The sequence below is a fragment of the Oryza brachyantha genome, chromosome 3, assembly GCF_000231095.2.
Source record: "Oryza brachyantha chromosome 3, ObraRS2, whole genome shotgun sequence".
Lineage (NCBI taxonomy): Eukaryota > Viridiplantae > Streptophyta > Magnoliopsida > Poales > Poaceae > Oryza > Oryza brachyantha.
Genome location: NC_023165.2, coordinates 1,263,408 through 1,331,561, shown reverse-complemented (window position 1 = coordinate 1,331,561; position 68,154 = coordinate 1,263,408). Strand labels below are relative to the sequence as shown.

Below are 68,154 nucleotides of genomic sequence, written 5' to 3'. Positions count from 1 at the left end.
GCTGTGTCTCTGAAAAAAAAAGGACAGGATATAATCATTTTTTAGATTCAATAAAGATATTGGATTCAAATTTAAAACCTTAGATTTCAGATAAGTCACCTGCCCAAAATGGTGGCACCCCGCTCAGCAAAACATAAAGAATCACACCAGCTGACCACACATCAGATTCTGGTCCATAACGTTTGTGCAGTACCTCAGGAGCAACATAATATGGGCTCCCAACCAGCTCAGTGAAAATCTGACCTGCAAATTGTAAAAAACCAAAGCTAAATAAAGATACAAGAATCAAAACAACTAATTTACTAAGTTAAATAAAGATAAAAAGGTCAAAACAACTAATTTGTGTATCCACAATTTCACACATGGGCTGACAAATACAATGCGTGAACTGTCAAGGAAGATGGATAAAAGCCTGAATATATTCTACAGCAATGATGGTCTGGACTCTGAAGGCATACAGATTTATCCATAGAATATACAGCAAAGTAGACATATACAGTAGCATTGGTCTGTTACTCTTTAAGAACAATAAAAAAAATTGTTGTGCATGCACCAGAATGTGACATATACCTGGTTTGAAGAAAACAGATAGACCAAAATCTATTGCCTTTATTGACAGATCATCATCTTTATCCAAAAGAAGGAAATTTTCTGGTTTAAGATCACGGTGCATCACCCCAAGTGAATGGCACATAGACACAATGCTGACAATAATTTTTATAAGCTCTGCAGCCTTCCGCTCACTGTAATGCCCCTTCTCCTGAATCCTGTCAAAAAGCTCCCCACCAGAGCAGAGCTCCATCACGATGTGCACTGCTTGTGCATCCTCATAGACATCCTTAATTGCAACAACATTCTTGTGACCTGACAAATGGTGCATTATCTGAATCTCACGACGAACATCTTCAACATCCACCTTGGTGATGAGCTTGCGCTTTGGGATGGTCTTGCAGGCATACTCACACCCTGTACTGATCTCGGTACAGAGGTAAGTTGTGCCAAACTGGCCCTGACCAAGCTTCCGACCAAGGATATAATGCTCCCTTACGTCCGGCGTCTTCCGCCCAAGGACATCGATAGATGTAGGATCCAACCCTCGCCGGAGAATACCCGCAGCAGTAGGCTTAAAGTTGTTCACCTCAGGCCAAGTATTGTCAAACTTCTTCAGGTCCAAGTAGCTATCCTCCTGAACATACCCATCAGCGTACCTAGATACAGCATGCTCCCTTGGGAACCGATTGTGGTAATCACTCCCAAGAGTCCCGTTCTGGCACTGATTTCCCATTGCAAGAACTCCTTATCCAAACCAATTCCAAAGTTCCCAGCCTCGAAATAATTTGTATCCTTCCCAGGGATGCAGATTTCCACTTATATACCCGCACCGCTAAGCGCAAACCCGGAGAACTGGAAGAGTTCCTCCCAAAGGAAGCCCTTGCTTGGCTTCCTGGGTGTGAGGAAATCTCCGACCTGACATTTTCACAACAAAAACTTGATCAGCAACCCATACATGCTACTACACGGCAAGGAAAAACAGCAGAAAATTTTTAACGTAGCCAAAGGAGGAAGTGGAAAACCTCTTGTATGGCAAGAAACTCCTTCCAAAGGCGGCTCCTTTGGTCGTCCACCGGAAGGAGGAAATCTCCGGCCTGAGGGCTTCCACCACCAGACTTGACCACCAAAATCACCCAAACTTTTGCTCTCCACTACACGAAATCTCCTAGAACCTACCCTAAATACGAGATTTCCCGGCTTTTCTCAAGCCAGGCGAACACTGAAACCCTCAGAACTGGAAGAGTTCCTCCCAAAGGCAGCTCCTCCAGAAAGCTTCCTCCGGCAGGAAATCCCCAATCTGAGGGTTTCCAATGCTAAAGCTCGAACGCGAAGATCCAAGCTCCCCAGCCAGCCAGCCAGCGGCAACCAAATCCAGTCCCAAACCGATCCAGACAAGCCGAAACACGCGAGAAACGCCTAGGCGGTCGGCCACAAGCCAAATCTGAGCCAAAAAACACGAAATCTGCGCCGGAAGAAACGAAACCGAGCGCGGAATCGCGCCCACGCCACAGCAAGGAGGCAGAATGCTCAGGATGCACCTCACGAGACCCTCGCGCGCTCGATCGGAGCAGGGGGCACGGCAGGATCGAGCCCAGGGACCCGACTCGAAATCCGAGCTTCTTCGGGGGCTAAACTGCAAAATCGATAGGATGAAAAAAATAGAGCGGAGAGAAGAGAAGAGCAGGAGGGGGAGGCGCGCCTTTTATAGCCCCCTCGGTTAGGTTCGACTCCGACATTTTTTTGCAGCTGGGCCCCCGGATTCTTGGAGTATTACACACCGACAGAAACCACCCCTGGTTTTGTCGAGCGGATTGGGGAATTTCTTCCAGAGTCAAAAACGATTTGCATTGGCTTGGCTTCTTTCTAGCAGGCGAATTTTTATATATATGCACTATAAATAAATATATTCTGATTTCGAATCCGATTAGTTCAGTGACAACTACAGATACCAGTTTTGTAGTTCTACTTGTAAATGGTTTCGGTTTTGTTTTATCCGGTACAAATCGAAGTTAGAGTGTCTTTCCTTCCTGCAGATTGGTTGGGTTGATTTGCATGTTTACCTATTGGTTAGAATTCAGCTGGCTGTGTATCAAATTCTGTGGAATGTTTGATATATAAATTTCGTAAACATGGGGAGTTGGCAGCATATTCGCTTCTGCAAATTCGAATATGGTACTCTCAGGAAAATACATGATAACGTGCAGAAAAATGGGAGAAGAATCATTAGCTTAGAAGATAATGTTCCCCGTTTACTAAAAAAATACCATTATTGTGTACTGAAATTACAGATGTCGACCTAGTATATCAATGCAATGATTATCTCTTCAGGACCGGATTCTAATTAGCATTAGCCCCAAGGTGTGACCTGGAAATGAATCTTGAGCTTCCTGCGCTGCAGATACAGTAAGGCCTTACCTAATAAGACCAAGAAACAAAATTGAAGCTGAACCCCATTGCAAGCCAGCACAGAGTCACAGACAGAGACGCCCTACCCATGCAGGGGCACACATGTCATGCTGAATTTCCAACGAGGCTAATGTTTCAGGTTTGGTTTTCTGAAGAACGCTGTTGCGTCTTCAGAAATCAAACCATCTGCCGACTGCCGTGGCCGGGGTTCGGTCGGTGCTGTTTGTGTTTAGAAACTTGGAGTGCCTTTCGGCTAAAACGCAATAAGAGAAGGCAGAAACGCTTTGACCCGAAGCCTTCTCAGCCACATGAAAATTAGCAACCGATTTAATCTGTTCCTCGCGATGGGTTTATTTTGCCGGTGTCGTGTGCTTCAAACAGGGTGAAGTGGTGAGTCAGAGCCACATGGTTTGATTGCATACGACACATCTCACATGGAGAATTAGGCGAGGCAATCCATACGCAGGTTAGAACGAGGTCACATGCTGCAAGTTTTTCAGGTTCAGAGAAGAACGAAATTTTTTTTTTCTGATGAAATTCAGTGAGTGAGGCAGGTCAGGACCCGTACGTCGGAACGTGTGAGTGGCGAAAAAGAGCTACTAGCTCCTTTAGAAACAGGAGAATGTAACATGAGCTTAAAATAAGATTAGCACTGGTTACTTCTTTTGAAGGTTCTCAGTGGTAGCTTTTTTCTGTTGTGGTTAGTGCTACATGATTGCATGGGCGACAAGCATATCTACAATGATGCAAATGGTTATCTGCTACACAATGGAATTAACTCCCAGCTTAAATGAGTAGTGAATTATTGCAGAGAAATAATTAGAGGTGCTTTTTCTTTGGTTGATTACAACCATCGCAATTTGAACTACGCATGGAACTCTGACAACAACGCAGCTCGACTATGACACTGTCACTACTAGTATCCAATTTTCTACTGGGAGCAAGTGTTCAGATAATATTGGATGCAGGACTTGGTAATGGCACCATTAGTATCTGCTCAATCATCGCAGAGAGGAGTTAATACTGTCATATTCGATCATTCCATTATTGTCCTCTTGCTGATGACCGTTTTATCTGAATTCTGAAGTAAATGCAATAGAAAGTTCATCATCTGAGCATCGATCCAGCTCCAACCTATTGCAGCGAGCATGGGAGCACCGGTTGCTAAAAGCCAAAAACAACCATACTAATCAAGTCTTGACAGTGCAATGCCTGCTCAATAATTATACTACATACTGCTACTACATTACAGTTCACTGTACAAATTTTGAAATGATCTCTCGTCGCTTTGCGTGCTAAAATCCTTGTATTATAAGACCAAGAGAGTAAAGTGTTATATAGATTAATCTTTAAAAACACCTTAACAAAACTATATATAAATTTACAAACGTGCCTTTATAATATTACAAAGTTAGAGATATATCGTTGGTATCTCAATGACATACGAGGCCCGTATGTGTAAATGACATGTGGGTCAGAATGTCATATCCTTAATTTTGTAAAATTATAATAGCATCCTTTTAATTTTCCTCATATATAAACATATGTAATCAAATTAATGTTCTTTTTCACACTGCATGGCATGATCCAGAAAACCAGAGGTTCGATCAGGTCGTCTCCCTTTGGCCAATTCAGCTCGATCAATCGACGAATACCGTTTATCTCCCCAGCCATGTGTACTGATTAATTATTGCCGCGAATTAAGTAGTCGTCGTACTCAGTAACCCAGATTGCACAGTGAATTATATGCAGCGCCATCGTCGTCAGAGCGATCAGATCAGCAGTTGCTGTGTTGCTAGCCTTGCCAAGCTAGCAATCACCATCTGTTGAAAAGGAAGGATCAATTCACAAGTCGCTCTTGAAGCCACAGTGGCTGCAAACTCAAAGCCTTGAGAAGCTAGCGTCTCAGACTCTCTTCTTACGCACTTTTTTGACAAATAACCACGAGTTATATTGAGTGCAGATTTCAGATTAATATATAGATTATCCCAGATGATAGGTGAAAGTGGATATCATACGGCATGGGTGGCCGGAGAAGACGAATTTTGGAGCAAACAATTAGTCCAAAAAAGTACAGTACGTGTGATGTTGAAAGCTTGGAAGTTTGAAAGACGTAGGTGATGACTTGCTGGCGAAAAATACAAATTAAGAGGCGCGTTTGCTGCCTTGGAAATTTAGGTTCGCCATGCTTGTTGTCCAGAGACTCCAGACAGAGTTATGAAACTTATGGTGGCATGCGTTGAAACTGGAAAGGCATGTCTGGAACTTAAAGTAGGTTTTATCCACAGAGATGCTTCCCTCGCTATGTGTCTTAATATTACTTAAATTTCCATCAATCTAGATTATTTAATCCGCAGAAGAAATATCAACCGTTGTTCGCTTCAAAACTGAAACACCTGGAATCTCCTTTTTTTTTTTTTGCTTTTTTTACGAAAAGAACAAAGCTAGAAGCTCTTTTCACTTTTTCAGTATAGATAACTACCCCCAGATTGTTATTCACTATAATTAACAAATAGGCAGTAAACTCCATTTATCATTGTTAAATCTTCAAAAGTTGATGATGAACAAAATATGGCATAATAACAGAAAACTAAGAGACCAGTTTGCTTAGTATCATCAATCTCAAACTTAAAATACATTAGTAATAAATTCAACCATAATAAAATAACTAATGATTAAATAAATTTTTAAATAAGAAAATGGTTAAACATATGGTAAAAAAATCTACAACGGTTAGGAGTAGTTGGTTGTAGTTTTTTTTTCAAATAAAGACCAAAATTAATTTAATTGTCTAAAAAAATCATCGTACCTGCTATTGATGCGTGGGTCTAGACTCGAGAACTAGAGCTTATTCTCGTGGACGATGGTATTTTGTAACTCGTGTATTTGCAAAATGATAATCTGTAGATTTTTTTAAAAAAAATCAACAGAATGAGAATGCCATGTAGGAGTACTCCGTCCTATAATACTAATGTATTTCCAGTCAAATTTGAAGCACCAATATAGTATTAAATCTGTTTTACAGTGATATTCTGATTTGTGTAGTTTTGTATCGATATATGAAATTTAGGTTTAAAATATTTTTCCCTCAAGCAGAGGAGTAATATCTTGAAACGGATATAGCAGCATCCATTAGGGCAAAACTAATCTGAAAACTCGCCGACAGACAGAGCAAGGCAGGGAGGAAGCAACAAATAAGAAGCGGATAGCCTATTAGAGCATCCAACAGCTCATCTAAATTTAATTATTCATATCTTTATTTGGATGATTATTTAAACTAGTTTCATTCTTCATATCTGCATATACTCCACTAAATCATTCATATATGACATCCTCTGTATTTCTTTGGAGGATAAAGAGATTACCCAAAAATATAAATGATCTTTCTCCTAATATAAATAACATATAAAAATAGATGATAAAATAGTCGTTCTGTCGAAGCTTAATTTATAATTTTAATTCTTTATTTTTAGAGTAGAGAATGTCCGTAGGAATGCTCTTAGCTCCTATCCGGGGGTTCGTTCTCGTTCCTGTGGGACGTTACGCCGCAGGGATTTGCACGGCCACCGCCGCCTCGCGGGTCGTTTTCTCTGCCCCCGTGGGCCGTGGCCCCCCGCCCGCGCGGAAGGCAAGGCAGCCGAGCTGCTGCTCGGATCCCGCACACCCGGCGCGCGCGCGGTGGACGGACTGACGGACGGACGGACGGCCCAAATCGGGTGAGGCGTCCGCGTTACACGCTCGCGACCGTGATCCCCTCCCCGCGCCCCGGCCATGGAAAAGATCGTCTCGTCTGCTTCCCCGCGCGATCTGGTGGGTGGGCGCGCCGGGATGAATCGCAGCGTTGGACGGTTTGGAATTCATTGGCATGAATGGCCATTTCGTACGTAGCTCCACTTTTTGTGCGTGCCGTTGATTTCTCTTCGGTTGGGCTGTCTTCGTAAAAGAAAACTTTATTTTTAGCTTATGTTCATCGTTTTACAAAGAATTTATTTTTCTTCAGCAGATATTACATTGGAGTTTAATAAAATTTATCTATTTTCAATTATTATTAATTAGAGTTTGGTAAATTAATAAAAAATGTATTAGTTTAAAAGGTAGGAAATAAATATATTTGGAGAACAAGTGAATGGGATTTTTTGTTTTTACAGCTTTACATAATTATATGTAAATGTTGAAAGTGATTTTTTAACACGGTGAATATTACTCACTCTGTCCCAGATTATAAGTGATTTTGACTTTTTATTTGCAGTGTTTGACTACTCGTCTTATTAAAAAAATTTGAAAGTATTATTTATTTTTTTATTTTTTTATTATTAAAAGTAGTTTAAGTATTACTTATAAATTTTTATATTTGTATTAAATTTTTAAAAAAAACGAATGGTCAAAAATTATAAGTGAATAGTCCAAATCCCTTATAATCTGGGATGGAGAAGTCCTACCTCCATCCTAAAAATATGTTTATTTTTCAGTTTTTGGGATATAATATTTGACTCTTTGTCTTATTTAAATTTTTTTGTGATTAATATTTTTATATTTTTATGAAACCAATTTAAATTTAAAAATATAACGGATATGCACTTTTACACGTGAGATTCGATTTGACCTCGACGGCCAGAAAGAACGGGAGAAGGGATTTGACGGTCGACATCACCGACGTTTTTACTGAAAAATTGATCGGTAGAAACCGAGGGCGGATCAGCCGGCATTTACCCACGAGCAGAGCTGCGATGTGATGTAAGCACTCCTCAAATCGTCACCGCTCACTTCACCAACAGCAACTGAGCAAGCACGCTGTACCGTAGTTGGGCCCAGCTATTTTTAATGGCAATTTTCGCCGCGCCTTTATCCATCCACGTAAGCGCCAGCAACACACAGCATATACCATATACCTTATTATATTCTCTCCTAAGCCTAAAGGTCCTGCTATCTCGTTACATAATAATTTTATTTTTTAATTTCTATGCACCGTTTATTTTATTTAAAGATTTATATAAAAAATTTAAAAATAGTCACGCATAATATTTTATCATCTAATAATAATAAAAATATTAATTATAAAAAAATAAATAAGATGAAGAGTCATTGTATCTAGAAAGTAGAAAATGATTTTATTATTATGAGACGAGGAATATATCTCCTGTTTAAAAGCGAAGGCGTCTGCCCGTCCTCTTCGTCCCATGTCACACATAAACAATTGCTTCAAAAAATTATAAAAAATTCAAGTGAATTCTTTAATAAAACTGTTTAATTTCTTTACGAACCCGTATTTCTTTTCCTTGTAGACATGTACAATCGGTCATTAATTATATTAGTTATATGTATATGTTGCAATGTATAAGTATATTCTATGATCACCTCGTTATCACAGTATCCGTGACAGTACGAGATTATTTTGCTTATTGCGGCAGCACGAAATGGGATTACTGAACTAATTCAAGCTTGTTGGTTTGAAATATAATTGATTGGTATCATGTTCGGATCACTCTCTTACGATAATCTACCATGAACGTCGGTTTACAATTCAGAATTTAAATTTTAAATTTTAAATTTAAAGTTGATTTTAAGTTTTTTTTATTGAAGTTTATTTGTCATCTTTTACTTTTCGATTGCTACGAACAATATATATAAAAAATATTCAAATTTTTTTTTTGTAAATATGTCTTTTTTTTTCTTCTAAACACTCTAAATATGACATTTGCTATCTATGGCTGACAAGGAAGTCTTTTGAGTTTGATCGCACAGGTCACGGGTTCGGTCTACTGTGTCTTCGTGTATTATGATGTTTATTAGGAACCTTGTTGACATTCGAGTATGTCGTTGGCATCAAGGTACAAACCATGCATGTTGGGACAAATACAATCCCGTTTCAAAATACCAAAAAAAGTCTAGATTATTTACCAATAGCTAAAGTGAATAAACAAAATTTTCTATTTAATCACCCAGTTGGTTAAATTTTGAATTGCTTAGAATCTTACCCCAAGCATCCGATCGGTTGAAAATGTATGGATTTATGTAATCAGTGCCCTATAAATACTTTGTATTATGGTATAATTTTTGAGTAATATGAATGCTGTTATTGTGGAGTGGAGAGGGTAATCATCAATCCATATGTTAATAATTTTGAAATTTGTAGTTAAGAAATATTTAATGTTTCGGTCTGAAAGTTTTAGTTGTACCATTGTCGAGTTTTGATATGTCTGAAATTTGTAATCAATAAATTAAAACCGGCCTGTATTAAGTTTGGAGTTTCAACGCCCACAACGTGCATAATGGATGTGTTTTAATATGGTTAACGCTGTTAAATGAGCGTAAGGGTATGTAAGTTACCACAACCCAAAATAACAGTTTCATGAGTACAAGTGGGGAATGATACCTTTTGCAGGGCAAGAAAGATTCTCTTGTTTGAAAAAAAAATTGTAGAGTATTATACAACATTTTCCCATTACAATTTACATTGTGATATGTATTAGATGTTGATTTTGTGGTTGAAACTTTGTAGTTATGGATAACCTTGTTAAAAACAGGACGGACAATCCTTATTATATACACAGAGGTGAAAGGTATACAATTTGTCAATGACACACATAAACAATTGTCACTAGTTATTGTTAACTTGCCATAGTCTTCTTAAGGCCTCTGCCTACACCGGCTTAAAAATAAGAGGATAAATATCTTCAACTTGCGGTTGTGGCAGAAAACAAAATTCCGAGATATACTCAGCAGTTGGGAACATAAAGCGCGCACGTGCGTCATGGATATAGCTAGCACATGATACTGGGGTGACGACGACGATGTGCTGAGTTTCTTTATCACCCGATCCGTTGAACTACGTGGTTGTTCATCGCACAACACGAAATGTTCACACGGTAATGCCCTTGTTGACAAATAGTATTTAGTTAATTTAACATTGACGAATACAACCCTGATCATTATTTCTTAAGCAATACTTCCCCCTCATTTGGTACTTCTCTGTCAGTTTTATAATCCTTATCATTTCAAATAAATCTATAATCCATATTTTAAAACTTTAACTATTACTCCCTCCGTTTTTTTATACCGTTGACTTTTTATTTACGTTTGATTATTCATCTTATTCAAAAATTTTGTCTAAATATACAAAATTATAAATCACACTTAAAGTTACTTTGTTAATAAACCAAATCATAATAAAATAGTCAGTAATTATATAATTTTTTTAATAAAACGAAGGGTCAAACATAGATAAAAAAATAAACGACGTCAAAAAAACGGAGGGAGTAATAATTTTAAAATATTTAATTTAAAAATACTAGTACAAAGATGTATTGATGAGTTATAAAGAATATTTTAATGCAAGCAAATATTTATTTTATATATATATATATATTAATAGAGAGTTATAGTCATAGATAGATTGAGAAGACTAGAGAGAGCAGCATTTATAAATATAATTCTGAGTAAATCACAAAAGTAACTTGGAACGTAGAATAACCTTAGATCAGTGAAAGTTAAAAATAAGACATCTCGAGTATTTCAACATTATCAGTACTTTATGCGTACATTCCTTGAGGATTAGGAGTGGCGTTATACATGAAAAAGTTACCTGACCTAACTCAACACAAGAAAACGACATCTCCGTCGAAAAGGAAGTGAAAACTGGTGATGAGCTCATGGAGCACGCCCGATCTGCCATCGCACAAGCGAGAAAGGCTACGAAGGGACGAGACGACAGACCACGAGGAAAACGCCGCGGCCACAGCGAGAGCGACCTCGCGGCCCCAATCGCGGCGACCGCGACGCGGCCAGGTACAGCCAGCTCGTCGTGATGGGCCGGCTTACTTATCATGGGCCTCCAAGCCCGCTCGATCTCGAGACGGGCCGGCCCACTACAGCCGCACGCACACCGTCTCGGAGCTCGTGGGTGGAGCGGGAGGCCATCGATGGCGGCCGGAGCGCGCGATTTTGGCGGATAAATTTGGGCGCGCGCGGGCGGGAGGAGCGGGAAATCGCGGAGCGTCTCCGAACCCCCTGACCCTCCCGCCGGCCGCCAAGCTCCCCGCCGCCGCCGCCCGCCATGGAGAGGAAGCAGGCGGAGTACAGCAGCCTCGTAAGCTTCCACCCTTGCTTGTTTGTTTTTCTCTCTTGATCCAACTCGATTTTGGTTTGGGGTGAGCAAATGGCGATGCGAATGGCAGGACGAGAGGTACGCGATCCAGGGGGAGAAGTACCAGGGGCAGCAGTACAGCCACATCTACTACACGCGCCTCCACCACATGCGCAACCTCCTCCACCCCCTCGTCACCGCCTGGAAGCCGCACCTTCCTGGTCCGACCCCCTCGCCTATTCCTCGATGTTGAGATTGTTAGGGTTTATCTGATCGGTTCTCGGTGCTTCAACTGTTTGGTAATTGATTGCGTTGTATCATGATGGCATGCGTATTCCTTGGTTCATTTCAGGCCCGTTGAGCTCATATTAGGGTTTTAGCATCAACATGGCACAGTGTCTATTGTGTGGGTGCTTTATGAGCTTCTCCTGTGCCAAACTTCTATGCTTGGTGAAACAGGGTTCACAAAATACTGATTTGGCATCTTTCATTTACCAAAAGATTTTTTATTGGTCGGTGAGTAGAACCGGTCTAAAAGTTCCAATTTTCCCTTACTAGATGCTTTGTCAAAATAGTTACTTTGCAATGAAGCCAGTATTCCTAAGGTTTTTCCGGGCATCATTAGGCAGTATGAATGTACGAACTTATGAAATGTGCCCCCTTATTTCCAAGATTGAAGATCAATTTGCTGCGTGGCTATCTTACTATGGAAATGGATCATGTAATAGATGCTTGTTTTTATGCATCAAAGGAGAGTTTGAACTTTAAAACGCACCTCTTCCTGTGTTGCAGTTACTACTGTCTTGGGACTTGAAGAAGGAAAGGATTGCATAATTGTTGGAACTTTATACAAGCACATGAAACTCAAGCCTTCCATTCTTGATGAATACTCCAAGGAGGTAATATAGCATGTCTTGTCTTGATATCCTTAATACCTTGAACGCCCTGTGAATGAACCATTGTGCTACAGAGGTCTGCTATTCCTCTAGTCAAACCACACAATTTCATGCATCCTGATGATCATCTCATTCTGGAAGATGAAAGTGGGAGAGTCACACTTGCTGGAGCCATACCTCCAGCAGCATATGTTACTGGTACGCTGACATCTTTCACTGAAAAGTCACTTTGCAAATTTAAAATGTGTTTCTTTAGGGTGGTAGTATTTGTTGAACACTTTGATCTGATATATCATATTGCTTGGAATACTCAATCGTTCATCATCCACAGGAACTGTAGTAGCTCTACATGGGAAAGAAACAAGTGCTGGCAATTTTCTTGTTGAAGATGTTCTTGAGGCTGGGCTTCCTCCTCAACATACATTACCTAGCATAAGTAGTATTTTCCTTATATTCTGGTGTTCTCATTTTTCCATATTCCGCATTTGGCTACAAAAGTTTTGATGTTGAGGCCTCTTACATTCGCTTTCGTCTCTCTTACAGATGAGGACAAATATGTGGTATTTTTGTCGGGGTTAAGTGTTGGGAGTGACACATTCAATCCTCTACAGTTCCAACTTCTAATAGACCACATCACCGGGCATTTGGGTGATGAGAATGTATGTCCTTTTTTTCCTCCCAAAAAAGATGGTTCAAGTGAAAATGTGCATTAATTTGGATGATCTCTTTGTAATTTAATTAGGATCAAACCATTGCATCCAATATAGTACGTGTTGTGGTAGCTGGGAATTCAGTACATATTTCACCAAGATTCTTCAATGGTCAGGTAATGTCACTGCCTATTACAGTACATGTTTTGGTGGCACTCCACATATTGCTCTAGTTCATTGTACTAGTGGTGAACTCTGGTATTTCAGACAGTAGCATCGAAAGATCAATCCAGGATAGCTGAACCAATCAAAGAATTGGATATAATGCTCACTCAGGTTTCAACCGTTTATTCCCCCCTCAAATACTGTCAATGCAATTCTTCTGGTATATGATGCCATTATGAATGTAACCTGTTTCCTCTGTAGCTTGTGGCATCATTGCCCATGGATATAATGCCTGGATCTAATGACCCGGCAAATTTTTCTTTGCCTCAGCAGGTGGGCTATTGACATGGAAAAATAATTTGTAGTGCTAATAACATGTAAATATGTTTTTTATGCATGCATGGCTAACTTATTGTCTTGCTTTTTTTTACAGCCTTTGCATAGATGCCTATTCTCTGGAGCATCCACTTATAACACTTTTTCATCATGTTCGAATCCACATCAATTTGAGCTTGACGGTGTCCGGTGAGCGTTGGTGTTTCTTTAACATTCCTCAATTAAAGCAGCTGTAGAGTTTTAAGTAAGGAAGTTCTGTAATGTAGGTTTATTGGAACATCTGGCCAGAACATAGACGACCTCTACAAGTACTCTGATGCCAAAGACAAGTTGGAATTCATGGAAAGAACACTGAGGTGGCGCCATCTTGCTCCAACTGCTCCAAACAGTCTTGGTAACTCTTCAGGCACTCCATTGTTCTATGCTGAGATTATTGTGTAAAAAACTAGTATTATATAATCCATACTTGTAATTCAACTTCATATTGATTTAGTGATCATTTATACACATAAAGCTAGAAGGCCCTAATCAAATAAATATCTGTTTCATCCAGGATGTTATCCATACACAGACAAGGATCCTTTCCTTGTTGAAAGTTGCCCCCATGTTTACTTTATCGGGAATCAAGATAAATATGAAACTCGATTATTGGAAGGTACTTCTCCATGTAAGCTTCCTATGTTGTTTTAACGTCCAACTTAACATCCTTGTCATGCAGGGATGGAAAAACAAAGAGTGAGGCTTATCTGCATTCCACGATTTTCTGACAGTGGAGTTGCCGTTATGGTATGTACTTGTTATTGTAAGCTGATTACTGGTAAATCTGTTTTGGTTATCTGTGCAATTTAGTAAGTTATAAGGAAACAATTATCTTACACTCCAGTACAAAAAAGTTGGCAATCAATGAGTCAGTAAAACAGCTTAGTATATTTCTTTGTGACAAAGCAAAGTCAACTGTGAAGATGAAACACTTTCCTTTGGTCTTCTATCTTGTTATAGGACTCACCTTTGATTCATGTATGCATATGCAAACACTTCCTTTGGCCTTTTGTCTTATTATAGCAGTCACTATTCATTCTTATATTAATTAGCGCATACAAAAATAAATTGCTGACAAGCATATGTATTAATGTAGCTCAATTTGAGGAACTTGGAGTGCAGCACTTTGAGTTTCTCAACAAGCCTCGATGCCTGACCATGCTTCACTTGTCTGGAGTGCAAGTGAGTAGCACGCTGCTTTGGTGATGTTGGTCCTGACTTTCGCAAGGTTGTCTGAAGGATGTACTTGTAGGCTGTAGATCATCAGTTTTTCAATCTAGTTGTGATGACCTAGGTTCTCCAGTTAGATGTGTTGATATAATTGCCTAGACGTCGATGTATCAAAAGCTGAAATAGGGGATGCACGGTTTGTACCAAACAAAAAGCACATGTTTCTTTAACCAGTACGAGTTTCCACAGCTCATTTATTTGTCAGATGTTTTATTCTTTTTCATCAATCTTGGCAAATGTATCAATGTGTTCCTAATAGATGTGTTCGTTTGTACTCGTATCCTTGTTTCATGTTCTAGTCTTTTCTAGATTCATATGGATGCTAATGAATATATACATATACAGAAAACATATTCTTATATTGGAACAAAATAATATTTGTGACTGAATATGCTGGTACAAAGCAGGCATCGATTAGCAGTTTCATCTTTTCGCTTTTGCTTAACCTTATAAGTCAAAATTTATATTTTTAATCTTAAATTCAAATTTTAGCCTATAAGCATAAGCTTCCGATGCGCCAATTGTTTCCTGTTAAAAGAGCCATGTACTTGCTGCGACCCCAAAACTGGGAAACCTGAAACACACTCTCTTCGTGTTCTCAAAACAAACTAGATAGTACGGAGTACTAGGATTATGTTTATGTTTTGTTTCTTTATAGCTATTTAATGCTATAGATGATAGAATATTAGAATTAGCTATACAAAGTTAAAAGTTCATTTTAGAAAAGTAAAATGATGAACTTATATACAGAAACTTCTAAAATTATATGGGTAAAAACCAAGAAAAAATATGATAAAAATTCGGAGTAAAAAACGCACTAAAATTCAAATCCATGCTAGAACTAAAAGTATCCTAATCCCATGCTTCATCTGTGGCTGTGGTGAACTGGTGAACGCAGCCAAATGACAACGGCGGTGCGGCACCATCCGCTTTTTTTTTTTTTGCAACAAGGCCCCTTTGCTGCTTGTCTGCATCCATTTCCCCGCATCTCGCTGGAGCCGACCCCCCCCCCCCCCCCCCCCCGGCTTCCTCTCCTCTCTCCCCCTCGTCGGCGCCATGGCGGCCATATCTCCCCACCTCGCCTCGACCCTTCCGCCTCTCCGAACCCCTCCTCGCCGGCTCCTGCCTGCTGTCTCCGTCGTCCCACCCCGAGCCGCCCGCGTCGTCCTCCGTGGCTTCAGGTGCGTAAATACTCCTCTCCCCCCTCTCGTGTTACGTCTTGTTGGTGGGCATTGGCGGGAGAAGAATGGTATCGGGGGCTTGATTGGATTGTGCTGGTGCTATATGCCTTTTGTTAACCCGACTGGATTCAATTTGGGGAGAACCCGTTTATCACAGAGGAGCTAGAGAAAGGAAGGGGATCGATATATATCCGCACTGAATACATAGTGCTGCATTGCTACTGAATTAACTGCAAGTATGAAACATACACTCTGAGGAGTTCATCCTAGGTGCAGTTTATTCTTAAGCCAACAGTATTTTTGTATTACTAACAGCTAGGATGGTTTGTGAGAAGCACCCCTTTTATTGTTAAAAGAGCCTTAGATCTTCGATTGGCCACCACATACCTGTGTCATCATGGTCTGTGCTGTATTTAGAGAGGAGCAAGAGCAACATTTTGTACTGCTAGCACTACTTGTTTAGTTGTGAGGTTGCATCCATTTCGATTTCCACTGGGGATTTATTGCCTTGCAAAAATGTTTTGACTAGAATGCAAGCTTCACCATACTTACAGTTACAGCCTATGTACACGGTGAATAAAACATTACGGAAGTCGTAACATTCTATTGCGGCAATCTCGTATGTGCATCAGTAATAGGTTGCCTGTTGCATGAAATATCAGGATAGTCCCTTGTGCACTGGAAATTGGCTGCTCTTCTTTTTAATTTTGCTGGGTCAAATTGGCTGCTCATTTTAAGTGATTCATACAATCTCCAAAGTGTTGCTCCTGACTGGGATGACATGCAGGCTTCCTGATCCTGCCGCAAGAAGTTTCCTTGGTTTCCAGAAATCAGTAAGCTTGCAGAAGGAACACCAGAAGCAGGTTCTATTTGCTTCGGATAGAGATTCTACTAGCACTGGTGCAACTGATGATAACTTAAGCTCACCGGATGGCCCACCCGTCCTAACTATTTTGGCTGGTGTCATTGTGTTCCTTCTAGTCTTATGGGTTATCGGATCAGTCATCACCTGGATTACTGGTTTGGTTTTTGCTGCTGCAAAATCTTAGAAGTTCTAATTTTAGGATAGTTGTGCACCTTTCCAGTTGTACATACTTGTTTCCAATTGTATTGTATGACAATCTTGATTAAATTGCATTTGATGCTATTATTGTTAACTGAAGTGTTGAGTAATTGCTTCATGGTGTTGCTTCCATCTGTGTCTTAGGTATTGCTTTTCAAACTGTTATTTCAAGATAAATGTGGTTGGATTCCATTTCTTTGTATGAATTTACACAAAAAAAAAATTAACAGCTGGGTCTCCTGAAAATGCAAGTTTTTGTGGTCCATTCATTGGTCTCTCACAAAGATTCATATTGACACGCTGTTTCCTCCTACCAGTCTGATCTTAACCTTTGAACTTGTTATCTTAGGGCATTATGATCTTATATACTAGTAATGGTTTGCTATGGACAGAACAATCATACAGTTCACTGATTTCTGAATAAATCACTATGAATATGTCCAGTCTGCTGTCAGGCATCACTGTGATGACTGTTGAGGGCATGCACTATGCAAGCCACGTCCTAAGAAAAGAGATGTCACTTAGGATGAAACTACACATCTCACAATGTAGAGTGCTTCAGTGGGCCACAAAAGGTTTTTTTTTCTTCTGTCAACTCTCTCCTCTCTCTCTTCCCTCTCTCTCCTCTCCCATTTCTCTCCCGAGCTCTCTCATCTCGACGGAGCGGGCGGCGGCGGCGTGGCGGCTGCCGGCCGCGTCACTGTAGCGGATCGAGAGGCGGGCAAGCGGGCGGTGCTTCGGGACGGCGGATCGGGGCGGCGGCATGTCAGGCCACGGTGGATCCGGTCGGCGGCACCTCGAGCCGTGGCGGATCTAGCCGGCGGCTGCGTCCCTGTGGCGACGGGTCACGTTCACGGGCGGGCTCGATGACGACGGGTCGCGGACGGGGGCGGCATTGGCGGGGCGGGGCTGGGGGCGGCGATGGCTAGCCTCGGCACGCCGCCATGTTGGTCCTTTCCGGCGTCGCCGATTCTGTCTTTTCTTCCTTGCTTTCTCCGGTTTCTCTCTTCCCTCTCTCTCACTTTCACTTTCTGACGAAGACATGGTAACCTCAGCAAAATACGTACACCCCTATGGGAGAACAGTGCATGCTGAGCTGGTGAGCTCGCTCCGACGTGGCGGGCTTGAGCCACTCGCCACGTCGGAGCATAGGGCATGACCTGAGGGCTTGAGGCCCTGTAGGTTGTACTGCTAGTGCTAGGTCCAGGCAGCTGTTGCTTCTCCATGCCTTGTTTTGCCATCTATAGGCGCACCTGTACTGGTGGCCATTACAATCATCCGCCCGAGAGGCTCTGTGACGACCCCCAGCTTGTGCAACGCAATCTCTGCGTGCCAAAAGACTGCTCATCAGTACAGCACTACAGCATTTACTAAAATGCCATAATGCCAATGCTAGTTGCTACGGTTCATCATCAATCGTCGTCATGGATCTGGATCCTAACGGCCTGAAACCCTGAATCCACATCATTCTATAGTCGCCGTCAGATCTCCTGCCCGTTTTCGCTCACGGGACAAAATAAATTCCCCACCCTGACGAGAAATTTGCCATGAGAGAGAGAAAGGCGCGTTCCGGGGACCAGACGGACCAGGCTGACTGCGGCGCGCCAGTGCGACCGACCGCACCAGCCGCGCGCGCGCGCGGGGCACGTGAGATCCACCCGCGCGCGCCCACTCCTCCCCAACGGCTATATTCTCTTCCCCCACTAAATCCCGCGCTTAAAATCCCCCGCTTCGCCCTCGCCTCCTCGTCTCCCGCTCTTCCCCCCCATTCACCAACGCCGACGCGAACTCCTCTCGATCTCTTGTGCTATGGCGGCGACGGCGCCTACGCCTGCGCCTGCGCCGCGGTCGGAGGGCGGCGGGGCGGTGTCCGTGCAGCACGTGGCGAGGGCGTCGTCGGACGAGCTCCTGCGCAAGTTCGCCGACCCGGACGCGCACGCGAAGCAGATCGCGCCGCCGCGCCGCAGCCTGGCGCTGCGGCGGAAGCGGTCGTCCCGGCGGGTGGCGTCGGGGCTCTCCGCGAGGGACTCGGAGAGCGAGCTCGCGGCGCCCAAGCGGAGGCGGAGTGTCGGCGGGTCCACCGAGTGGAAGGCCGGGCTGCTGCTGCCAACCACCACGGCCTCCGCGCGGAAGGCCGCCGCGAGCCACTCCCGCCGGGGCGCGAGGCTCGACGACGCCGCGGGGATCGGCATCCTCCTCTCCGCGTTGGAGCGGGTAAAGATATCTCGCAACCCCCTTCAATTTCAATACCTCATTTTCACTAATTGCTGATGCTGAATTGGCTTCACTATGTGGTGATGCTCAGACATGGAGGAAGACGGTGGCGGGGGCGTCGAAGATGTTCGTGGAGAGGCACCGCACCGACCACGTGCTGCTCATCAGCGACATGGTCTGAACTCTCAACTGGAGCCCCGTCGTAGCAGGTGGCCGAGCTGTCATCATCGAGCTCTTCTGCTCGGGTTGGTGTTCTTCGAATTGAATTCGTTTGACTGATTCGTTCTGCAATTTAGCTGAATAAAGTGGCAGAAAAAAAAAAGAACAAGGCGAATTGAACTAGCTGTGTAGTTCTAGGTCGCGTAGGTTCTTTGATTTCTGCCAAAGTGTGTGCTTGCTTTCATTCATTCGTTGTTTCTTTACTCCTACGAATCATCGTCTCGGCGACCACGTTGTAAATTCAAGTTTGCAATATGATTACCATTGCTATGCTGTGCGAAAATGATCCCCTTTTACTTCTGAGCCTACTGCATTGTTTCTGACTGATAAATCAGAAATTCAGAAATCGTATTATTTGTGATTGGGCCTTTGATTTATTAGTGGCTTAGGCCTCCATATTGATTGGTCTTTTGAAGCCTGAATACTGATGGGCCATGAGAACTAAAATCCCAAGATGCAAAGCATCCACGGGGACAGGTGAAACATCGATGTCCAGTCTGAATCTCGGTTGCTTACTTGGCTAAGTTGGCTTCTTCAGATTGTGCACCATATAAAGGCTGTCAGTTCTTTACTAGTATCAGTCCATGTCTACCAAGAATCCTACTTTGTTTTCTCTAGTAGCTCCACACATACGCTTTCACTACCTGATTAATAAATATTACTAGTTCCGAAAGTTAAAGGCAGATTTGATGAAATAATCAATGATTGATCCTTTCCTTTTCTTATCCTTCTAATTTCTGATACCTCTGCACTCAGAAAACCCCCTTCGCTAAGAAAACAAAGCTGAAGACAGTTAACCGTATTCTATTATGTCCATCCAAATCTCTCAAGACTCAAGTCCACCTTCTCTAAGTCTCTGAACATGGTGTGGGGACATCTCTCTTTTGGATCGGATGGATTGATCAATCACTGAACGGCTGAACCTGATTTCTCAATTCTTAGTGGAAACTTGGCAGGTTCAGTCAGGTGGCCGCTCCTTTGCAAGATTGTGACGTATGTAATAGAAAAATCTGAATCACACTATAAACAAAAAGAGAGCACTGAAGCACTGGTATTATAATCCTGTCTGTCCTCAGACTACGAAGTCTAATGTACGAGAAATCCACAATGAAGTACTGATAGCATCATCCTGTCAGTCGTCATGCTAGTCTACGAGACTACGATACGAACAAGTGAACAACCCACGTAACTACGATGTATTGCACCACTTGTCAAGTTGGAATGAAACATCCTGCTCCGAAGATTACAGCCGGCTCACACTGTGCTGAGTGACTCAGTCCATTGAGGACTGAGATCTTTCTTCAGGAACGTGATCACCGAACATGTGTACTCAATTATTCCTAGGTCTATATGCCAGCAACTATGTCACCGGGGCATTTACATTAAAGGATTCACTTCTGTCCATTAAGAGCAGGAACAATAGTAGACTATGAGCCAACTATACACATATTTTAAGAAGATAAAAAAAAGAAAAGAGAATAACAGTGAACTATAGATTTATAGCTAACTATATCTATAGTATAGACTCCAAGACATAATGTGTGTATGACATGTGAAATCAGATCCTTAGGCCAATCCAACACTTCTTTGACGGGACTTAAACATCTGCCCGTCACAGGTCAAGACATCCGTGACGGGCATTAATCTAAAGCCCGTCATGGAACAAACATCTTTGATGGGCCTTACTTCGAGACCCGTCACCGAAAGAACATCTCCGTCACGGTTGGATCGTCATATTTGTAGGGATCTGTAGTAGTGGATATTATAGTATAATATGTGTTTTGTAGGTAACTATTATACTATTAAATTGACTATAGATAATTTGGAGCTCGTCGTTGACTATACTATTAAACTTGCTGTAAGGTTTCAATGCTAATCCAAAACAAAGCATCCTTTCCATCCGGTTGGCCAATAGAGGGCAGATGCTTGTGCTTGCCTTGCCTGTACGAATTGCGTCGGTCTCTCTCGCCTAACGGCTGCTTGTATTTGTAGGATCAGACAGGTAACCGAAGGAAATGGGCTGCCTTTTTCGTAGCTTTCAAGCCGAGTTTATCTGTTCTCCTATCCTGCCACCGGAAATGGCAGCAGATTGGTGGGGGGGCTCTTTCCATGGACGGTCCGACGCATCACAGCCGTCGCCTCGTTCATCCTAATCTCTTCTCTTTTAGCAAAGGAATACGGCACTTTGCAGGGAAAAAGAAAAGCCCAGTGGAGTCAACTATAACAATCCTAAGAGCAGGTACAATAGTAGGCTATAAGCCAGCTATAAGTATATTTTAAAGAGATAAGAGGAGAGAGATAAGAGATGTGTGCTACTAATTTACAGCCAGCTGCACACGGACTTCAAGACACATTGTGTGTATGACATGTGAGACCATATACTAATGTTTTGTAGGTAACTATTATATGAGTTGACTATTAGATTGGCTATAGATGAATTGGAGCTAGCAGTTGGCTATACTATTGAACTTGCTCTAATATCTTCTCTTTTAGAACAGTCCATGGTGGTGCTTTTCTCCTCGTGAAGGATGCACTTGCTCGTGTGCCTGGGTTAAAATTTGATTCTAATTTGATCCTGCAGAGTAATAAGACCCTCTTTCAAAATAATAATAATAATAATATTTTGAAACTTTTAATAGGTATAGTTGCGAGCCAATAAGTGACTCCCATTGCCAGTAGGAAAAGAGAATTGGTTTTGAAAATGGTAGAACTAGACGTCGAAGTTTTCTACTAAACTAGAAAATATCCCACGCTTTGCTGTGAGATTTATTAAAATTATCATTTATAAAAATTGAACTTTGAAGTTATCAAGTGAAAATTGACATATCAATTTGGTGATTTTGCTTCTCGATTTATTTTTTGCAAAACATCATTTCATATAAAATTTCATATGAAACGTATATGTAGCATTATGAAATCTAAGCATTATGTGCTTGTTTTAACCTTAGTACTACAATTATATTTTAGTTCATATTTTCTTGTGAGAAAGTACTCGCGGTACATAGGTACGTAATTATGCAGTAATTAAAAGGGAAGAGGAAGGGGATTGTATACTCATCTCAACATTATTGTAGCCATGTGTATAGTACTGAAAAAAGAGAAGTCACATTCAGCATCTGATTTTGTAGGACAAAATGGTAGGCCATACACACCGAACCCAGCAGCACAGTGACCAGGAGGTCTTTGTTGACTAAAATTTCTTCGGCATGTTGCTATATAAAATGACAAAGAGCGAGTCTATAAGATAAATATGCTATGGAATAAACAAAGTGCACGTCCTTGTGGACGATGAATCTGCGCTGTTCATTGGTGCACTAACTTTTTTTCGCTTGTCTTCTGAACTGATACGTACAGTATGCTGGTAGTATCAGTTCTGAACTTCTGACAGCAACATGTACTAGTAGGAAGTATGTATTTTTGAGATAGGTTATTTTGAAGTATGTGTGCGATGCATCTCTGAATTCTGAAACGCTCTCGGCTAAAGAGCAACAGATCCCATCCCACAGGCCACAACGAAAGATAGGGAGCAGGAATGGACTCGAGATGCGCTGCAGAAACGTCGTAGTATATTTATCTACATACGGATGGAATAGGGAGGAACATGATGCACATTCTTCGGCCGGCTGAAGCGACCTCACCTGACCTGACTGCGACCCTACCTGTGGTTAGTTTCAGGATCCAGAAATTTCAGTGTGAGATTGCATCCAAAACGCATTGAAACATCACAACTCACAAGACACTAAGATCTTGGGTAAGTGGGTCCATTATATCTTGAGTTAAAGCTGTAAATGTTCAAATTATGCTGCTCGCGAATATTAATGCAACCGAGTCTTTAACAATAAATCAATGATATTCATCTCTTTGAACATGTGTCACTGACTTGTTTGTAGGTGTATAAGTAGGGTGTTACGGCGTATATGCGTATCCGTCTGCCATTTAATCGCTCTTAAAAGGCATGGAAGGGTTGCCTCTTAACATCAGACCCCATGATCTGAATAGAGACCATTCGAAGAAATGATAGTTGGCCCTGAGCCCCTCATTATCTACTAAGCTGGTGAGACAGTGATGCAGTAGGGCAGAATAAATTCTGGTGAGCTTTCTACAGAGCGGGTCGCCGTCTGGAAATTATATCGGTACCTTTCACGACCGCTTGTCCACGACACTTGTGCTTGATGGGGCGGTGTTGCAGTGTGTTACGAAACAACAAGCAAATAAATGATGTCAATCTTAGAAAACATAAGATTTAACGTGAAAAACCCTTATAAAGCAGGAGAAAAAAAAACTACGAGCACCAGCCAGCAAAATATATTTACTATTTTAATAAAAGGTTACAACACCATACGACGGCTTACACTATATATATATATGATAAAACCCTAAAATTCATAGAATCCGTACCGCAAGGCTCCGCCTCCGCACCCCTGAGACGTCCCCGAGCACATGGCCTAAGGGCCGGGCCACTTCACCTCCGCTTCGCTCCATGAAAATTGGCTTTTGTATAGGATTTAAATCATAACTTAGCGCGGTGTGCAGAGTTCATTTCATCATCTGCTCCCCTTGGACGGTTGGGCGCCATGGATCGCCACTTCACTTTCGGTTGGTGTCGTCTTTCACCAATCGATTGATTATTTTCTCTCGAGAAGACTCGGTAGGCTGCACACGGCACCTAACGCAGGCAACCGTACGGCCTAGCTTGCTGTCCGACGCTGCAAAAACTAGACTGACACTTGCGAAGAACAAAGTTTCTGCAAAAACAAAATTGCAAATGAAAAAAAAAAAGCTGCTGCAGTACACACTCCATATCTGCAGACTGGGTCCGTATAAGGCTGTGTTTAGTTCCTAAATTTTTTTTGGGAGATAGGTTATATCGATGCGTACGGTCATATATTTAAAAGTATTAAATGTAGTCTAATTATAAGATAAATTTCAGATTTTGTCTGAAAACCACGAAATGAATCTTTTGAGTATACTTAATCCGTCATTAGCACATGCTGGTTACTATAGCATTTATAGCTAATCATATACTAATTAGGCTTAAAAGATTCGTCTCTTAATTTTCTCCATAACTGTATAATTAGTTTTAATGTTAATGTATATTTAATATTTTATTTAGATGTCAAATATTCGATGTAATGTTTTTGGAGAAGTTATCGACTAAACCGGACCTAAATACAGTTACAGGCGTGCGCATCTACGGACTGCAGCGCATGTACATGCCATAGAGACATGTATGACCCCTCAAGAGAGCTGAGATTAAATGATTTAAGGATTATTTAATTTTTAATAGCTATTTAAGATTATAAATAACTGAATTAATTAAGGACCTGTTTAGTTTCTAAATTTTTCCTCAAAAGCATCGTATGAAAGACATCTACATAGAGTATTAAACATAGATAAAACAAAAAAAATATTATACAGTTACGAGAGAAATCATGAAACGAATATTTTGAATCTAATTAGTCCACGATTAGCCATAAATGCTATAATAACTCACACATACTAATGATAGATTAATTAGACTTAAAAGATTTGTCTCACGGTTTCTAAGCGAGCCGTGAAATTCGTTTTTTTCGTGTCCAAAAACCTCTTTTAAATGTCTAATGTAACACCCAATTTTTTTCACAAACTAAACGGGGACTAAGATAAACTTACCATGAACAATTTTTATATAGTTTTTTCAAAACACTTATAGTTAAGAAACTTGAAAAAACATGTGAACCAAAAATCATAATCCATAGGTAGATTGGGACGGAAGCGAGACGGGCGACGTGGTTTGCTTGGCGATGACGCGAATCTGTCCGCCTTTTGATGGAACCACGAGCGCCACCGCCGCAACCGCCGGACGCACGGCCGTGTTTGATGGAACCACGAGCGCCACCGCCGCAACCGCCGGACGCACGGCCGCACCCACGACTCCACGGCGACCCGCCTTCCAGTGGCAGAGCCCGTAAATTGCTCGCAGTTTCCGGCCCCAAGTACGCTACCTTCTCCTCTCCCACTGTCTTCTTCCCACTGGCCGCTTCCCACCCAAATCCCTCCACTGCTCCTTCCCTCCCAGCTCCCCCGCCTCGCCTCGCGTCGCGCCGATCACCCTCCTCCCCTCCCCTCCCCGCGACAAGGCATCCTGCGCGCCGCCTCGCCTTCGGGGTGATCGGGTGTCCGCTCCTGCGGCGGTATCGGGAAGTCCCGCGTCACCGTCGTGGTGGCCCGTAGGTGCGGCGTTGCTGGGTTTTGCCGCAAGCGCGCGGTGCTGCCAGGTGCTCGTACGGTGTAACCGCTGGCCTGCGATCCGCACGGAGTTTTATTAGTATCAGTTTGGAGGCTTCTAGAAGATTCTAAGCGTTCCCCGGGGTTCGACGATTGCTCTCCCATTCTGATGAAATCCTCATTGTGATCGTCGTCTTACGGAAGGTTCTGGAGTTCCCTGGAAGCTGCGCCGTGGTGACCTGCGACTGCGAGGTAGGGTGACATAGGCGTGACTCCTTCTCGTAAGGAAGGAAATCACCTCCACCTCTGCTTCCACCTCGTTGTTCTAGAAGGTTCTAGTAGCATAGCACTTCATTTTTATACGTGTGTGGGGAACGCTGTTTACAAGTATTTGACTGTTACTATCTCTTGTGCAGGCCAGGTTGCCGAGCTCTGCTTGCCCGGTTGCCCCGTTGGTATTCTGAACTTTCTGAAATTTTTGGAATCCCAGGCATGGGCTAGGTCCCGAGCGCGGTTGCCAGGTGATTGGTGGATAGAATTGCTCTGCCGAGAGCCGCAAGGTATATCTCTGCCCTGAAGCTCCTTGTGCGTTCTAGAATCGTGTCAAGGCTCAACTTACCCCAATTTGTGTGCGCAGGTAAGGCCCGGTAATCGGAAGCAATCACAATGACGTCCTTGTCGAGAACGCTATCTCGGGGTGGGCCGATGCAGCCGCCGGGGTCGCGCCGCATCCTCAGGACGCAGACCGCCGTAAACCTGGGCGAGCAAATCTTTGACAGCGAGGTGGTGCCGTCGTCGCTTGTTGAGATCGCGCCCATCCTCCGTGTTGCCAATGAGGTCGAGGGAACCAATCCTCGAGTTGCATACCTCTGTAAGCTATCCCAACCTGCTCCTCCCGGTGATTTTCCTGTTATGAGGTTGCACATGAGTCAAAACCTCCAGTCGTCCTCTGTATTTCCACTATACAAAGACCATATTTTGGTGTACCAGTAACTGGACTGTCACCTAGTGTGTAAGCTAGCTAACGTTTTGCTTTTTTAAAAAATTGATGAACACAAATGAACATCTCTCTTGAGCCGCCTTGGGGTGACAATGCTTTATGTTATCATTATCTTACACATTTTTCTTGGATAAGAAGGGGAGACCCCTATGTCAACACTTCCACTATAAGTGGCATTTTCCAAAGAAGTTTAAAGAAAAACACTGTCCTCTTAGTGATCCTCTTAGAAACAGTCCCCACTCATTGCTCATTACCGGAAAAAAAAGTATGCTAATCTTATTCTGCTTCATAATGTGTTTAACAACATTAATTTGTATATCTGTGATAATGGATAGGCCGATTCTATGCATTTGAAAAGGCTCACAGGTTAGATCCAACTTCAAGTGGTCGGGGCGTCCGGCAATTCAAGACGGCTCTTCTGCAACGGCTTGAAAGAGTATGCATTTCAAGTACTTCTAGTTCTAGTCAGTTGCTGTTTGTGTCCATTTTTTTTTTTTGCTTTTATTCTACAACTGTCCTGTGATGGTGCCATTGACTACCTATTTGCCTCTGCATACTTGTATCCTTTACTTGCCTTTTTTAAATTATACATACTAATTGTAACTTGCCCGTGCATTACAATGGGCCTGGCCCATACGGTTGGTATGATCTAGGAGGGTAGATTATGGATAAAGCACTGGATCCATTTTTATAGTTGTAGAGATATAGTCCCATAGCCGGCTACCACTTGGTGCTACTATGTTTCAACATTTACACCCTCACATGTGCTAATAATTGTACCATGTACATGATCGTGTAAATGAAACTTGCATTGTGCTTCTTGAGAGTTATATCATTGTATGATGTTAGTCTTGGCTCTAAAAAAATATGGTAAATTTTGTCCAGAAAATGTGGAAAGATTTTAGGTGACAACACCAATCAGGTCTCAGGAATATATATATTTCATAGCCTTTTGTCTTTATTTTTTTCCATTAGGAAAATGAGCCCACCTTGACAGGAAGGTTCCACAAGAGTGACGCACGGGAAATACAATCCTTCTATCAACACTACTATAAGAAATATATTCAAGCACTTCAAAATGTTTCTGACCAAGCGGACCGGTATGTTATATTTATTATTTCATAATCTTCTTGTCATCAGCATTGTTGCCAAAAATTTCTTCATTCATGCAGTGCTCAACTTACCAAAGCATACCAGACTGCTAATGTTCTATTTGAGGTTTTAAAAGCAGTCACTCAACAGCATTCTGTTGAAGTCGACCATGAGGTATAGCCTACCAAGTTGTTTGTTTCCCCTGGCTGTTGCTGAACTTTAATCATCATTCATGTTCATATGGATATTATTTGTCTACCAAGTAGTAGTGTTTACCAATTAGATCTTATGTTTTACTATCTTTAGATCTTGGAAGCCGCTGATAAAGTTAAAGAGAAGACAAAAATATATCTCCCTTTCAATATACTCCCTCTTGATCCAGACAGTGGCAATCAAGCAGTCATGAAATTTCCCGAGGTTTGGTTTATATTACTTTTCTATTGTAGTTGACTTAATGATTTCCAAGTGAAGTCTTTGTGACACTTTCTCACTTTCAAGATCCAAGCTGCTGCTGTGGCTCTTCGCAATACTAGAGGTCTTCCATGGCCCAAAACTTATGAGCACAAGGTTAATGAAGACCTTTTGGATTGGCTACAATCTATGTTTGGCTTTCAGGAAAGGCAGCCCACATTTTGTTTGAATATTTTGTTTCTTATTTGTTCTTTATAACTATGATGCTGACTCTGAACCTACCCATTATATGGGTTTTTGATGTCTCATCGACTTCTTGATATACAGACAGACAATGTTTCCAATCAGAGGGAGCATCTGATTTTACTTCTTGCTAACGTACACATACGACGAAATCCAAAGACTGATCTGCAATCAAAGGTTCTTCTTCCCTGAAAATATTCAAACCCTGAGGCTGAACAGATTAAAATCCTTACTTTCTTTCCTTGATATGCTTCCATAAACATTTTCTTATTCCCTTTTATTTTCTCTGAAGCCTGAGATTTCATCAATTTTCATTGCAGTTGGACGATAACGCACTGAATGAAGTGATGAAAAAGTTGTTTAAGAACTACAAAAAGTGGTGCAAATATCTTGATCGCAAGAGTAGCCTTTGGTGACTATCTCAGAATCTCTTCATTGTTACATTACTGTTCCTTTGTACTTGATTCTTTTTCTTATTGCTTTTTAAAATCTGTTTGGATATAGTGTTTTGTGTTATGTTATCTTACCTCTGCTTGATGAACTGAAAAATCATAACAAGCAACCAAAATATTGTAGAAAGTCCACACAAATCTCTGTGTGCTGCACTTGCAAAAGGTAACATAATTTGAAAGATATTCAAGGCGAAGGTGAAAAATTGGGAAAATAATTTATAATGTAGAGCAATCAGTACTTGTTAACATCTGACACTGGTTGGATCTGTCATGCGCCTCATCTGTCAGCCTACAAGTTCAAACCATATGTTGACACCCTACCGATTCAACACACACAATGAGGGGATACTTAGATGGAATAAACAAAAGAATTTATGGACATGACATATTGACATGTGTAGTGCTTTTCAATCTCCATATGCAGCCACCATTGCATTTATCCAATCAGCTAAAAAGGCCTCTCCAAGTCTCCGGTGTTTTTACTTATCCTAATTCATAACCTATAAATAGACCAAGAAGGGTGGTAGTGGGCACATGATTGGAGGATGCTGGTGCAACAAAGAACTAAATAAGCAGGCACCTAATATATTAGCGTAAAGCCAAAATATGGGGTTGCTAAATATTTTCCAAGGTCTTCCAGTGTAGTTCAAGGTTCTAGAATGGGCTTGAGTATGGCTGTTTTGGGTTTTCTCTCAGTTTTAGGGTACCCGTTGTTTTAGCTATTATAGTTACATGTTGGGGGCATATCTAGTGCAAACCAAAAACAGTAGGTGTATGGAAATTTAAGAGTTCTCATTAAATTGAACTGTGCATGTTACAATCTGTCACTATCAATTGGAGACTTGAACCTGTAGTGAGCCATGTCATATATCCAGCAAATCCTTATTCAAAAAAAAAATCCAGCAAATCAAAGCAACAAGATGCTCATCGTTTGGCTTTTCCATTGAAAAAGCCAAATGGAATATTTGCAAACGAAAAATAATTCGTGAATAAAACTTTTATATAAGTGTTCTTAGCGATCTAAAAGCAAATGCTGAAAAATAGACTATGATGAAAAAAAAAACCCAAAAATCATCTCCAATTTTTTTCTTGAAAATGCAAGAGAATTGGGTTTCATTTCATTAAGGGGAAGAAAATAAAAGGAAAAGGATACAAGGAAGGAGGGAGGGACGACAACTCTCCTACCACAAGACTCATTCTTACCCCAAACCAGTCTGCCAGACTAGCTGCCTAGGTTTGTCAGACCACTAAGCATATTTTGAAGGGCAGATGCTCCCGCTAGACACCAGAGGTTACTCTCTAACCCTACTACCTACAAGACCGACGCAACACTTTTTTTGCCGGGGCGGCAAGACCGACGCAACACTTGGACTGGTATTACTGAAAACACAGTCATTGCGATGCTTCCAAATCTCCCAAGCCACTAAGATTACTAGGGAGTTGAGCCTTTTTTTCACTTCTTTTGGCCGGTGTTTTGTGGTATGGTTCCACCATCTCATAAAACTATTGGTTGAAGGTTGAGGTGCTGCATCAGGGATCCCTAGCTTCAAGAACACTTGTGCCCACACTTGACGGGAAAAAATTACAAGCAACCAGAATGTGTTGAATTGTTTCTTCATTTTGATCACAGAGGGGACAGGCCACTGGGTGCTGCAGTCCTTGCTTTGCAAGCCGGTCAGCTGTCCAGCATCATTGACGGCCAACCAAATGAAGAACTTGCAGCGAAGAGGAGCCCAACTCTTCCAAATGTGTTCCCAAGAATCAGACTTGATTGATCCCAGGAAATAGGCTTCATAGGTAGATTTAAGGTTGAAAATTCAAATTTTGGCTTATAAACATAAGCAAAAGCGAAAAGATGAAGCCCAAGTTTTTTAAACAACTTCCCTCTTCTTTCAAGATATTTATGTGCTATAATTATGAAAAGTGATAAATAATCATTGAAAAATTTGATGTAATATGGACCAGATTCCAAGCTAGGGATAAATGCTATTTTTCCTCATAAAAAAAGGATAAAAAAACTGATGCACTGCATTTGCTGAACACCTACTGTTATCTAATGTTCCATTATGTTTCTTGATGACAGGTTGCCAACAATTCAGCAGGAAGTGCAACAACGTAAACTGCTTTATATGGGTCTGTACCTTCTTATCTGGGGTGAAGCTGCAAATTTGCGATTTATGCCGGAATGCATTTGCTACATATACCATCATGTATGGTGTGAAAAAAGCAACTTTCTGCATCTTAAATCCTCCTTTTACTTAAATGCATATCCATAGTTTAGCTGTCAGATTGACTTTATGACTATCTCTTTTGTTTTCAGCATGAAACTATTAAATTTCTGGTCCATGGTCATGTATTGACTTATGTAGGATAATTACTTTATTTACAGCTTACTGTCAAGCATTTACCTCGTATTGGCTTGCAAAAACAATGTGTTTTATGATGAATAAAACAAAAAATGTTTTTTAGTGCAAATGGATGCACAGAGTATGCCATCAACTTATTTCATTATGTGCACACTTGAAACATTAGTGTTGATTTGTCTTAACCATGCGCGAGGCCAAAATTTTTATATCCACTTGACCTGTTAGCACAATTCTGGGCTGGTGCATGAACAAACATGTAGGTAAGCAGTTTGGAGTGTAGTTTCTTCATTTGCAACTAGCCAACTAATGTATTTTTAGGAATAAGACTATGATAACTAAAGCAATATGTCATTGCTATAAAATTCAGTATGCAGGGGGTTATTAGATGAATAATCATCAGGTATGAATGTGTGATTTGTAGTTTAGTGCCATATCTATGTTAATTCGATTGTCGCCGAATATTTTCTAGGTAATTTGGTAAAAATAAATGCTGATAATCTTCTTATTGCCTACCCTGTTTCATATTTTATTGATACCATTGGCCATATGAGGATCTAGAAAGAATGTGGCATAGTGGCTACATGTACAGTAACAAGTATCAACACTGCAATACAATTCTTGGAACAATACAATTACACAAACACTGCATCATAACATAGCTCAATTATGATGTTTATCTTTGATATGATTCACTCCATGCAACTCTACTAGCTCTTGTGAGTTGTGACATCTCATTTCGTTAAAATCGAATTAAAATTGTATGTTTTTCTTTGTATAAGAGATCACATAACTCATAATCTACACATCTTTTTTTGTAATTATTGTTTCATGAATGACCAATCTTCATAAGGTGTTAAGAACGGCAACTAAAAATGCTAAGTGTATGCATGAGCAACATTGGTTTAAGTAAATTCTTTTATGTAAATAAGATGATAAATGTGGTCATTCATATTGAGTAAATTTAATACTAATCTACAGTTCAACTCTACGACCTGTTCTGTCAAGATATAATTTATCATATAGATAGTCTTATTTTGCAACGGTATCAACCTATATTCGTGGGGTTCTGTATTATGTTAGTATAAGTATTTTTTTCCTTCTAAGAATGCATTTGGCTTAGATCTTTTATTCTATTGTGTCCACGACAATGTTTGTGTTGAACTTCAATAGCTTATCAAAGTGCTGACAGCTCTAATAACTCTATAGATGGCATTTGAAATGTATGGTATGCTAGTTGGAAACGTGAGTACCTTGACGGGTGAATATGTGAAGCCAGCCTATGGGGGTGAAAAAGAAGCCTTTCTGAAGAAAGTTGTTACTCCTATTTACCTTACCGTAGCAAAAGTATGTTTTTTTTTTTCTCAACTATCATTCCATTGCTCAATATATGTTTTACGCTTCTTTGCATAATTTAGTTTTTTGCTATTGTTCCTCAGGAAGCTGAAAGGAGCAAAAGGGAAAAGGGAAATCATTCTGAGTGGAGAAACTATGACGATCTTAATGAATATTTCTGGTATTAGTTTATATTTATGCCTTTTTGCCCCTGTTCTCTATATCTTACATTCTTTAATTTGCAGGTCTGCTGACTGCTTTCGGTTAGGTTGGCCTATGCGTTCTAATGCTGATTTCTTTTGCCAACATTTAAATTCACCTGATCAAATAAATGAAGTGAGCCCACTTTAGTTATTACTTTAGTGGCATGCCCTTTTTTTCTTGCGTAGTTTTGTTTTTGGGGTGGTTCGAACCAATATCTAGTATAATTGCCTATTTGCAGACCACAAGAATTCAAAAGCAGAAAGGAAAGGTCAACTTTGTTGAGCTACGCTCCTTTTGGCACATATTCAGGAGTTTCGATAGAATGTGGAGTTTCTTTATTCTAGCTCTTCAGGTATCAGCCTCCATTTGTATTTACCTTTGCACTAAAGAGAGTCAATATTAGTTTTCAGTGTTTGCAGATCTCAGAATATTATTTACCTTTGCACTCTTGATGATTCAAGTGTGCAAATTAAAAAATATTTTATATGAAAGGCAACTGAGCATCCTATGCATAGAATAGTTACCTATAAAATCATTTTTACTAATTCTCATCTACCTACTGATCTTTCTATGCTAGGTTATGGTAATTCTGGCTTGGAATGGAGGCTCTCTAGGCAATATTTTTGATCCGGTGGTTTTCAAGAAGATTCTGAGCATATTTATCACTTCTGCTGTTCTAAATCTCGGGCAAGGTGTGGAAAAACACGAAATAATTATATTAAGAAGCTAGTTTATTTTCTCTAATTGGTTAATGAATGAAGCATGTAAAGAACATAACACTAGATTTTCTGTGAGAAAATTTGGATATTTAGTCATTCCTATTTATATTTGTGCAGTGATAAGATCTTTGAGTGAGCACAAGATTGTACAACTGCTTTCATAATTGTTACATAATTTCTTGTGATCTGAAATATTTTTTTTATTGGTATTTACAGCTACACTTGATATAATCTTTAATTGGAAGGCCAGGCGGACAATGGAATTTGCAGTTAAACTGAGATATGTTCTGAAGTTCACACTAGCAGCATTGTGGGTAGTATTACTGCCGGTTACATATGCATACACTTGGGAGAATCCAACAGGAGTTATTAGGGCCATTAAAAGCTGGTTTGGAAATGGTCAAAACCACCCATCACTCTTTGTCCTTGCAGTAGTTATATACTTGTCGCCCAGCATGCTAGCTGCTGTTCTTTTTCTTCTCCCATTTCTTCGGCGGATACTTGAAAGTTCAGACTACAAGTTAGTGAGGTTTATCATGTGGTGGTCACAGGTAAATTTACATAATTACATTTGAGTGAATTGCATGATACCTTCATTTTATCAACATTCTGTTTTAAAATCATTAAATTATATCACTTTTACCCATCAAGAAAATTTAAGCATGAACTTGTTATTCTCTTTTTGCGAGGAATAAACCTGTCATTCTTTATTCCCTTCTGTAAACTACAGTTAACTAAAATGAGTTCTACTGACTAAGATAATGTGGATATGATGATTGTGAGTTCCCTGAGGAGTGAGGGGATCTAATATCGCGAAGCGAAAATGCACTTTTGGGCCAGAAATATAAGTAATAACTCTTGACGAAAGAGAAAAACAGCATCTGGAAGTTATTTTTAGTAAAATGATTTAACAAAAATAAAAATATGATTTATTTAGAAATAAAGAAATAATATTCTTTGCGTAAAAATTAGAATATAAAGAAACAATGGATTTGAAAAATACAACCTTCTAACAGTTCTCATTTTACACTTACGATTTTTTGGATTTAAAAATATTCAGTTAGTATTCTTGAACGCACTACCGTTCATTTTTTCTGGATTATTTTGATTTAGTTCTTATTTCATTGATTTAACGACTTGTTTGATATCTATATTATTTTTATTTTGTAACGAACTCCTTAATATTAGTGCTACTTATGCTTTGTGTGTTGTGCAGCCTCATCTATTTTTGCAGTTAATTTCTGATCTAGTTGAACATTGTGAACTTATGCTGTGTGTATTGTGCAGCCTCGTCTATTTGTTGGTAGAGGAATGCATGAAAGTGCCTTCTCACTTTTCATGTAAGAACTCTGCATTACTGTTCATTACGTAACACATATTGTATTGATGATTACACACACTAACGTTTAATTATACAACTATAATTGCATGGGTTCATGTTAACAGAAGGATCTTGTCTCAATTTTTCTAGGTACACCATGTTTTGGATTGCTCTTCTTTTGATAAAGTTTGCTTTTAGCTATTACGTGGAGGTAACTATTTGTATACTTTCCAATTCGGTTTATCTCAGTAACTCCATTTGGCCAAGATTATTGTGGATTTGGAACTGCAGTTTTGTTTGGACACACTAGATCATCAATTTAAATGATCCCCCACTAGTTTCACGTATACAATAATCTGTTCTGTTTCCATGTAATAACTTCTGTCAGATGAAATAAGCCTTTGCAACATAGGTGTCAGTTTTTAAGTTTGCAGAGCGGCATTCAACAAGTTTTGGACCTTCTGCTTCCAAGTTTAAAATCAGTTGGACCCTCTCTTCAAGTCTAGAAACCTATAGTGTAATGTTATCATAGATTTATGTGACGCACACAAGATCCACCTGATAAAATTGGACATGGAAATCATCATTATATGGTCATTGAAGCAAAAATTAAGGGGATTTGCATGTTGAAATCACGGGATTGTGCTGAATCTAATAGATTATGAGGAGTGCTATATTTTTTCATACTAACTAAATGACTGTACTTTGCTACAGATAAAAAGAAAAAAAATATCATAATACTGCCTAAAATAAATAAAACCATATATTTTAATGAAACATGTGCCTACCTTTTAGCTATAGGAATTACTCACCTTAATTTAATTTTATATGTGGCTATCCATTTAGAGTTGGTTATGCAATTTCAAGTTCAAGGGGTAATATGTAAAACTACAATGAAGTAGACCATCGGAGTCTTTATAAAGGAAGTATAGTTACATAGCTTACCTTGTTACTGTGAAGAAACTCAATTTTTGTACTTCTCTTAAAAGATCAAGCCCCTCATCGAACCTACCAAGGATATCATGAAGTTGCCTATACACACTTTTCAGTGGCACGAGTTCTTCCCAAAAGGTAACTGTGTTACTCAAACGACATCTGCTGGTTACTATTAGTTTATAAGAACCCTAAATTTTGTGTAATGTAGAAAAGGGAAACATTGGTGTTGTGGTTGCACTTTGGGCTCCAATAATTTTGGTACGACCTATTTTGTTTTCCTGTAAAGTTTTTAAGCACTTGCATTGTTTTAGCTTAGGTAGCTTAGCTCCACTTGTTTGTATCAAGATTACTATAATAAGCTAGATTTTGTGATGTAGAAGGAATTATACAATTATTTTGTGCATTCTTGTTTGCTTTCCAGGTCTATTTCATGGATACACAAATTTGGTATACAATCTTCTCCACACTGCTTGGTGGAATTTATGGTGCTTTCCAACGACTTGGAGAGGTTACTTTTCCTTTTATATTCTGTATATCTATATGTGGATCTTGTTATGAAGAGCACCTGTATTCATATTGGTGCTCTAGGGCCAAATATATACACCTAGGCAAATATGCAACAAAACCCCTCGTATAATGGGAAAATACAAAACATATTGCTTATTTTTTTTTGTTGTACAGCAGCTTGTCCATGTTGCAGTGATCAGTTCCTATTTTTAGTACACTAGTACGCTTAAATCTTTTTTGTCCCAATATTGTCATGCTAACTGCAATAGCTGTTTAGTTTATTTCAATGCATGTTGTTAGCCTATGAAATAGGTGGGTATCTGTAGACAAAAAACCTCGCTTCAATTTTTATTTAGATAACTGGTGTCAATGACTTGATTAGGTACTTGACTTCTTTCTGACCTTCTTTTAATTGAATCCGCCCCATCTTTTCGCTTCTTCTTATGCTTATAAGCCAAAATTTAAATTTTTAGCCTTTAATTTGAAGTAGATTTTGGAGTTTTTTCATCGTAGTTTATTTTTCAGCCTTGACTCTTAGATCGTTAAGAACATCAGAACATGTGTATAAAAGTTGTACTCATGAATTATCTTTTCCATTTGCAAATATGTTGTTTGGCTTTTCCCTGAAAAGGGAAAAAGCCAAACAATCACCCCTAGTTCTTCGCAGAAAATAAGAGCACTCATTAAGTTGCTACTTGCTAGTGCAGCCCCCAACATTATTGTACCACTGCCTATGGGTTTCATTTGAATGACTGCATCTGTTAGAAATTATTTACACTCCCTTTCCCTTTTCTGGTGAGACAGATCCGCACCCTAGGAATGCTGCGATCTCGCTTTGATTCAATACCTGTAGCCTTTAATGCATGTCTAATTCCGGCTGAAGAATCTGATGCAAAACGGAAGAAGGGTCTAAAGTCTTATTTGCACAATCGTTTTGAGGTGTCTCTCTATACTTCATTTACATATTTATACATTATTTATTATATTTATTGACTCACCAATCTTCTGAAATTTGCCATTACTGTCACAACATTTTAGAGGAAGCACACAGACAAGGAAAAGATAGCTGCAAGATTTGCACAGATGTGGAATGAAATTGTGACTAGCTTTCGAGAAGAGGACCTTATAAATGACAGGTGATTGGATAGCACGGATGACTACTAAATTCCAATTGGATCTGTGTTTTCTACCCTTAAACTTGTGGCTACCCACGTTAACACAGGGAGAAGGAGCTGCTGCTTGTTCCATATGTGGCTGATCAGGCTCTTGGAGTTATGCAGTGGCCTCCTTTTTTGCTTGCCAGCAAGGTTCTTCTCAGCTTCTGTTTTACTCACTCCGTTCCGTATTATAAGACTTTCCGGATTTGCTTAGATTCGTCCATGTATCAACGTATATGTTTTGTATATTGTCTAGATTCATTAACATACAAATGAATCTAAGCAAGGCAAGAAAGCTTTATAATATGGAACGGAGAGAATATTTTGTTTACTCCATCTGTCAAAAAATATAGCAACATAGTGCTGGATTAGACATATCCTAGTACTACAAGTTTGGATAGAGGATATGATTTGTACTTGTAGTTTTGGGATATGTCTAATCCAATACTAGGTTGCTATATTTCTGGATGGAGGGAGTATATTTTATTTGCAGCAAACCTCACTACTGTTTTGAACAATGTGAATGCTAGATCCCCATAGCAGTTGACATGGCTAAAGATAGCAATCGCAAGGACCGTGACCTGAAAAAGAGGCTTGACAACGATTATTATTTTAAATGTGCAATTGAAGAATGCTATGAATCATTTAAAAACATCATCAAGGATCTTGTACAGGGCGAACCAGAGAAAAGGTCTCTCTCCTAGGCTGTCTGTTTATTAATCTATGTTTCCTTTTTAAGGAATACTTAAAAGGCTTGTGTTTTTATGTAATAGGTTCCTGATCCATGTATTTTGTGATGCTTTTCAGGGTTATAAATACTATATTTGCAGAAGTTGAAAAGTGTATTGCTGAGGACAAAGTTATTACTGATTTGAATATGCACGCTTTGCCTGATCTCTACAAGAAGTTTGTTGAATTGGTAAAATACTTGGTAAGGTCAACATCTTTTTTTTTATTTTTTTAAGAAATTAAGATGTAGTTTATTTTCCATTTATCAGCCAATTGCCGCAGAATGTACTGTTTATTTTCCTCAGGTTTTAGATAATTGAAATATATATGCTTTAAAAGAAAGGAGTGGTGAGTCTGCCACCCCACCACCAACTCCCCTAAACTGGCATGTTGGACCTGCTTGAAGAGCATTTTTTGCATTCAAATATTACATCTCTACCCTTTGCTTTTATTAGTCCAAAAGCAATGGTTGAAAAATTTAAAAAATATTGAAACCTTAATTAGTTTTAAAAATAAGTTCTAAAAAGTGTCCTTATTTGTGATATGTCGATGAATTTTTTAAAATCCTGTAACAACTTATGGACATTTTGCTATTATTTTATAATAAGATCTAAACGATAAAGTTATATTGCTGGAAAGTATTTCAGTACAAAGGACTACTGGTTGCCACTCTTGTGCGTATAGTGATGAAAACAAGGGCATTTTATCTTAATGGAGTAATGGATGCAATATGGAAAGAAACATGCTTGTCTTTTCATGGTTGACTGTCTATCTACTGATCAAATTCACAATGCTTGTTGTACAGGCGAACTTAATGGAGTATATCCATATGTGTGTATACCAGATTCTTGTTTGTCTCATTATCTTTGTTTTATTATATATCAGGTGAAAAATGATAAGGACGATAGGGATGCTGTCATAAAAATTTTCCAAGATATGCTGGAGGTTGTAACAAGAGATATAATGGAAGACCAACTTCCTAGGTACAAATATTGTCCTAAAACATGTGCAAATATCATGAGGGTGAAGTACTGAACCATTATATGAGCAGCTTCTGTTGTAGCATTTTTCCATAGACAATAAAAATCTGGAATATTTTACCTTTCTTAGATGATGGGATAAATATCCTTGCTTCTTCACCCAGAGATGCACGCAGCTTATTACAAGGTTTCGCCAAATGGAATAAAAGAAACGTAAAGCACTATTTTCAGCAGTTGATGAAATAAGAAATTTTAGTTCACACACAACCTATTACAAAATCAACACCATGCTTCTTGAATAGAGTGAGTGAGATGACAGTGAATATTTCACTACCATGTGCAATATTTGTGCAGTTTTAGCAAACAGGACTGGTGGATGTGCAGGAAAGAAAAAACATGAATGCTAATAGACAAGATATGAATAAATGATGTTGTTATGAGTTTTGGTATGACATGATTGCTTCTGTTCAAACCTCGAGCAGTTTGTCATTGTTTAATTTGTTTGCAACATGACAGTTTTTTGGAGTCAAGTCATGGTGGTGCATACCAAAGACCTGAAGGGACGATGACATGGGATCAAGAATATCAGTTGTTCCAACCTACTGGAGCTATCAAGTTCCCTCTACCGTTCACAGATGCCTGGATAGAAAAGGTAAGTGTCTGAAATTTATGAATTTGTGAATGTGAGTTGTGTTTGCCCATGTGCTTCAGGTAATCAGGTGCACTTATCTTAGACTGAACCATTTGCTGTTGTTGGCTAAGCTTCCTCATTCTAAATGCATGTCAACATTACTTTCATTCTTGCTGCAGATAAAAAGGCTGGAACTATTACTCACTGTGAAAGAGTCTGCCATGGATGTCCCCTCAAATCTGGAGGCTAGAAGGCGTCTTACATTTTTCACCAATTCTTTGTTTATGGACATGCCTGATGCTCCCAAAGTCAGAAACATGCTTTCATTTTCGTAAGTCCTTGTATGCTACACATTAATTTCTGTGAGCTCCTTTCGACATTACCTTTGCAGTGCCTTGTATGTTCAGTATTCTCATGGCACCATTGTCTCAAACTGTTAAGGTTTGTTTCTATCTGCAGTGCATTGACCCCGTATTACAATGAACCTGTTCTTTTTTCCATAAAAGAGCTTCAGGAGGAAAATGAAGATGGAGTTTCCACCTTATTCTACCTACAGAAAATTTACCCAGGTTGAGAAGAAACTTATTCCCTTGTCCTGATGTAGAATATGAGTGCCTTCTATTGACTTCTGGCGTTTACTATATCCTATTTTGCATATATATGTAGATGAATGGAAGAACTTTCAGCAAAGGGTTGGTTGGGATGAGCAACTCAAAGAGAATGAAGACATGAAGGAGGAGGAGCTTCGTCTGTGGGCTTCATACAGAGGTCAAACATTAGCTCGAACAGGTATTGCTGATTAGTTTCCTAAAAAGTCTGGATCAATTAAATGATCTTTCCTCCAAAAAAAGGTTCTCAAATTTATACCACTTGATGGTTTCTAAATTTGTACCTGATCAATCTGAAACAGTTAGAGGAATGATGTACTACCGAAAAGCCTTGGTTCTTGAAGCATTTCTAGATATGGCCAAATATGAAGGTAATTACACCCATGTCTGTGCGAGGTGTTTGCTTGCCTCATGTTCTTGGGTGTGTGTTAACTGTTAAGAGTTTTTTTTTTTGGGAGGGGGGTACAATGCAAGCATGGGTTTATGGTTTGCAGAACGATTCTTATCTATTTATTTTTCCCGCCCTGCAGATCTCATGGAAGGGTATAAAGCAGTCGAGTCAGTATCTGATGAACAATGGAAATTACAGCGGTCCTTGCTTGCGCAATGTGAAGCAGTGGCTGATATGAAATTTACCTATGTGGTATCATGCCAGCAGTATGGAAATGACAAGCGTGCTGCTCTTCCTAATGCCCAAGACATATTACAGCTGATGAGAACGTAAATAACAATATTGCATTTACCTGAATACTATAGATAGAGATTACTTAAGTAGTCATGTTTTAGTTGCTTTTTACTACAACCTCTGTCCCAATATATAAGCACTTATGGAGTTTTTCATGGGGATTAAGGGGAGGGGTGAAATTAAATAGGGGATCATTATGATTGGTTGAGATGATGAACTAGGAGGAGAAATTTAAATAAGAGATGTTGTGATTGGTTGAAATGAGAGATTAGAGCCAGTTTGGTTCATGCCTAAGTTGCCAAGCCACATGTTACTCACACCATAATTTTTAAGACATGTTTGGTTCATGCTATGACGTTGACTTGCCACAGTTTCTTAGTACCTTATTCCAACAGTTATAGACTTAGTCTCTAGCCACAGTTTGCTTAACTTTTGGTGCTCGTTTTCTTCGCCACACTTTACTGAAGTAAGGCAAGGCAAGCCTAGTTATGAACCAAACAGACCCTAGGTGAAGAAGTTGTTATATTCGAGGACATTGTGAACGCTATAAGTAGATATACTTTTGGGACGTAGAGAGTTTAATATAATTAATCCATTCAATGTTGCATATCATTATGGATTTGAACTTTTTAGCCGCATCAGGTGTACACTAGGGATATAATAATATAATCTAACCTGTCTGAACTTAGCGTGCAAGTTTCCAAATATCTAACAATTCTACTCGGCATATGGGAGGTATTTTTGTGGGTGCATGATTAAGCTGAATTGTATTGGAAGAAATAGAGATGAAACAATAATGCCAATACGCTGTTCGGTTGTTGGAATTTAAATTTGTATTTCATTCTCTTAATGCCCATGTTTGATCGTGATACTTTGCAGTCATATCACTCTTTCATCCGCATCAACCAATGGAAATTTCCCTTGAACCTTGCACACAGAATCTGCACAATTGTAGACATGATAATACAGTATTTTCCATTACGTCAAAAAAAAAAACAGTATTTTCCATGATTGGATAATGTAGTTCGTTCCTTCTGTCTCAAGTTGTTATCTGCTATCTAACTGTTAGCGATAAATTTCTTGCAGGTACCCTTCTCTTCGTGTAGCATATATTGATCAGGTAGAAGATAGGGTAGGAGAAAAGAAAATGGAGCCTGCTTATTACTCAACTTTGGTAAAGGTTGCTCTAACTAAGGATTCTGAATCTACAGGTCCAGTTCAAAATCTTGATCAGGTAATTCCTGGTCAGAAAAAAACTTGATTAGGTAACGGTACTTCTATTTGATAGGTATAATGAGGGGCATAAAATTTGGCAAATCATGTTACACAAAAACAGTATTAATAGAAGGGTTAAAGGACTCCCAGCCTATTTCTGACAAGTAATACAAAGCAATAGACACAGCAGAATTCAGATTGGAAGAGGTACTCTCAACAATCTACTACGGGTATCCCAAAGTGGAATGTCCACTTGTCAAATATTCTTTTCTCTCAAAAAGACAGCTTGTCAATTATTATAATTTTCCAGTGTTATTTTATCATCCTCTAACTGATAGGCGCACAAGAAGTCAACTTTTAAAGGTTCAAGTGGATGTTGACAGACTTTTAGGAACATCCTGCACAACTTCTATTCTTGAAACTTCTTTTGCGAACAAATGCCGGAAGTTATGGGCTTTCTTTTATAAAAATGGCTCAAGTGTGATATTTTGGTACCAATACATTATGTCAAATGTCTGTTCATTTCTTTTTCTTTTTGCGGAAAATATTAGTCAATCTTTGTGAGCCTGTGAAGCTGCAACATTTGCATTTTTCATGTTTTCAAGGTTATATACCGGATAAAACTTCCAGGACCTGCACTTTTGGGAGAGGGAAAACCTGAAAATCAAAATCATGCAATAATCTTCACCCGTGGTGAAGGCCTGCAAACCATAGACATGAACCAGGTATGTAGAATCATACTTTATGATGCCATTTTCTCCAAAGGAGGTGCACTTAGCACTTATGCTTCCATTTAAACTCATATTTACTTGTATAAGCCTTTAATTGTAGGATAATTATATGGAAGAAGCACTTAAAATGAGAAATTTGCTTCAAGAGTTCCTTACAGAACATGGAGTTCGGCGCCCATCTATACTTGGAGTTAGGGAGCACATTTTTACTGGCAGGTTGATAAGAGTGTTGCTAAATTTAGTTTTCACATTTGTTATCTATTCATCTTGTTACTCAATTGAGTTTCCTGATACTGTTAGTTATGCATTCTCACACCTTTCTGTTCTTCAATTATGCAGTGTCTCTTCCCTTGCATGGTTTATGTCAAATCAGGAACATAGTTTTGTGACTATTGGGCAACGGCTGCTTGCAAACCCTCTTAAGTGAGATCATCTCCTACCTGACTATTTCTCCCTCACTTGTTTGTTATACATTCAAATGAATATATTATTTAGAATATTTATTCAAACAGTGTTATCAATCACAAGCAAAAGGCTAAGCAATCGTATCTTGTTTTCTTCTCTAATTTGAAATTTCATGTGATGAAGTAGGTCATGTCATTTGCTAGTGTATAAACATATTAACCTAGTCATTAAGAAACTACAGAGTTTTCCATTTTGGATTGCATCTAAAGTTGTTAATACTTTTATGCAGGGTTCGATTCCACTATGGCCATCCTGATGTATTCGATAGGCTTTTCCATTTAACAAGAGGAGGTGTCAGTAAGGCATCAAAGAGTATCAACTTGAGTGAAGATATTTTTGCAGGTTTATTTCCTCAAAGATTTAAGCAGTAGGAATAACTACATACATATGCACTGTAGTGTTAATTTCTTCCTAGAAGTAACAGGATAGTCAGGAACTGGAGTAATGCCCCTAGTGTATTTATATTACAGGTTATAATTCAACTCTCCGTGGGGGGAATGTAACACATCATGAATATGTGCAAGTTGGCAAAGGAAGAGATGTCGGGTTAAACCAGATCTCTAAGTTTGAGGCTAAGGTAGCAAATGGAAGCGGAGAGCAGACTCTTAGCCGTGATATCTACCGGCTTGGACACCGTTTCGATTTCTTCAGAATGCTTTCGTGCTACTTCACTACTGTGGGATTTTATTTCAGTACTCTGGTATGTCTGCTTTACTTCCGTTTACACTCCCTAAAGATTGGTCCTAATATCTCCTTGTTGGTTGATGTTGATATTCTCATAATATGAGGCCTTAATTCCAATTGCCTAATCTACAATAACTTGTATTTGCAATTTTTTTCATTGTTTTTAATACCTTTCACTTCTTCTACAGCTGACAGTTGTCACAGTTTATGTTTTTCTGTATGGACGCCTTTATCTTACTCTCAGTGGGCTTGAAGAAGGGCTTTCAACGCAAAGGAGGTACATTCATAACCACCCCCTTCAGGTTGCTCTTGCCTCGCAATCTCTGGTTCAGCTAGGTTTTCTGATGGCCCTGCCCATGATGATGGAAATTGGCCTTGAAAAAGGATTTGGTCAAGCACTAAGTGAATTTATCATGATGAACCTGCAATTGGCAGCTGTGTTCTTTACATTTTCACTTGGCACTAAGACTCACTACTATGGACGAATGTTGCTCCATGGAGGTGCTCAGTACAGAGCTACTGGTAGGGGCTTTGTTGTCTTTCATGCTAAGTTTGCCGAGAACTACAGGCTTTATTCTCGCAGTCACTTTGTTAAAGGCATTGAGTTGTTGATTCTGCTCATCATTTACCAACTATTTGGTCAATCATACCGCTCAACCATTGCCTATATCTTCGTTACATTCTCTATGTGGTTCCTAGTGTTGACATGGCTATTTGCACCCTTCCTGTTCAATCCTTCGGGATTTGAGTGGACAAAAATTGTGGATGATTGGTCTGATTGGAATAAGTGGATCAGCAATCGTGGTGGCATTGGTGTGTCACCTGACAAGAGTTGGGAATCCTGGTGGGAGATCGAGCTAGACCATTTGAAGTATTCTGGAACAATTGGACTTTTTGTTGAGATAATTTTGTCCCTGAGGTTTTTCATATACCAGTATGGCCTTGTTTACCACTTAAATATCACAGGCAGCAACAAAAGTATATTGGTATGCCGTATGCCCTCCATGTTGATTTTTATTGTTCTGCTAAAGCTGCATTTTTTGAAAGATTATAAGAACTGCATTTTGATTGAGCAAATGATGGGTGGTTGTTTTTTTTGCTACTTTGTTCGTTCCAGGTATATTTAATTTCATGGCTCGTTATTTTGGTGGTTTTGCTTGTTATGAAGGTGAGAGAAATGTTGATGGGTGGTGGCCATTAACAACACTATTTGTTGTCCATAGCATCTCAACTATAGTTATAATTCTGCTTACTTATTTTGCTTTTACTGTTTTCAGACTGTATCTGTAGGAAGGCGGAGATTTAGTGCCGATTTTCAGCTGTTCTTCCGTCTGATTAAGTTTATGATATTTGTTTCATTCACCGCCATCTTGATTGTACTGATAGTAATTCTTCACATGACCATACAAGATATATTTGTGTGCTTTCTGGCATTCTTGCCCACCGGATGGGGAATACTACTGGTTTGTCTTTCTCCTAGTAGTGCTGCTCGTTTGCGTCTTTGTGCTTCAATTGACTTCTTATTGTTGCTCTCTCTCTCTCTCTCAGATTGCTCAAGCTTGCAAGCCTCTTGTTCGACGAACAGGGCTATGGGGTTCTGTTCGTGCCCTTGCTCGGGCATACGAAATAATTATGGGAGTTCTACTGTTTACACCGATTACTATTTTGGCATGGTTTCCCTTTGTATCTGAGTTCCAGACTCGTATGCTTTTTAATCAAGCGTTCAGTAGAGGACTGCAAATTTCTCGGATTCTTGGTGGTCAGAAGAAGGATCGGGAGCGGGAGAAGGATCGAGAGCAGTCTTCTCAAAACAAGGACTGATCTCCTTTTCCCATTTCGTGCTTGTGATCTTAAAAATTTAGTGGTCTGGCATATGTACGTTGTAAATACTCCACAGGGTATATTGTATCTGTTGTAATTACAACTGCACTCAAGCAGTGAAATATCTCTCTTACTTGTAATGTAAGATGGAACTGGATAGTGTACAGGTATTAAAGGACCAGCATATGTAAATGTTGAATTTGTTTATACGACCTCTAGCAATGATGAGGGGTTTAAGACATAAGTTCGTAACATTTACTTTGATAGAGTTCTTGTGTTATAAGTTTGTACGTATTGTTTAATGGCTGTTACTAGGAACGGTATAGGGTACTTCATGCCCATATCTATTGTAAAGATACAATTCATATATAAATTAAATGGGTATTGCAGTAATACCGACGAGACATGTCGGCACCTGTTGGTCCATTGCAGCTTCACCAAGAACGTCTGGGATAAGTTGAGGAATTGGATAGGGGTACCGTTCCCAGGGCCGGCCGGACCGCTGCAGGATCTCGATGATTGGTGGCTACTGGCGAGAGGAAGTTTTCGGACGCGCTACAGGGCAGCCTTTGACTCGGTGTGTATGCTATCCACCTGGTTAATTTGGAAAGAACGAAATGCACGGGTGTTCAATGGGCGGTCGGCCACAGCTCAGGAGATATTCAACGACGTCAGAGCAGAGATTATCATCTGGAAGGTGGCCGGAATTTTTCGGGATGGAGAAGGCTAATTCGGTTTTTGCCTTTTTACATTTTTGTTATTTCTTTTGCTCCGTCCCTTCTTTGGCTGAAAGCTGATGGCTGAAGCCTCTTCTCCAGGCCGCTAACCCGGTCACCCAGTTTGTAAATCCCTCTCTTCTTTCTTAATGAAAATTGGTTCGGCTTCGGCCGCCCGACAAAAAAAAATTAAATGGGTATTATCCAATAGATATGGGTAATTCAATAGGTAAGATAATAAACCTATCTGGTCTCACGTGTAAATACAGCTCTTGTACATAAAAAATACCCTAAAAATTTTAGTCAAATTTATTAATTTTTTAATGTGAACCTGAGTTTAAAAATTTTACATCTGAGTCTACTATATATGGATAAAATTTATAAGTCTACTATATATGGATAAAATTTATAATACCCTTTTCATGCTTAAAATTTGAACGGTTGATTATTCTTTAACTATATTCTATCCAAATATTATAGATATGCATATGGAAATGGGTAACAAATACCAGTCATAGGCTGCTTGGTAACTAAGATCTTACTGCAGTACTACAGATTGATATGTGAGCCACACAGCTTATGGGCCTACCTATCAGTCTCAAATCTCAAGTTATTTTTGCCGAGACTCAAATCTCAATTTACTTCTTGCTGTTCTCAGCAAGAGCTTTTTTTCTTGAACTTGTAAGCTAATACTTCGATAAAAGTTAGACCATTTGAATTTTGATTGTCAATAACTTTTAAAACATTTAGTTCAAAAATACTAAAACACTAAATGTTTTAAATTTAGTGTAACATATGGCGCATATGGCGCTCTCGGCTGCTCGCCGATGCTTCGTCCCTGCCAGGCGCCTTACGGGCACCGGTGGTCTTCAGACGGTGAATTGATGGAAATCCGTAAGAACTACTGTCAATCCCAGCGCATCATGGAGGGAACGGCAGCCGCACTAAGCTCACCGGGAAGCTGCTTTTTTCAAGATCCAATCAAAAACCAGCATTCGCAGCGATGGCCGATGGCCGGTGGGCCTGGCAACTTGCTGCGTGCCTGCGTGCTCGAAGGACCATACTCACATGATCTACAGTTGTACAGCTCAACCCGACGTGAATTCTTCACCGCACGAAATGGCGCCCTGGCCGAATCAGACAAGACATCAGGATCAGAACAAAATGTACACGGTTTGCTCGCATTATACAATCGAATAATGGCGATGCAGCACTCGTGCAATCGCAATCACCGGCACTGGACATGAAAGAAAGAAGAAGGAGAAGAAGAAGCTTGTGCTTAAAGCAGCACGATGGAGCACACGGCCCCGGCGAATGCACCGACGACTGACCGCAATGCGAATGCGGATGATGCTTTCATTTGCTTGTGGTCCGCCGGCTTCGACGGCGCGTCCGCCGGTGGCGGCGCCGGCGGAGACGCGTCCGCGACCGACGGCGACGGGGCTGGCGCCGCGTCGTCCGGGCTCGGGGCTGCCGCCGGCGCGTCGCCGAAGAGCTCGACCGGCATCAGGAGGTTGTCCACCGTGAGCACGCACACCGGCGTGTTGTCGATGACCGTGGCCGCCACGCGGGACTTGTCGACGCCCGTCTTGAGCGTCACGGCGTCGCCCTGCGTGTCCACCGTGATGTTGTAGTTCCCGGACGCGGTGGATGCCAGCGTGCGCATGGCGCGCGACACCGTCTTGAGCGACGGCTTGGGAATGTACGACGGCAGCGCGTGGTACTTGAGGAGCGCGATGAGGTCGGCGCTGGGCATCTTCTTCACGTCCGGCGCGCCCTTGGCGTCGAACGCGTCGTCGTTGGGCGCGAACAGGGTGAGCCCCTTGTCCATGGCCGACTCGTACGTCTTGAGCACGCCGGTGCTGGTGATGAGCGCCGCGAACCGCTTGCACCCGGCCTTCTCCAGCAGCCTGGTGAGGTTGGTCGCCGACGGGGTGTCGAACAGCCCGTCGAACTCGATGGGCGCCGAGATCTCCATGATGGCGAGCTTGTATGGCATCTGCTTGATGGTCTTGACCAAGGTGGCGTCGTACTTGCCGCCGGGGTTAGCCGACGCGAACGCGATCTTGCCGCTGTCCGTGGTGGTGATCTTGACGTTCCCCATCTTGCCGGCGGCGTCCCCGCCGGCCTGGTAGAGCGTGTCGGTGAGCGTGTCGGCATCGGGGAGGCCGCGGATCTTCTTGGGGTCGAAGTAGTCGAGGATGGCGTGGAGGCGCAGCGCGTTCTTGATCCCCGCCAGCGACTGGTCGGCGTCCAGGATGAGCGTCGACATGGGCCCGTCGCCGAGGACGAGCAGCGTGATCGCCTCCCGCGCGTTGATCTCGTCACACACCTTCGTCTCCGACAGGTACTTGTTGAACTGCTTGTAGTCCGGGTACCCATTCAGCATGGCCGTGATGTTGAGCCCCCGCGCCGGCAGCACGACGCAGGCCAGCAGCAAGACGACGGCGACGAGCCGCAGCCGCGTCGACGCCATGCCTCTCCGGGCAAGGTACACCGACACTGCCGCACCGACGAAGTGGACTGGCGAGCTAGCTCGCAAGCTCGCAGCAGCAAGAAGAAGAGTGAGCTGTCAGTGGTGGCAAATAATGCGCCGTGATAGTGCGGCGAACTAATTAACTACGGGCTTGCGTGGTTGGTGAGGCCGCGCGCGCTAGCTAGCTTGGATGGTTCTCTCCACGATTTGGATATATAGCGAGCAGCACATGCGCACGTGAAGACGCTAAAGCTAGCTGATGCGGCATGGCAGCAAAGGCAGGCTCGCTGGAGATCTAGCTCACGTTGGTGGGGGAGAATGAGAGAGCGCAACTGCCAGCCTACTGGTGGAGACGACGACGTGGCGATGGCGCTGTGCCATCTCAGGCTGGCATTTGGTTCCTGCTCTGCCTCTGCTCCGTTTGGGTGAACACCAATACACACATCATCACTGTTTCAGGTATGCTTCCAATATGGTTTTAGGAATCAGAAGACTGGTGATAATGTATGTAGCTGTTGATCAGACGCTTCTGTTGAGTTTACGTCGTTGCCACTGTTTCTTGGCAGGTCTAGATTATTTTTGCCGTAAAGAAACAAAGCAGTGGTTTGGCCACTGGAGGAGCTGAGACCTCATCTAATTAATTAGTGCCGGCAATGGGGGCCGGGCCCTAATTAAGAACTGTAGAATCTCGAGGCTGCATGTTGTCTTTAAGAACTGTATACTGCTGCACAAACAAAGCATAAGTGCACACGTGATTTTACTGCTTTGCCGCGAGGTTTTACCGTTGTATATATTGCCGCTTGCTCTGTCTGTCAGTCACCTGGATCGTCAAACTCCAGACATGGGCTAGGAAAACTTGAGTGAAGCTACAGTTTGGTTCAGAGTTGAGGGGAGCACATGCCATCAAGCATTGCCTTCCTGTCGGTTCGTGCTTCCAATGCCAATGGCCAAATGGGTCAGCGTACGAGCAATCCAGCGTTGCGTTCCAAGCTCAATTCTTATTAGGTGTGAAGTAGCTATCCGATGACGACGAACAAGGTGAGGCGCTCTTTTCGAAGGTTCCGGAACGCTGAGCCCCTGAAGTAGACTGACCACCCGCTGCCCATGCCCATGGGCTGTTTCCAATGGCCCACTTACCCCTCTGCCCGCTCGGCCCAACGAACTCGTTCCACTTCCACCAAACTAACATGGGCCACGATCCCGTTCCGGCCCATATACTACGGGCCACACGGACGTGCCAATACCGTGCCGGCCCAATTATTATGGGCCGCACGCGGTTGTCTCGACTGAGCCCGTGGCTCTTACCAGGTGGGCCTTGGTGGATTCGCGCCATGAGATGCCGCCCTGGCCCACTGACAGTGGAGTGTGTGGGCCAACGCCTACATCGCAATATCATCAGCTAAGCTGCTTTCACCGTAGCATTCCTAAGGGTATATTCATCTCATTCTAAAATTAAATTTCAGCAGAACATCCATCTCTCCATAGATGATCTGCTAGATTATAAAAAAATATGAATGATGAAAAATGTTAGGATGCTCTTATGTTCGTGGTAGTACTTTTTCTTTTTTCTGGCTCGAGCATTATCTCAGCTTAAGCCTCTTCACTCTACTGCTCTACTCAGCTATATATTAGCTCTTGGGTGATTTGCACGGTTGGATGGATCACATCATCACAATCCACTACGGTATTGCGGTCAGATCGCGAAATCCTGCCAGTTTGGTCACGTAGCAACAAGAACGTTCGTTGTTTCTGCACCATTGGTCTACTAGAAAATGACAATGATGATTTGTTCTTTTCAGCTACTCGGCAGAAAATTTTTCCCTGTTTTCCCGTGATCATGCTTTTTCGAACGGTTAAACAAAATGTTTCAGGTAAAATTATATATAGAATTTTCTTAAGAAACCAAATAAATTCATTTTTTAAAAAATATAATCCCTCTATCCCAAATTAATCATCATATAAGGTGTAGCTACAGACATCAAGAATCTATTTAGTCACAAATCTCAAGCTGTATGTATACATGCATAATCAAAATTTGCAAATCGCATCAAAGCTGATTGGTAGAAGCATGTAAGCATTAATGTACGTGTTAACCAAATGATTTTTCACATTACAATTAATGTATAATAGGCATTGATTTCTAGTTTTCTCTTATATCTTATATGATGATCAATTTGGGATGAAGATGAATGAAGTAGCAATTAGTGTTTAACTAATATATGCTAATAATATACCTTATTTTAAAGTTTTTTAGGCTTTTAAAATCTCAACCTAGCCTCCGGACTCAGCCTTACATACATACACATGCAGACAAACCTGCCATGAGTATTCTCTGTCTTGAGTGCGCTCCCAAGAAGTCCTAACCACCTAGGCGTCCAATAAGTCACCAGGCTTACTAGTTGAACCAGAACTTTCAACGGGTCGTTGTTGCTCCATCGTTTGATAATTTTCTCCCAACCAACACTGAACCACCACTCGTTCAGATCACTCGAGTCAGATGCCACTCAAATCCCACGATTTTGGAATCAACGAATCATCCAGAGAGGATGAGGTGTTAATTACAAGAAGATTTACTGCCCAATCCGTATTCAGATCACATGCACACGGCGTTATTATTATAAGCTCCTCGTTCCATGCTATAAATTGTCTCAAAACTATAGAAAAGCACAGTAAAATTTTTAACATAAAATACATATACAATAAAAATATATTCTATGGTATATTTAATGAAACTAATTGGGTGTTACGTGTTAGTATATTTTTTTGTAAATTTGATCAAGCTTAGATATATTTAACATAGGATAAACCAAAAATAACATATAGTATAAAATGGAACGAGTAACTGTGCTTTGCCATCCACTCATATAATCAGGAGATTAGCTGGAAGTTGCCCTCCGGACAGATGTGCAGCTGAGTATTCCAATACTCTACTATACAGATGAAGCTTGGAAGCAGGAATATCAATGTTGATATCGTATGCAAAACAAATAATATTTTTAATAAAACTTTTATATACATGTTTATAGTTATCTAAAAGTAAATACTGAAAAATTAACCATAATAAAAAACTAAAAAAGTTTAAGCTTAAATATTTAATTTTAATATATAAGAAGAACAGAAGCAAAATCATGTGGCCCATTGGTGCTTAGATTTAGTACTACAGTAGTACAAAATAAGCTACCAGGGCTGATTGAACACGGTATCAAGGTGATAACATTATTCTTCCTCCAATACCACGTGAAACTGTCACGTTCAAAGATGTGCCTTGCGAATGGAATTTGCGTCTGACATTTTCAACCACAAAGAAATATTCGCATCACACTGTGGCACGTTCCGTACTCTTCCTACCTTCGTATGTTCTGGTCAAGTTTACAGAACTATTCATCTAGATGAACTAATAATTTAAGCGATTTAGCATCTTATGAAAAATAAATTTAATTTGAAATTCCCAGCAAAAAGAACTTCTAAGGCTCCTTTAAAACCCTGGACCGAAAAACGGAATGAACAAACGGTTTTTTTTATGAAAATACAACTGTAAAACTGATGATTAAACAACACATGCCGTTTGAATATAGAAACACACGAATCGGTTGAAACAACACTAAAGAACATTTTTAAAAAGTACATTTGCTAATTTTCTTCCAAATTGTGTTATTTGTTAGGGATTTTATAGGATCCGAGAAACTCCAATCCATTGTTTCAAAATAATTACATAGGAAAACAATTCCTGTAGAATTTAAATCATACAGTGTACCAACAGAAATCCTTTAATTTTAATGGGTCCTTTGGAGGTTTTTTTTAAGAAATTAAAAAAAACTCGTGCGTTGCAGGCTTGCAGCCACCGACCTGTGGGCCCCGCTCCCCGCTGCGCCAAGCGCAGGTGTCAGCGACGCGCGCAGGGCGGGGCGGTGTATAACCACCACGTCTCCGCCTCCCCGTCTTCCCGTGCTCTCTCTCGCTCGCTCGGACGGCGAGGGCGACTCCACCGCGCCACGCCTCGCCAACCACACCAATCTTCCCGCGGAATCAAAATCGCCGACTCCGACGCGCCACCCGCAGATCTCTCCCTCCCTCCACCCACCGCCGCCGCCGCCGCATCCTGACCTCCACCTCCCGCCTCGCTCGGTCGGTCGGATCCGATGGCCCCGGCCGCCGCGGGACGGCCCTGGTCCCGCCGGCGCCGCGTCACCGCCGCGCTGCTCCTCGCGGTCGCCCTCGCGCTGCAGCTCCGCTCCGCGGCGGGGAGGCCGGACAAGGAGACGCGGGAGAAGTTCTACGGGAAACTGGTGACCAACGGCTCGAGCAACGTCTCCGGGGACGGCAGCATCGCCGAGATGTTCGGCCGCGTGCTCGACAAGGAGTTCTCCGACAGCGACAACCAAGAGAGTAGGAACCCTGGCCCCCTAGCGCCTTCCTTCTAGATCTGCACCGGCTTACCGGAAATTTGGCTGTTAGTCAACTGGAATGGTTGGAGAGATTTGAATTGGCTGGCCATGGCCAATCTGAGAATTTTTTTTATATATAGTTCATGCAATTTGGGGGTTTAACACTGTCTATTCTGCGTTACATTCTGCCCCCATGGACCTTAGGCGCCGCATTTTGTTGGATAATGAATTGTTGTTCTTCCTTTTGCAGCACCAGACAAGAGTAGCTTCAACAACAGCATTTCAGATCACCAAGTAGGTGTGACTTTCCTCTTGCATGCATGCCATGTTTTGTGTTTCAATCTTTTTGGATAGCCAGTTTTCGAACAGGTGTTATATGTAAGCTATGTACTGCAAATCGACATTCACTGCTGATTGCTGGATAACCTTAGGCCTAGTGGGGCTTGGTTGTTTGGAGAAGTGCACAATCGATTACATAACATCATGTGCTACTAATGCATTATACTGTTACCAAACAAAATGGAAATGATTAATTTCGGTGAGTAAATATGGAGTAGAGGTATTGTAGGAAAAAAATAGTGTTTTCCTATGCCTCTCTGCTTGAGTAAAATCTAATTGATGAGTCATCAACTGAATTTTTTATAGAATATGCAGAAGCTTTAAATATCTTTGCACTAAAAAAGGGAGCATAATATACAGAGTTAATGGTATAACTTCAAATTGCCAATATGATCACTTGAGTTAATACAGGATCAAGGTACCGGACAACCTTGCTACGCTACAGATTTTGTGAACTAATGTGGAGAGCCTATTTTGAGAAAAGGGAGTTCCATTATATTGTGAACTAAAAGCAAATGAAAGAGCTTCAACCACAGTTGATTTCACTCTTGGAAATGACATAATTATCTAGAAGCAAATATATCTACATGTATATAAATGGCCATGCTGATCACAAGTATTTGAGTTGACTCTCTGCCGAGAGCCAATATACACTTTTGTTATTTGTATGTGAGTCTCACGTTATGTTAGTTTGGTATGTCTCTCTGTTTTGTGTCAAATTACTAAATCTTGTCCTCTAATATATTCTTAATATTACTCTTGACGCTGAGGAAAAAAGAGGCCTGACATGTACCTTGTTACATATGAGTTCCCATTCAATTTACATAAAATTTCATTTGATTGTGACAAGGTATATGTTGGAAAACATTTTTTTGTACAGGCTGTTCTGGAGACCGTAGCTGTCATTACACATGACAAGAAGAAGAATGAATCGGAGAAGGCAAAGTATGGCTGTGATATGAACAGAATCAACTGTTGACATTGCTCTTGTTTATCATCCTGCTATCTAAATCTAACTGTAGCGGTGGTTTTTGTGCAGTTCTTCAAAATCTTTTCAAATAGGTGACATGTTTGGGGGTCAGAATGAAAATTCTGATGACTTGGAAACTGTAATAGATAAGGAGGTGTGTTAAATGTAGATTTATTTAATTACTATGCTGCTTTCTTTACAAAATGTGAATTTTCTGGTTATCGTAAACAACTTCTTTGTGCAGGATAATGTTTTTGTTATGTCAAATCGTAAAACAAAGTATCCAACACTTCAACTAGATTTAAGGTCACTTTTCTTTCCTCCCTTAACATGTGAATGCCATATGAAATGTGCTGCTGGCTCATAATCTATTGAATGCAAATTTGGAATTGCAGATTGATTAAAGATCTAGTGGTTATAATTGTTTCAGCTACTGCTGGTGGTATCATATTTTCTTGCTTGGGACAGCCGGTGAGTGGATCTCAGATATTTCATACTCTAGTGCTAAAGATGGCCAACTTGGTAATCTGTATTTTATGTGCGTGATTTGCTGCTATTTCACAGGTTATTGTTGGCTATCTACTTGCTGGTTCTCTTGTTGGACCTGGAGGCTTGAACTTTATCAGTGAAATGGTTCAGGTAACATGACAGATTAACCACTCTACCTTACAGGCCACACTTCTATCTTCTTAGTTTATTTCTCCATCTTCTTTCTTATTTCACTTTCTTAGATGTAGTTATGTTAAAGCAATATCTGTAAAACATCACCACCAAAAAAGGTTGACATAGACACTTGAAATGTTTATGCATACAAGGATCATAATTCGGTTAAATATAAAGAAAACACATTCCACACTTATTCCTATGTTTATTTACAATACATGAAAGCATTGCTAAATGAAGCATTCAAAGTGGTAATGACATTGCAATAGTAATGTCATGTCACCCTCGGAGCTATGCTAGTTAATTGAAGCCGTACATTTATTATGAATATGAACTATTATGTTCAGGTGGAGACTTTTGCACAGTTTGGTGTGGTGTTTCTTCTATTCGCTCTTGGCCTTGAGTTTTCGTTGACCAAGGTAATCAAGCCTGCTGTTGCTAACTTGCTATTATCTTTTGTGTCATGTTTCTCTCTCTTTTTTTAATGTGGTTATGAAACTATACGATGTGTCAAAGGTTTCCTTACCTTGTCTTTCATTCATCAGTTGAAAGCTGTTGGGCCTGTTGCTGTAATTGGTGGTTTACTGCAGATTGCTCTGTTCATGTTCTTGTGTGGCCTAACTGCTGTGGTATTAGTTCTTGTTACCCATCCATTTTTTTAATTGTCTTTGTTTCATCATAACTATCTTATAGAAAATTACTTATCTTGTTGCAATTATTCCAGTTGTGTGGTGCTAAATCATCGGAGGGAGTATTTGTTGGTGCTTTCTTGTCAATGTCATCTACTGCAGTGGTAATTAATTTGTTCAAGATGATACTACTCAACGCTCCAACTTAGACACTTTACTTCTACTTTTTGGATGAATTTGCGTTTGATCTGGAGATTGGAGGGCAAATGTGGTCGAATTGTTGGGCTTGACCCAGTTAAATGATTGACTGTGGCAAACTGCATTTATATGTTATTAACTGTAATAATGGATAATGGATATTCTAATATGGTGCAACCCTCGCAGGTTTCTAAGTTTCTAGTAGAGAAAGGTAGTACCAATGCACTTCATGGTCAAGTTACAATTGGTACTCTTATCCTTCAGGTTTGATTATCATCCTATTATGTCGTATATTTACACTTACATAGCTTTAATTAGTGAAAATGATATAAACTTGAAAAGAACTAAAGCGATTTTGTTAAAATAAATGTCTTAATCAGTAGAGATGTTTAACTAGTAGCTAGGTAGGAGCTTCTTACAAAACAGTTGGATCTATGTATGTAACAACTATATTTAGCCAAATTTTACTTGTTGGTATCCCTCTCTATCATTTGGAAGAAGATTGTCCTGTCATAACCTAAGTGTAGGATGGCCATGGGTCGGCCCATGGATAATTTAGGATCGACTCTATTTCAACTAAATGAACTAAATTTCATTTTGGAATTAAACTTAGTTCATTTAGTTCAATTAGAGCCAACCCTAAATTACCTGCGGGCTGACACGTGCCCTATGTTGATAACTTGATGTGTACTATGTAAACATGGCCTGTCTATTCTGTCTGGGCTGCACTTCCATTGCAGGCACCAGCATATGAATTCTCAAACTGTTGTTTATTTTCACTCTTTTCAGTAGGAAACAGAATAAAGAAACAAGACATTCAGTACTGAGAACTACTTGTCAATTCCCATAGTAGTCTGCTCATGTGAACTAAGTGTTGATAATCACTAGTTTCTTATGACTTTTCTTAGTCAAGTCCTAGAGATCACATCCATGTTTCTTTTGCTCCAGGATTGTGCTGTTGGACTGTTGTTTGCTCTCCTTCCAGTTCTGGGTGGTGCTAGTGGCATTTTTGGAGGAATGATGTCAATGGCTAAACTGTAAGGCTATTATCAGAATAGCTAAGTTAAAATAAAATATAGATTTCATTATCATCTTGCTGCATGCCTATGTTTAACCTCCAACATATCTAATGTGCAGGCTCCTTGTGTTATCCATATTTATAGCTGTTGCATATATGATGACTTGGTCATTTGTTCCTCGATTCTTGAAACTGATGATTCAGCTATCATCACAGGTTAGATGAATTAGCGTGTTACTTTTTGTTCCTGTTATTGTTTTTACATTCCTCTGTCTAAATTCTTTCTCATATACTCCTATCTAATATCTCAATACCTCCCTCTCCCTCTCTCTCTCTCTCTCATGTATTTTTACCTTTTATACCCATTCATGCATGGACTGGACAGTTCGTTCTCAGTACCATGTAAGTTGAAAACTAACATGGGTATTCCAATTTGGACGTCAGTTTTCAATTCTCAATCTTTTCAGTACTGCAGCTGAGTTAATGTTCGGTACATGAGTATAAAATTTTGAGCCCCATGTTAATTCTGTTGGGATCATGTCCAAGTAGTTTTTTTGGGGGGGGCGGAGGGTTGACATTGTAGCTTTTATGGTGCCTGGTTTGCTCCAAGTGGGAATTAAATGAGTTATTGTCAATCCGTCCTGCTTCCCTATGGTCCTATGGATTGTGTCTGTAACTGGATTGATCAGTAAGGCTGAACTGAAGTTGGTCAGCTATTCATGATCCATCACAGCATAATTATTCTTTTCTTTCGAATATGTTGCTGTTTGCTTCTGTTGTTTTACATCACTTGCTAATGTACCTTTTGAAATATGCAGACAAATGAACTCTATCAGTTGGCTTCTGTTGCTTTCTGCTTGCTGCTAGCTTGGGTAAGGTTATTCAACTTCATTGCCTAAAAACACATTTTGACATCAGAATGACTTGTGCTCCCTTTGTTCCCAATTGCTTCCTTCGTCCCAAAATAAGTTCATCTTTCTAGTTAAAAATATAAGTCCATCTTTCTAGTTCAATTTTGAAATAGAAAAACGAACTTATTTTGGGACTGAGGGAGTGCTTATCACCAGACACTATTCATATTCAAACTTTGACCATCTTATGGTGATAATAAATGTCAGTATCAAATGAATGTATGTGCTCTAGTGAGGGAATGTTCCTTTTATTGGTTCCTAGCAGGCTTGGCTGCCTGGTGGGTTTGCACTGCATTTCTTTTAAGGAAAAAAAGTATTATAGGTGGAAACTTCTCTGTAGTCCCAGCCAAAACTCCTCTTGGGCTTAATTAGGGTGGACCAATTTTGCTCAGCTCTATTTAGCATCAACAACCTGGGAAAATTATGATTATAGTAAACAATAATTTCAATGTGTGCCAAAAAAGTACTTGGTTTATTATCTTCACAAACTATTAATTTGTGATGAACTGAATAATTAAGGAAAGAAGCCCATGCTACCATACAGTCCCTCTAAGTCTCTAACCTGAGGTATAACTGGTTGTATAGTGGCTGTTTTTGGTGTCAAACTATCTTTATTACTATAATTTTACTTTGGTCAGTAATTATACACAGGCAACATTGTTTCTTAGATAAATTAATGTTTCTGAGATAGAGTAATATTATCTCTTTATATTTTCCAGTGCAGTGATTATCTTGGATTGAGTCTTGAACTAGGCTCATTTCTTGCTGGTGTTATGATCTCAACCACGGATTTTGCTCATCATACATTGGAGCAGGTGCTATGCTACTTACTATTGACTTGATTTTTGTATACAAGGATTAAACCTGGGTGTCAATCTATTCGTTTTCTTGTTCATTTTTTTATTCAATTAAATAAACAGTTTAGACCAATTTGGATGGTCTGCATATACCAGCTTGCTTATATTTGATGGAAGTTTTGGATATTTTATTCCAATTGAACTGCTTTTCTAACATGTAATTTATTTGTTTTGAATCAAGGTGGAACCTATTCGTAACTTATTTGCAGCACTCTTCCTTGCAAGCATTGGCATGCTCATACACGTCAAGTTCTTGTGGAATCATGTTGACATATTACTTGCAGCTGTTATACTGGTTGTAATAGTTAAGAGCATAGTCGTAACAGTTGTGGTTAAAGCATTTGGATACAGTATCAGAACAGCTTTTGTTGTAAGTATCTCTTGAATGTTTTCATCAATGCTATGCGATAAGCCTATATAATGATGTAAATTCTCACTCCTGATTTTTCTTCTCTCACCAAGGTTGGGCTATCATTAGCACAGATAGGAGAGTTTGCGTTTGTGCTGCTTAGCCGTGCTTCACATCTCCATCTTGTTGGGGTGAGAGATACTCATTTCGTTTATGAATTCTCTTTGAGGCATACTTTCGTATTAATGATTTGGCCATTCTGGCTCAATATATGCATGGTGCAAAATTCTTACTGAAAGTTTGTTTTGCAGGGGAAAATGTATCTTTTATTACTGGGAACAACTGCACTTAGCTTGGTATGTTCCTTTTCCCTGATGGTGGAGCTTTCCTTGTTTTGATATAAGCTAGAGCCTAGAAGTCACCTGTTTTGTTTTTTCCCTGCAGGTTACAACTCCCCTCATTTTCAAACTGATTCCTGTGGTAATGCACCTTGGAATCCTTATGCGCTGGTTCCCCTCAGAAAGCAGTATGCAAAATGAGGTATTCTTTCTTGGCTTCTTTGATGATAGTTGCGATTATAACTAGTAAATGTATTATTTCATCACCAATTACTAAATGAATCAAACATCCTTTTCTGTGCGAATTAAATTAGCCAACTTACAAGATGGTTCAATCCTTCCCCTTCTATCTTTGCTTGAAAGTAGATATTAGAAGTGTTCTTATTATTCATGAAACCCATGATGTAAAAATGCTTGCTACTCCCTCGATTCCAAAATATAGGCATTCATAGATTGGAAAATTTCTATCACAATATAAGCATTTCTGGGGCACTAATTCCGATACATGGAAATTATACATTTTCAGCCAATCAAGTGCTTGGAAAGAGAACCTAAGCCACCACTAAAGTGATTAAAATAGAATATTTTGACTTAACCTTAGTATTTTCTAAACAACCTAGGCCGCATTCGGTGGGGGAGGAGGGAAGTTAATTTACCCAGCGCGGAAAAGGGAGTAATAGATTAGTACATAATTAATTAATTATTAAAAAAATATGAAATAGATTAATATGATTTTTTAAAACAACTTTCCTATAGAAATTTTTTTTTCAAAAAATACACCGTTTAGTAGTTTTGGAAGCGTGCGCGCGGAAAACGAGGGATCTAAGTTAACTTAGCCGCTCCGCCGAACGTGGCCCTAGAAATACCTATATTTTGGAACATTGGAATTTTATTATTTCAGTAGTAATGTCAAATGCTCGATGGCTCATTCTTTCTAGTTCCATATCTAATCATTTTTCAGCTGCCTTTACAGGATAAAGCAACCATGCTTGAAGCCTACAACAGATCACTCTAACATGACAAAGCCACATACATTCATTTGACTGACAACGATTTATTCGTGCAATAACTCTTTGCACATGCCGTGGAGCATTGGACAAACAATTACATCATTTCTTATTGCGGCCATACATCTACACAAAAGCAATGACCAAAGACAACATTTTGACAGGCCAGGGTTCTGTTGATATAGCACTTAAGTTTAAAAATTGAGTTGTACATACTGTACATGTTGTCAGCGTAGCATATTCTTTACACGGTGAGGCCCTTGGCCTTGGTTTTGTATCATTCTTGCCAACTGAACCTAGGACAGAATTAGGTAGGATTTTTGGTGTGTTGCGCTCAGATACACAGAGCGAGTGATGTATATTCATTACCCCATCAGAATACCATGGGAAGGCTACATGTTACAATATATTGTCCTACTAAGTATGAGCTGCCAGGTGACTTGTTCTGTTCTTGTCTTATCGACAAACATTTTGTCACAACATTCTCTTAGCATTGTGCCCCCGTGATGGTTAATTCTCTTCCCCTGACTTTATGTGTGGTGACCATTATTTTCTGAAGAAAACAGCTTGTCAGAATCGTCTTGTGGCGCTTGGCCCTTTTGGTATCCACATGATTGTTGTGAGGATAGGACCTGGACGAGTATTTTTGCAGAAACTTTCGGTGCGTCTGCTCAAGTGCTCTGCTTGTGCGGGCTCGCAGAGCAGATCGGTGCAATTATTAAAGGAGAAGCTCTCTAAGTCTGACCAAGCTAGCTGGAGAAGATGAAGATGATCTGTGCGGGGTGCTGACATTTGACGCTTTGTGGCAAATCTTGTTTTAGCAGCGGAGGTACTCACGTGCGTGCTTGTCTTATGGCCTTTTGCAGGGTTGTCATCCCGTTCAGAACTTCGAACTTTGTATGGATAAAGTATTTTACTTGTCATAACCATAATGCCACCAAGCTGGAATAGCTCAGTTGGTTAGAGCTTATGGACCTTAACCATAAGGTCGGAGGTTTAAGCCCTCCTTCTAGTGGTTTTTTTAAAGATAATTTCTCCAAAAAATTATAATTTTTTATCACATTTTTTTAACTCCTTCATCACAAATTCATTTATTTTATTTCAGAAAAATAATTTAGTTTGAAATCTAAAATCTTTATCTTTTTCAGCCCAAATTTCATCTCACCATTTTGTTGTTTTTTTAGCTCTTTCCTCACAAATTCATTTCTTGATATTCCAGCACAAATTCTTTCCTCACATTTTTTAGACTTTTTTAAACTCTTTACTTTGAAATCTAAATTGTTTTAACACTTTCAGCACAAATTCTTTCCTCACATTTTTTTAGACTTTTTTAACTCTTTCAGCATAACTTTTTAGACCTTTTTTACACTTTCAGCAAAAAGTTCTCGAGAGGGTCGGGCTTTATTCTCTTTACTCATTCAGGTAAAAAATGTTGAGTTGATCGATCCTGTGATGCATAATTCGATTATTATTTTGTGTGCATGAACTACTCCCCACAAATCACAATAATCGTTTCAGCTTCTTTTATAAACGCTTGCCAACTTTATTTCCAGTGCTTTCACCAAAAGAAATCCAGGGAAGAAAAGACAGTTCAGAGTTTTCTCTCTGAACACAAGACGAAAATTGCTCACAATATTCGCGGCACGGCAGTACAAACACCAGGACAACTAATGCTTTTACACTTGGAACAAGCCACACCTTGCTAAACTTGCTCAATTATGGATCTCACGTGCACACAGTACAGTTCGTCCATGTGCCGCAACCATGGTGCCTTGCAGGTTGCAGCTAAGAACACACAATTAAAAACTTCTTGATGAGTTCCTGAAACAGCAGAGCAAGAGGAGGGACAAAGTACTGTTATTAAAACGGGAGCAGTTGTGGTGTCTGCATCATGCAACTTGGACGGTATAAAAAAAACTCCAGTGCCAATCAGATGAAATATCCCTGGGATTCCTTAACGGTAAATGTAGTAGGCTGCAGTGATATTATTTTTTACTGTTCTTTCAATGGGAAATGCTTACAAATTCAGGGCTGCAATTTCCATTTTGATTTCTGAATGAAAAGTGTTGTGTTTACTGCTGAAGATACAATAAGCAAAACTCAATGTAAAGTTTGGAGTCGTTACCGTTGATGAGAGGGAGAGGCTCTTCTGTCTGACATCAACTGGCATCCCTTGCCCGCAGCCCAATTTGCGGCTAAGCATCATAAGCTCTTCCAGTGTAAATTTGCTCTTGGGAGGACTCCACGGATTCTTCAGCTGTTCATTGTCGTTAGCAACCTCCCAGCTTTTCTCTGATGGTACCCGCGGGAAATGAAAATCTTGAGCTGAAGTGTCTCCACTAGAGTTGCTGTAAGCTTCTGTCTCTGAAAATGAGTACCATGTGCCATGGCGACTGGAACCACCTGGGCATTCTGCAGTTCCAGATGCTTCCTTGCTGTCCGGAAAACCGAATGCTTCCAGATCAAACCCTAGAGAATATTCTTCCTCACTTTCAGCCAAGAAAGGGTTTAGCGAGGAAGGAGACACAAAAAACCCAGCATGATCAAACAGAGGATGAAATGGAGATGAATCTTGGAGAGGCTTCCCGGGTTTTTCTTCCCACTGGAATGGCACGCTGACGACAAGCTTCGCTGGAGATGGGCATGAGATGGCTGATGGCACTGGATTGGAAATTGCCCAGTCCTTTTTCGGCGCTCCAGGCTTCACCTCCCAGAGAAATGGGACTGAAATCTGCTGCTTGACACGTTCTTCCCTTGGGTTGAATTCAGACATCTCAAGGTCATCCATTATGGATGTGTGGTTTCAGAATGGAATTTGAGTTGTAGATCTTTCAGGCACCGCTGATATAAGTAGGAGAGAGCAGGTGGTTTAGATGAGCTGCTCCTGCACCACAATGCTCTTGTTCAACTGATCCTTTGCTACCCTGCAAGCTTGACACACTATTAGACAGTACCAACTACTAACTCCTCTTTAGCTCAGACATGCAGAAAGAGGTACTCAATTCAGAGTGGTTGATCTTACATTTGCATTTCCCATAGTAAGAAAGAGGGGGTCTAGGGAGCACCCCAAAAAACACAGAGTTTGTTAATTTGATCAAAATAACCACTTATTCAGCTGGAAATCTACATTTTACAAATAAAACTGGGGACACAATAAAGAATAAAAACAATGTGATAGTCTGTTCAAAAACCAGAAAACATTTTCCTGTTTTAACATCCTATTCTGCTACTGTACCATGACGTCAGAAGATCATGAATAAGTTCTAACAGTCTCCAGGTACTGTACCACCTCTGCCATGTTTGGTCGGCCAGAAGGTGTGTTTGAAGTGCATACCAGACCTAATTTGAGCACTTGGACTAATTCAGCCTCAACAAATCCTCTCATGCTCCGATCAAAGCAGTCCGACACAGTCCCATCCTCCAATATCACTCTGACATAATCACGCAGAACCACTGCTGTTGCCACCCCAGGGCTGTCCACGGGTTTCCTCCCTGTCACAATCTCAAGCAACACCACACCAAAGCTAAATACATCACTCTTGTCACTATATCTCAAGCTTGGAGATGCTAACTCTGGGGCAATGTACCCAATGGCAGCATGTAATCTACTCAATTCGTAACTACCTAGAATGGGCAACAGCTTTCCAAATCCATAGTCAGACAATTTGGCCTCATATTCTTTATCTAGCATTATGTTGGAGGACTTGATGTTGAGATGCAGGACTTGTGGTCGGCAGTCATGGTGAAGGTATGCAAGTGCTCGTGCTGTTCCAAGTGCAACCTTGAACCTCTGCTGCCATGAGAGACCGACTCCGGTGCTGTTTCCAGAAAATGTATGATGACTCCCGTGAAGGTGATCGTACAAACTCCCGTTGACCATAAATTCTGACAGAATCAATTGTGTTGAGGATGACCAGTAGTAGCCCTGAAAGGCAACCAGATTGGGGTGGCTAAGATTACCAAGCTGGCCCATCTCCTGCTCAAACTCATCCTGGCTTCTCACCCTTCCCAGTGTTTCCAATTTCTTCACAGCAATGGATAAACCATTCTCAAAGGTGGCCTTGTAAACTGTACCAACAGACCCACCACCAACAAGGCAGTCTTTGTCAAGAAGTGCCTTAGTTCCTGCCTCCCAATCTTCATACCTTGAAGGCAAGCTCTTGCTGAAAAGCACCAACTTTCCAATAATGGCATTTGAGCCTTGTGTACCTGGAGATGCAAGCATCGGTGTGCTCTCAGACACCAGCACCTCATCTTCCTCCTTCCCCTCTTGCTCCTCTTTACTCCTTCTCATGTAAGCCTTAATGTTCATAGCGCAAACAGTGCAAACACCAATAAGTATAAGCGCCGCAGCGACTATAACAATTATGACAGACACAGCCAATCGTTTCGCCCTCCGGCTTGCTCCACACAGATTGTTTAGTGGCGGTCCACATAGCAATGGGTTACCCATGAAGGCAGACCTACCAAAACCCTGCAGAACTGGCGAGGCAGGGATCCTTCCTGAGAGTCCATTGAAGGACACATTGAAATGGGTCAGATTAGAGAGATTTCCAAGCTCTGAAGGAATTGGTCCAGTCAGTTGGTTCTGTGAGAGGTCTAAAAGATCAAGGTTTGTGAGCTGCGCAAGTGTCACTGGAATGCCCCCTACAAGGCGGTTCTTGTGAAGATCTAGTATCTTGAGGTAAGTCAAGTTGTTGAAAGTATCCGGGATTGCTCCCTCTAATTGGTTGCCAGACAAGTTCCTGCAATAGTTAAATTTAGTATGTCAGTACATGAAACACTGTCATTCAAACGAATTGTACTGAACTGAGTAGTTAGCAAACACTCACAGCTCAAGCAAGAATTGGCATTGGCTCAGGGTCCCCGGAATGCCTCCGGCAAGAGCAAGGCCAGCGAGGTCAAGTGTGACAAGCATCTCCATTCCTCCAAGCTCGGCAGGGATTGATCCGGCAATGCCTGCATTGCCTGCCAACCTGAGCATTGAAAGTGACCTCAATGCCCCAATACTTGGTGGTATATCTCCAGCAAGAGCATTTGCCCCCAAATCTAAAACTCTCAGGCTGCGGCAACTGGCCACGCTCTCCGGCACTGGCCCGGTGAGCCGGTTCCCGGAGGCATCAAAGTAGGAGAATCTGCTACCACACGTTGCAATGTTGGGGATTTCACCATCGAAGGCGTTGGACGAGACGTTGAAGTAGGTTATGTTTACCAGGCCAAGAAGGCCGAAAGGGGCCGCTCCGGAGAAATGGTTGCTCCCGACGTCGAGCAGGTCAATGCTCCGGCAAGCGTTGAGCTTTCCGGCAATTGCGCCGGAGAGCGAGTTGCTTCGGACGGAGATGTAGTTCATTTCCGGCGGCGCGCAGAGCTGGTCCGGGAGCTCGCCGGAGAGGCGGTTGTAGGAGAAGTCGAACCCCGCGAGGCGCGAGCAGTTGGTAATGCCGGGCGGGACGGGCCCCGTGAGGGCGTTGTGCGCGAGAGAGACGTACCGGAGGCGGAGGCAGGGGTCGAAGAGCGAGGCGGGGATCTCACCGGAGAAGGCGTTGTAGGAGAGGTCAAGCAGCCGGAGCCACGGGAACGCGCCGAGGAACGGCGGGATCTCGCCGGAGAGGGCGTTGCGGCTGAGGTTGAGCTTGTGGAGCGTGCCGCTCAGCGCGCTGAAGCTGGAGGGGATGCCGCCGGAGAGGCTGTTGCCGAAGAGCGAGATGGACTCGAGCGCCGCCAGCCGCGCCAGCGACGGGGTCAGCTCCCCGGCGATGCCCGCGCCGTGGAGCCGCAAGCGCTGCACGGCCCGGGACGACGGGTCGCACGTGACCCCGGCGAAGTCCACGCAGGGGTCACCCCCCGCCGTCCACGACGCGAGCGCGCCGTTCGGGTCCTTCACGGCGGCCTTGAACTCGAGCAGCACCCCCTTCTCCGCCGCCGTGGCCGCGTGCACGCCGCCGCCCCCCGCCCAATGCAGCAGCACCACCACCCCCAGTACGGCCGCCGCCCCCACCGCCACCGCCCGCGAGCTCCTCAGCCTCATCACGGCAGCTGGAACAACCGCAGCAGCCCCGGTGCCACCGCATGCATTACCCCCGCCGCGGTGGCGACGACACCGGCGCGGCGCTACCAGCCAGCCAGCCGAGCCTACCACTACTGACTGACACTAGCACAGCGGAGCGGAGGCGCCGAGCAAGTAGTAAAAGAGTGGCGAGTAGGTGGCGGTGGGTGGCGTGCGTTAATGTGCAGTGCGGGTGGTACCGCGCGGCGGCCATGACCCATCCATGATCCTTGACGTCGGTTGGCCAGAAAACCACGTTGGTGCGTGGCGCGCGCGGCGTTTACCCGTCTCGCGCGGAAACGAAGAAATCTCTGTAGGCGAAACGCGCGGTCAAACCCAACCCAAACGCCAACGCGAACCCGATCGAGATCGCTGGCGCCGGCAGGCACGTTGAGGTGGGCAGGAAGTGCGCGGCGCAGGGGTGGGGTGGGGTACGTGCGTGCTGCGGGTATGGGCGCGGAAAACGCTTCGGTTCTCGCTCGCGTCGCTGCCCGCCCCGCGGTCGCTGCCCCGCGCGCTGTTCACGTCAACCGCTCTCTGTTAGCGTCAGCCCGCGGGCGCGACGTGAGCGTGGATTTGCAAAACCGCAATTATTGGCTGTATTAACAAGGAACGGTTTCGGTTATTCGGTATGTTGTGTATGGCTCGACGAATATAGTGCGAATTCAAAAAATAGTTGTTATAAAATAAAAAAAAAATCTTGATGATGGTTGTGTTATCATTGAAAGTGGTGAAGAAATTAAAAAAACATGAATTAATTAAAAGAGGTCGTAAAGTAATTTGATGGTACTTAAATTGAAAACAAAATAATTAAACACATGTGTGATAAGGGCCAATTATCACGATAATTGCTCCTAGTCACGGTTTTGTTATTATACTACGCTATTATTATGCAGTTTTTCATGAAAATCGTTTACGGTTAACCGACATGATTATCGAATCAAATCTCGTGATACCCTTTTCCAAAACCGTGATGGTTTTATTAAAAAGTTCATCTCTGAATCCATGCAATTTAGAGCAGATACAATAGCAGGCTATAAGTCAGCTATAAGCATATTTTAAAGAGATAAGAGCGGAGAGATAAGGGAGGTGAGCTATCAATTTGTAGCCAGCTGTACACGGGCTTCAAGATAAAATATTTGTATGACATGTAGAACCATGTATTGATGTTTGGTAGGTAACTATTGTATGAATTAGCTATTAAATTTACTATAGATGAATTGGAGCCAGTTGATTATACTATTGAACTTGCTCTTACCATTATACAGCCATTCCGGTTCTCTGCGATGAATGAAACGTGTTTACCCCGCGCGTCAATTGCACGTTGCGTCCATGGGAAAACCATGGGTACACTACACCAGTAACACCACCACGGATCCATAAATGAGCTTATTCACTGCTCGTCCTCGTCATGCCGGTATGGTACTAGTATATCGCTCTACCACCGTACGTGCTGCTTCTGTACACGGATCTAGTAGCAAAGCTTACTAGCTTAGCTAGTACTACTGGTGGTATTCAAGCCTCAAGTGTACACCTCCCTTTAAAAATAAATAAATTTCTAAGTTTTTGAATGAAATTTTTAACTCTTCATTTCATTTAAAAATATTTCATGGTTAATATTTTTATTGATACTATATGATAAAATATAAATAGTATTTTATATGCGACTAATTTTTTATTTTAAACAAGACTGATGGTTTTTTTTTGACGGAGCAGTAGAGT

General features: G+C 41.1%; 8 protein-coding genes and 1 non-coding gene across 14 annotated transcripts in view; 6 read left to right on the top strand and 3 right to left on the bottom strand.

Annotated features, from left to right (window-relative positions):
• Positions 1-2,227, bottom strand: part of LOC102703758 (calcium-dependent protein kinase 7) — a 4,346-nt gene extending 2,119 nt beyond the window's left edge. The window contains exons 1-4 of the mRNA XM_040521622.1: positions 1,575-2,227; positions 571-1,467; positions 100-243; positions 1-9 (exon numbers count right to left, since the gene is read on the bottom strand). The exon at positions 1-9 is cut by the window's left edge and continues 144 nt beyond it. Of these exons, the coding sequence (XP_040377556.1) occupies positions 1-9; positions 100-243; positions 571-1,285 (868 nt within the window). The 5' untranslated portion in view covers positions 1,286-1,467; positions 1,575-2,227. The remainder of the gene's footprint in view (positions 10-99; positions 244-570; positions 1,468-1,574) is intronic.
• An 8,652-nt stretch (positions 2,228-10,879) lies between these two features.
• LOC102703468 (DNA polymerase delta small subunit) lies at positions 10,880-14,606 on the top strand. 2 transcript variants are annotated; one of them, XM_006649259.3, is made up of 14 exons: positions 10,880-11,044; positions 11,133-11,262; positions 11,834-11,940; positions 12,012-12,135; positions 12,269-12,373; positions 12,481-12,596; positions 12,680-12,763; positions 12,855-12,923; positions 13,014-13,085; positions 13,186-13,277; positions 13,355-13,482; positions 13,642-13,743; positions 13,807-13,874; positions 14,224-14,606. In XM_006649259.3, exons 1-14 carry the CDS (start codon positions 11,012-11,014, stop codon positions 14,281-14,283), a joined length of 1,290 nt encoding a protein of 429 aa, XP_006649322.1. In that variant the 5' UTR covers positions 10,880-11,011; the 3' UTR covers positions 14,284-14,606. The 2 variants fall into 2 exon arrangements, with proteins under 2 accessions (XP_006649322.1, XP_015690485.1); XM_015834999.2 differs by having other exon boundaries at positions 10,924-11,044; positions 12,269-12,376.
• Positions 14,607-15,382: 776 nt separating this feature from the next.
• On the top strand, positions 15,383-16,695 carry LOC102703193. Its single transcript, XM_006649258.2, has 2 exons — positions 15,383-15,538; positions 16,326-16,695. The coding sequence occupies exons 1-2, from the start codon at positions 15,414-15,416 to the stop codon at positions 16,585-16,587; spliced, it is 387 nt and encodes a 128-aa protein (XP_006649321.1). The 5' UTR covers positions 15,383-15,413; the 3' UTR covers positions 16,588-16,695.
• Positions 16,696-17,992: 1,297 nt separating this feature from the next.
• On the top strand, positions 17,993-19,347 carry LOC102722284. Its single transcript, XM_040522573.1, has 2 exons — positions 17,993-18,815; positions 18,907-19,347. The coding sequence occupies exons 1-2, from the start codon at positions 18,411-18,413 to the stop codon at positions 18,994-18,996; spliced, it is 495 nt and encodes a 164-aa protein (XP_040378507.1). The 5' UTR covers positions 17,993-18,410; the 3' UTR covers positions 18,997-19,347.
• Positions 19,348-24,907: 5,560 nt separating this feature from the next.
• LOC102702358 (callose synthase 3-like) lies at positions 24,908-45,771 on the top strand. Of its 4 annotated transcripts, XM_006649254.3 has the most exons (44): positions 24,908-25,493; positions 25,658-25,801; positions 25,879-26,112; positions 26,577-26,677; positions 27,217-27,341; positions 27,414-27,507; positions 27,640-27,750; positions 27,832-27,948; positions 28,072-28,164; positions 28,308-28,399; positions 30,523-30,649; positions 32,012-32,149; positions 32,242-32,318; positions 32,383-32,473; positions 32,580-32,693; positions 32,919-33,033; positions 33,277-33,611; positions 34,348-34,400; positions 34,532-34,592; positions 35,371-35,452; positions 35,526-35,575; positions 35,739-35,825; positions 36,629-36,763; positions 36,863-36,960; positions 37,047-37,131; positions 37,512-37,672; positions 37,789-37,912; positions 38,596-38,693; positions 39,207-39,342; positions 39,501-39,652; positions 39,781-39,890; positions 39,988-40,110; positions 40,232-40,300; positions 40,460-40,649; positions 41,701-41,848; positions 42,435-42,554; positions 42,661-42,776; positions 42,900-42,983; positions 43,255-43,367; positions 43,496-43,725; positions 43,898-44,695; positions 44,827-44,877; positions 44,987-45,172; positions 45,258-45,771. In XM_006649254.3, the coding sequence occupies exons 3-44, from the start codon at positions 25,908-25,910 to the stop codon at positions 45,528-45,530; spliced, it is 5,868 nt and encodes a 1,955-aa protein (XP_006649317.1). In that variant the 5' UTR covers positions 24,908-25,493; positions 25,658-25,801; positions 25,879-25,907; the 3' UTR covers positions 45,531-45,771. The 4 variants fall into 4 exon arrangements, with proteins under 4 accessions (XP_006649317.1, XP_015690726.1, XP_006649319.1 ...); XM_015835240.2 differs by lacking the exons at positions 24,908-25,493; positions 25,658-25,801; positions 25,879-26,112; ... (4 more) ...; positions 27,832-27,948; positions 28,072-28,164 and having other exon boundaries at positions 28,374-28,399; positions 30,523-30,572; XM_006649256.3 differs by lacking the exons at positions 24,908-25,493; positions 25,658-25,801; positions 25,879-26,112; ... (5 more) ...; positions 28,072-28,164; positions 28,308-28,399 and adding an exon at positions 30,118-30,236.
• Positions 45,772-47,349: 1,578 nt separating this feature from the next.
• LOC102702078 (fasciclin-like arabinogalactan protein 10) lies at positions 47,350-48,919 on the bottom strand. Its single transcript, XM_040522785.1, has one exon. It carries the CDS (start codon positions 48,720-48,722, stop codon positions 47,526-47,528), a length of 1,197 nt encoding a protein of 398 aa, XP_040378719.1. The 5' UTR covers positions 48,723-48,919; the 3' UTR covers positions 47,350-47,525.
• A 3,760-nt stretch (positions 48,920-52,679) lies between these two features.
• LOC102701799 (K(+) efflux antiporter 5) lies at positions 52,680-60,853 on the top strand. 2 transcript variants are annotated; one of them, XM_015835749.2, is made up of 20 exons: positions 52,680-53,108; positions 53,358-53,401; positions 54,327-54,391; positions 54,486-54,570; positions 54,661-54,722; positions 54,812-54,887; positions 54,981-55,055; positions 55,427-55,498; positions 55,625-55,708; positions 55,804-55,872; positions 56,093-56,170; positions 56,855-56,943; positions 57,044-57,140; positions 57,743-57,796; positions 58,555-58,650; positions 58,874-59,062; positions 59,155-59,232; positions 59,353-59,397; positions 59,486-59,581; positions 60,341-60,853. In XM_015835749.2, the coding sequence occupies exons 1-20, from the start codon at positions 52,862-52,864 to the stop codon at positions 60,392-60,394; spliced, it is 1,755 nt and encodes a 584-aa protein (XP_015691235.2). In that variant the 5' UTR covers positions 52,680-52,861; the 3' UTR covers positions 60,395-60,853. The 2 variants fall into 2 exon arrangements, with proteins under 2 accessions (XP_015691235.2, XP_006649315.2); XM_006649252.3 differs by having other exon boundaries at positions 52,682-53,108; positions 60,353-60,853.
• Positions 60,854-61,327: 474 nt separating this feature from the next.
• TRNAK-CUU lies at positions 61,328-61,401 on the top strand. Its single transcript has one exon. It is a non-coding gene; the product is annotated as a tRNA-Lys (tRNA).
• Positions 61,402-61,855: 454 nt separating this feature from the next.
• LOC102722000 (probable LRR receptor-like serine/threonine-protein kinase At1g12460) lies at positions 61,856-66,502 on the bottom strand. The gene is made up of 3 exons (XM_006650937.3): positions 65,219-66,502; positions 62,512-65,131; positions 61,856-62,207 (listed from the first exon to the last, which is right to left on the bottom strand). The coding sequence occupies exons 1-2, from the start codon at positions 66,412-66,414 to the stop codon at positions 63,637-63,639; spliced, it is 2,691 nt and encodes an 896-aa protein (XP_006651000.2). The 5' UTR covers positions 66,415-66,502; the 3' UTR covers positions 61,856-62,207; positions 62,512-63,636.
• Between the last annotated feature and the right edge of the window lie 1,652 nt (positions 66,503-68,154).

Bases quoted from the DNA above. Each gene is read 5' to 3' on its own strand.
- LOC102703468 (XM_015834999.2), top strand. From the start codon at position 11,012: ATGGAGAGGAAGCAGGCGGAGTACAGCAGCCTC. The intron at 12,764-12,854 runs GTAATGTCACTG...CTGGTATTTCAG, and splicing joins CAAGATTCTTCAATGGTCAG to ACAGTAGCATCGAAAGATCA. The intron at 12,924-13,013 runs GTTTCAACCGTT...TTTCCTCTGTAG, and splicing joins TGGATATAATGCTCACTCAG to CTTGTGGCATCATTGCCCAT.
- LOC102703193 (XM_006649258.2), top strand. From the start codon at position 15,414: ATGGCGGCCATATCTCCCCACCTCGCCTCGACCCTTCCGCCTCTCCGA. The intron at 15,539-16,325 runs GTGCGTAAATAC...GATGACATGCAG, and splicing joins GTCGTCCTCCGTGGCTTCAG to GCTTCCTGATCCTGCCGCAA.
- LOC102722284 (XM_040522573.1), top strand. From the start codon at position 18,411: ATGGCGGCGACGGCGCCTACGCCTGCGCCTGCGCCGCGGTCGGAGGGC. The intron at 18,816-18,906 runs GTAAAGATATCT...GGTGATGCTCAG, and splicing joins TCCTCTCCGCGTTGGAGCGG to ACATGGAGGAAGACGGTGGC.
- LOC102702358 (XM_006649254.3), top strand. From the start codon at position 25,908: ATGACGTCCTTGTCGAGAACGCTATCTCGGGGTGGGCCGATGCAGCCG. The intron at 35,826-36,628 runs GTTACTTTTCCT...CTGGTGAGACAG, and splicing joins CTTTCCAACGACTTGGAGAG to ATCCGCACCCTAGGAATGCT. The intron at 40,650-41,700 runs GTAAATAACAAT...AATTTCTTGCAG, and splicing joins ATATTACAGCTGATGAGAAC to GTACCCTTCTCTTCGTGTAG.
- LOC102702078 (XM_040522785.1), bottom strand. From the start codon at position 48,722: ATGGCGTCGACGCGGCTGCGGCTCGTCGCCGTCGTCTTGCTGCTGGCC.
- LOC102701799 (XM_015835749.2), top strand. From the start codon at position 52,862: ATGGCCCCGGCCGCCGCGGGACGGCCCTGGTCCCGCCGGCGCCGCGTC. The intron at 55,056-55,426 runs GTAACATGACAG...TATTATGTTCAG, and splicing joins TTATCAGTGAAATGGTTCAG to GTGGAGACTTTTGCACAGTT. The intron at 56,171-56,854 runs GTTTGATTATCA...CTTTTGCTCCAG, and splicing joins TTGGTACTCTTATCCTTCAG to GATTGTGCTGTTGGACTGTT.
- LOC102722000 (XM_006650937.3), bottom strand. From the start codon at position 66,414: ATGAGGCTGAGGAGCTCGCGGGCGGTGGCGGTGGGGGCGGCGGCCGTA. The intron at 65,132-65,218 runs GTGAGTGTTTGC...TAACTATTGCAG, and splicing joins TGCCAATTCTTGCTTGAGCT to GAACTTGTCTGGCAACCAAT.